The sequence below is a fragment of the Brachycentrus maculatus genome, unplaced genomic scaffold (assembly GCF_059751285.1).
Source record: "Brachycentrus maculatus isolate JH-2025_06_01 unplaced genomic scaffold, ASM5975128v1 h1tg000603l, whole genome shotgun sequence".
In the NCBI taxonomy this organism is placed as follows: domain Eukaryota; kingdom Metazoa; phylum Arthropoda; class Insecta; order Trichoptera; family Brachycentridae; genus Brachycentrus; species Brachycentrus maculatus.
In genome coordinates, this window is record NW_028281342.1 from 3,009 (window position 1) to 75,097 (window position 72,089).

General features: G+C 29.7%; 1 protein-coding gene across 2 annotated transcripts; it reads right to left on the minus strand.

Moving 5' to 3' along the window:
* Positions 1-29,048: 29,048 nt before the first annotated feature.
* Positions 29,049-49,676, minus strand: LOC148301119 (dynamin-like GTPase OPA1, mitochondrial). Of its 2 annotated transcripts, XM_088273782.1 has the most exons (21): positions 49,569-49,676; positions 49,138-49,387; positions 48,212-48,344; positions 47,208-47,276; positions 45,999-46,165; positions 43,920-44,107; positions 43,126-43,236; positions 42,757-42,886; positions 42,116-42,214; positions 41,338-41,469; positions 39,956-40,101; positions 38,063-38,218; positions 37,242-37,429; positions 36,898-36,961; positions 36,558-36,689; positions 35,674-35,862; positions 33,480-33,683; positions 31,673-31,760; positions 31,088-31,181; positions 30,293-30,403; positions 29,049-29,305 (listed from the first exon to the last, which is right to left on the minus strand). In XM_088273782.1, exons 1-21 carry the CDS (start codon positions 49,598-49,600, stop codon positions 29,184-29,186), a joined length of 2,805 nt encoding a protein of 934 aa, XP_088129908.1. In that variant the 5' UTR covers positions 49,601-49,676; the 3' UTR covers positions 29,049-29,183. The 2 variants fall into 2 exon arrangements, with proteins under 2 accessions (XP_088129908.1, XP_088129909.1); XM_088273783.1 differs by lacking the exon at positions 35,674-35,862.
* Positions 49,677-72,089: the final 22,413 nt, after the last annotated feature.

The window sequence follows — 72,089 nt, forward strand, 5'->3', positions numbered from 1 at the left end:
TCCTCTATTCTGGCAACGCTAAGGGATGAGGGTGTGTGCTGTATAAGTACGGGGTTGAATAGGCGTGGGTTTTCAGACATGCTCATGCGGGACGTCTGAGGCCTGAAAATAATCGATTTCAATTTCTCAAACGTTTTTATTACTATGAATTTGTCTAAGACAGAAGAATTGGCCAGTGAAAATCGAAAGAGATAAGGGATTAAAAATTATTTTACAGGGTCGTATTTTAGAAGGACCTCTATTTACCTAAATTTATGTTACTTTGTTTATGTTTAACATGCCGTATAGAAATGAAGTAAAGATTTTAAATCTGAAATGAATAAACAAGAATTTATGTTTTAATGTATTTATATTTTTAGAAATAATCAATATAAAAATCTGTGTAAAAAAACAGACTATTTAAAAAAATATATATTGTAAATATAATTGTCAATAAAATGTTGGGAATTGAGACACCTGAATCACAGATAAAGACTGTAAATACGTTTTGTAAAATTAAAATAAATTTATTCGTAAGAATATCAGACCGTATTTTTTTTACTTAAGTCTTCGTTTAACCGAATGATGGAATGATTATTCTGAAACCAGTATTCATGAAGTAGTGTTTTTCAAAGCGGTATTACACAAAGTAAAAGATAAATGAAAAGGAAAGAGTTGCTTTAAATATAAATAAAGTATTGGCGAAAATATATATAATCAGTATTCATAGTCTAGTGGGTAACGCATTTGGCTACCATACTAAAGATTCCGGGTTCGATTCGTAGAAGACAAATGAAAAAAAAAAATTTACTCTTAACTAATAAATTACCAATGCAACCATAGAAAAGTATTATTGAGGTTTAGTTTAGTAAAATGAAGAAAAAGAATATCAAACACACACATTTCTAAGCGTTTTATTTCACAATACTAGTAAAGTTATGAAAATATTCAAAATCTATGGAACAACAATGCAGAGGACAAAAGGATATGAAAGGTGGCGATGAAAATATGTTTAATGTAAAATTAAATGTGAAATATTTGACTTTATATGAATAAAAATATAAAATAAAAAATTTATTTAAAGCACTAACTTTGCGATTTTCCACTTTGTGTTAAAATCACAGTAAATATTTTATTATAACTTAATTATAATGTCTACCGGTTTCGAAACTAACCAGTAGTCATTATAATAAGGTTATAATAAAATACTCATAGTGATTTTAAAACAATGTTATATTTTAATTATATGTACTAATAATATTGCAAATCAAATTACCTACATATTTGTGAAGAAATAATTAAAGTGTCTACCAGGACTGAATTTATAAAGAATCTTAGAAACAAATGAAACAAATAAACGTCCATCTGATTTAAATTACTTCGTCACAGAATGAATATGTAAAACAAAGAGTTTGCATAGTTTGTAGTGGTTTTGTATGCAAGAAGCAGCTAATTTAGCTTCGTGATATGCGGTTTAGAAATGGAAAATACTTACAAAATATTTTCACAACACTGCGACCGGAAACAAAGAATACAGAGGCAGCGCAGTTGAGGTAACATGAATGACAGCTTTAAAATGAGCATGGTTTTTAAAGCGTAGTTTTAATATTTGCTTATTTTAAGATGTTTTTAACCTTTGTCGCCTTAGTATCTAAAAATTACACATGCTAAAAAGGGATGTTTGAAATACTCCTGTCGTACTCATAGAAAAATTGCATGTTATAAAACCAGTTTTTTTTATTTTAAATTGGACATTTTACAAAAACTTAAATTTAAATTTAAATTTAATTTAATTTTTTTTTTTGCCTTACAAAACCAATTGGACGTTATATTCTATTTTATAAAAATGGTAGAATTTTGAAGAATATAGGTATTTATACTGGTACCACATTTACCGTCAGTGTAAATGCCTGCCTACATCTTTTCAATCATTAAGACTAGCAAATGTGTTGGTCGTCAAGTTAGCAAGCCTGCCCGACGCACTGTCATAGTCTGTGCGCGTGATTTGTACTGAAATTTTTAGACAAGATTTTCAATACTGCTTCAAATCATGAGAACTACTTTGAATATATTTTTAAAGGTTCAAACCATTTTAAAAAGAACATTAAATATCTAATTTGTTTTGTAAAACGTCCAATTTGATTTTCATATTGAATTTTAATTTTTAAGGTGTCCAATTTTGTTTGTAAAACGACCATTTTGAAATGGATAACCTGTAATACATAATGTGCAGTCAGTAGTAGCATGTTCACAGTCGACTGCGCGAATCCTAGAGTAAATAATTGAAATAATGCAGTTCATACTTGTTGTCTCGCTTCCACACATCTGTGGCGCACAGTAGTTAGACTGGGATTAATAAAATGTCTAGGGTAAACATAAATAACACACGGTGATACGGGCGGTTCGACCGTTGGATCACGAATCGATGATTTTGACTGAAAATCACGAGAACAAAAAAAGAAAGAATGACATAGTGTTTTTTTTTAAATATTTTTAGTTACTTTTTTTAAATATATTTTATAAATATTTAATGAGTTGAATAAAAGATATCGGGTATTTGATTTCAATGATTTGATGTCTCACAAGCTTTTATATAAAATTATATATTAGAATTATATATTATTTTGTCCCGGGCTCGATTCCCAAGGGGGGTAAAATAAATATAAGTGATTTTTTCACTGTCATATTTATTCAATATTACCCTGGACTGGTACCTGAAGCGGAGGGCTGATCACATTTCCTTCATGTGTAAAAGATCAAGATAACACTACGTTTATATGACGCAGTGCCCTATGCACCATTGATAAAGGTTTTATCATTATTATATGTATTAGAACTGGATATTTTCAGTATTTCTTCTGTAAAACACAAAGTGGACCCATGGAACTCAACCTTATGGTGTTAAAATCACCGCTCGACTGGCATTGGGCATGTGCGATGACTATCAGGAATCCTCGAGATCTTCTCGATGAATGCGAAAGGGGACAACTTGATCCGCGTACGTGCGGAAGTCCGATTACAAAAAAGAAAAGCTGAATATCTGGAAGATCGGAACATTTTTAAAGTGCTTTCACTCGTTTTTGAGTTATATTGGAGAGAAATAAATAAATTGTTGAAGTAATTTATTTATTTATTTATTTATTAACACTTCATGAACAGGAACAAAATAAGTACATTAGCGGGCTCATTGCTAAAAAGCAATATCTAACAACCAATCAAAAACACACTAGTGATATTGATCAAAACGTTTGATACCATATAAAGGTATTTGCAATCAGAGGGTAGATAGTACTTAAACATTATTTCTTTTAAATATGCTTCTTATGCCTATTTATTACACCTGTTTATTGTTTGCCATATATTAGTTATGATTATTTTTAAAAAAATCTTTTTTGTAACTTTATTATTTGTGTTTCAGTTTTGTTAACCTTAATCCAATGTCCCAAAATGAGAAAAAGAAATTATAATTCATCATAATTCAGAAATTATTTATAAATTATATAATTATTATTTATGTATGTCAAATGTTAATAAAAATAAAAGAATTAAAAAAAAACATTAATCACAAATTAATTATAATAAGGAATGTTAAATAAAAGGGAATTTAGGAAGGAGGTAGAGGGAAAAACTAAGAAAGGAGGTTTGATTTACCTTTGGGATTCTAATGATAAATCGTAATGTATCAGACGTTTCTTAAAAGTTGTTAGAATTTAATATTATTCATTCATCGCAAGTTAAGACACCTATAATGTTGTTATGACATCCGTTGGGAGAATATCTTGTGTCTGATTGTCAACTGGTGAAATAGAAATCAACAAAAAATTGTTTCGGTTTTTTTCTTAAAATATATGTGAATTAATTCGGAATGAATGTCATTAATGTTTAAAAAGAAAATGCTGTAAAAATACACGCATTGCATACATATAAGTAACAAAACTTAATGAAACATGAAAACTCAATAATGAGCAGAATGGTGAAAACTACACAAGGGTATGAAGTGATCATTCACGTCAGCCAAATGCTAGGACCATTTTCCTTAATACAAAAAAGCTTGAGTTGTTTTATTTCAAGTTCAAACGCATGATTAAATTATTTTAATTGAAATTTTAGACGAACATTTAAAAACGTGGTTTTGTGATTCATAATACAAAGGTTTAATAAGGCACAGTGGGTTTACGTTATATGCAGTTCGTAAAAATAATTTTCAGAATAAAAACCTGTCATTATATAACATATATAAGTATATTACACTAGTATACACAAGAAAATACCAGTGGTGTAGTTTTTTCATTAGAAATGAGAGCTTAGAATCAATAAATCGACTCGGGTATTACAAAATACAGTTTTCTGATTGTATTTTCACCTATAAATGAAAACATCGTCCGCGTTCATAGTGTAGTGGGTAGCTTGCTAGGCTACCATGCTGGTGGTCCCAGGTTCGATTCCTAATAGGGTCAAAATAAAATTAAGTGAGTTTTGAGTATAACAATTATTTAATATGACCTTGGGCTGGTTCCTGAAGCGGAAGGCTAATTACCTTTCCTTCGTGTAATAGATACCATTTCCAAGATAACACCGCTTCTATATGATTCAGTGACCTATGCACCATTGGGTGCGGATAAGGGTTAGAAAAAAACATCTGAAATTTTCTGAAAGTATTTAAAAATAAGTGGTTTAAACATAGTTTTATTATTCTGTTTTATTTTATTGACGCAATATTATCTTCGTGATTTACATGAACGCAAGGTAATCAATCCTGCGATTCAGGAACCAGTCCAGCGTAATATTAAATAAATATAAGAGTATTAAATCACTAATATTTATTTTTAGTCCCTCCTGAGAATTGAACCCGGGACCTCCAGCACAGTAGCTAAACACGCTAACCATTACACCACGGAGGCGGCATTTTACGATTTTACTGGCATATAAAATAAATACATATAAAGTATATGATCGTATGAATCTTTTATTAACATACATACACCTTGCATAAATACGAAACTCCACTATGCAGTTTGGGAAAATACTGGCATCTCAACTTTGCATAAGTTATAAAACCTTCCTTTTAACATGATGTAAAGGCAATATCATGTTTGTATTTTCCGATATTGCCAATATCTCAAGTGTAACACAATCATGAATATAACAAAACACAAAAAGGAACAGATATTTCATTAGATTTTTTTTTAAGTACTGCGCTTTATTAATAGTTGTAAGATTTTGAATAAATGAATATTGACAGTTTGACATCTCAATAAAGATAAAACGAATATGGAAGTCGCATGATTGACATATTGCTCACTCCTTTCAAGAACGTCATAATTAAAAAACCGTCAATTTTCAGCTATGCATGTTTTCGGAATACCCAAAAAATGTACTATATCCCAGCAAAAGAGGCATATTTTTAACTTAATATTTACCCACTACAGGGCAGAAGGTTTTATTTTTGCATTTTTAAGAAAATTATTATTTAATTTTTTTTTTTTTTTAAATTTTATTTTTCAAATAGAGAAAAAACATTCTGGTTTTACCTAATAAGATCTGTTTCACAGTAAAAAGTTCAATAAGTGGGTTGATATATATATATATATATATATATATATATATATATATATATATATATATATATATATATATATATATATATATATATATATATATATATATATATATATATATATATATATATATATATATATATATATATATATATATATATATATATATATATATATATATATATATATATATATATATATATCATAGATTTGAACACACTGGAAATGTCGTGATTATTGAAATATTAATAATAGTGGTTCCAAGATTCAATATAGGTTATCAGAAATGATGAAATGATATTTTGACTTGACTAAAATATGTTTATTTCAATGTTTTCATCTATCATCAAAGAATTTAGATGTAAATATTATGTATATATTTGTTATTATTATTGATATGGTCTTCTAATTTCAAACATACAGGGTGGCACTATGGGTAATGGCGGTTTTTAGAATGTTAATATGAATATGCTTATTAAACGACCATGGAAAAAACTTACATATTTATAACACATATCATAAACAATGCATGATAAATGTTGCGATGGTGAAATAAGGATAAAATGAAAGGCAAAGATAAGCACAATCGATAAAATTAAGAAAGTAATGTTATGAATTAATTTTTAAAAACACAGAGTCCTCTAAGTTGTATTTTTCATATTATTTTTTGACATTTCATCAAAGATGAAGAAGAATATGGTAGTCTGGGCAATTACGGGGCTGACGACCGTCATAGGTTGGTTTAAATGACTCCTTTAAATGGAGATAATCCAGATGTGCGAACAAGTATTTGGACACATTCAAAATGTTGTAAGTTGTAATTTAATAAAAACCCATTAAAATTAATATTGTGACAGTTGTTTCACCTAGTTATGGCATTTTCAAACGAATGCCATAACTAGGCGAAACAGTTGTCGAAATAATAATTTTTATGTGTTTTTAATAAAATACAACTTAGTGGACTCAAAAAATCTGTGTTCCATTAAAAAATCAATTTATAAATTAAATTGGAGTTCTAAAAATAAAACGCCAAATCAATAAATAAGAAAGTTATGTTGAGATGGTATGGGTATATTAATCTGAGTGAAAAAAGAAAAATAAAACGTTTTTCTTATTGCGACACTAATATATTTAGAAATAGAATCAGAGGAAGGAAGAGAATATTTTCACATGATTACGTATTTGAAATATTTGATACTATACAGGTCGAATGTCAGAATAATTGTCGGGTGTGCATGAGGTGATGCATGAATGTGGAATAGGCGAAGATTGTTTTCCAGACAAATTGGTGTGGCGTTCTTTTCTCTCTGTTTATCCTTAAGGAGAAGTGGCGTGATGGTTGGTAAGTAAGCTAGTTTCTTACCGTTAGCTTTTTTTTTTAAATAAAATATAAACGTCTCTTGAACATCTTATATCACTCGAACATCATGCGTCATTTTGAGGCACATTCGTCTAAGAGATGGGATTTTGATAGCATTCATTATACTTTCTTAAATTTTACTCCTATGCATTTGGTTTGGAATTAGAACTCCGTATAATTAATATGATGTCGGCCTCCGTAGTGTAATGGTCAGCATGCTCGGCTACCGTTCTGGAGGTCCCGGGTTCGATTCCCAGGGGGGGTCAAATAAATAAAATTGATTTTTTCACTGTAATATTTATTCAATATTACCCTGGACTGGTACCTGAAGCGGAGGGCTGATCACCTTTCCTTCATGTGTAAACGATCAAGATAACACTGCGTCAATATGAAGCAGTGCCCTATGCACCATCGGGGTGTGGATAAGGATTTTATTATTATTATTAGTATTATAATTAATAAAAACAACAAAATACTTGTAAAACCAAAATTTTGAGAGTCTAAAAAATAAAAAGCTTTATTAATATCATCATTGATCTCTAGTGAAATTCTAGTGCTTCAAGCACTATATTTTATATTTGAACATTATGTATAGCATTAATTTAAGAAGTGGTGTTGTCAATTAGGTATGAGTAGAATTGGTGAATGTTACACGTGTGTAAATCACTTAAATTAGCCTATGATGGTCGTAAGCCCCGTAAATGCCCAGACTTCCATATTGTTCTTCATCTTTGTTGAGATGTCAAAAAATAATACTTTAAAAACCAATTTTCCATTGCAACGCCCTGTATTTTAATATCTAACTTATTTATATTCTATTTACGTCAATTATCATAAGTTCTTAAACATGATATAAACTTATGCTTGTCACTTCAACATAAAAGAATTCTTGGTAAAACACATTGCATATTACGCAAATTATATAAGGGAGGGTATTTGATTTGCGAATTTGTGGCCTTATCGAAATTTCATGGTAAAATATAATACCCCGGAAACTGATATTATTGGAGCTTGGCAACAACTTTATAATACATACATAATTGGCATGTGTTGTGCTATGTGAAAACAGTAAACAGTCAATTTGAATGAAGATATTGGTATCTTTGATGTTATTGAACCGATTCATATGGCACTTAGTTAATTTAATTTATTAACGGCATTGATGCCTTTTACAAAAAATAACATGCCTTTTACAAAGAAAATAATAATGCATGATATAAAATAAAATTAAGAATAATGAAAAACGAAAAGAATAAGTAATAAAACAAATGCAAAACTTGGTTAAAAAAATTAGTACAAATTATAATAATATAATAAAACCCTTATCCGCACCCCAATGGTGCATAGGGCACTGTGTCATATAAACGCAGTGTTATCTTGATCGTTTACACATGAAGGAAAGGTGATCAGCCCTCCGCTTCAGGTACCAGTCCATGGTAATATTGACTAAATATTACAGTGAAAAAATCACTTTTATTTTATTTTACCCCCCTTGGGAATCGAACCCGGGACCTCCAGAACGGTAGCCGAGCGTGCTGACCATTACACTACGGAGGCGGACAAAAAGTACAAATTAGGGAAGCTAATAATCGAAATAAAATTCATACCAAGAGATCAAAAAGTGTTCTATAAATATTGACTTAAAGATGTTTATTGATGTACTAAAAATATCAACCAATCGCCCGTAATTATTGTATAATTATTAGCATTATCTTAGATATAAATTATAAATGTTTATATTATTTATTGATTCGGCCTTAACTTTGTGGAATTACATGATTATTTTATTAAAATTAAACACTTGAATATAACACTTTATCGAGTTTTATATTTATATACGACTAGTTTCGAAAACGACAGTTGTTTTCATCTTCTGGTACAAATTAAAACAACTGTACCAGAAGAACTGTACTGTTTTAATTTATACCAGAAGATGAAAACAACTGTCGTTTTCGAAAATAGTCGTAAATAAAAATAAAACTCGAGAAAGTAGTATATTCAAGTGTTTAATTTTAATAAATTATAAATATTTATTGCAGGAAAATATTCGTAAATTTTTTTATTCAAATTTACAAAATACCAATCGATTTTATATGCATTAGGAGTTTAATAAGTAAGTAATTTATATGCATTAATATATAAATAGGCATTTAAATTATACTTTTTGTCATTACTTATAATGAAACCTTTGTTTTTCGTAATCAAGTAAAATAATATACTTTTTCAAGTTGTGGTGTTTTTTTCACGATAATTTCATTACATAATTCTTAGTTTCCCTTAACGATTACTGTAAAACAATAGTTTATATAATATTTTTGAAAATTAGGGCTGCGATATCCCAACGCTGAAATGTTTCCACGAATGGTGTTCATATAACCATAACGTAAATCCGAAATAAGCTTATACAAATAAATGCTAAGCTTTCGCGCTGTTTATCAAAGCTTTCGAGAATAATTATTGTTCCAGCCGCAACACATCTCCAGCTCTCAGATTGGTAGGCTTCTACGCCAGTAGTAAATCATACGGGGTAGAATGAAGGCATTCAAAATTCATATTTAACTGCGGGGTGGCGGGTTTTTGGGTTCGTTTCTCCGCTAAGGGTGGAAATGGAATGTAGAATATTATATTACGGCTAACAGATGGCTCCGCCGCGCAATATTTTTTAACCGGCTCTAATGGAAATAAAAAAATTTCACTTTTTTAGAGAAAGTGGCAATTTATTTATGATATTGTAGCAAATACTACGCATAGATGTCGTAATAGCGCTCATTATTTAATGGTTTAAGCAAATAAAAATTATTGAAAATATTTCAAGTATTCTGTAACCAAATTGAAAGAATTGATTTTTAATTAATGTTTTACTTAGTAATTACCACTATTTCTTAAAATCTACTGTGACACGTGTTTCGATGCATTCCGCATCATTTTCAAACACATACGGTGTTTTAAAATGATGCGGAATGCATCGAAACACGTGTCACAGTAGATTTTAAGAAATAGTGGTATTTACTAAGTAAAACATTAATTAAAAATGGATAGATTTTACCACAAAGTGACTGCCGAATCAATTAATGAAAGAATTGAGTTAGATTTTAAGAAAAAAAGATATTTACAAGTCAAACTTAAATAAAAAATGGAATAAAAAAGTGACTTTCAAATTAATTAATGAAATGATGCAAATATAAAGAGATAATTAAATGCGCCATTTAACCAAAATATTTTATCAAATCGTTTCTTGTTTACTATAAATAACAATATTTGTAATTAAAGTAATGACAAAATTTCAATAGATTCAGTGATGAAATTTAAGATTTCAAACGTTCGAATAATTACTTATTTATTTATTTCTGTCAGCCATATCCTTATGACACACAAAATTTTAGCTTTTGTTATTATTTGAGGAAAATAAACTTTATTCATTAATTGATTCGGCAGTCACTTTGGGGTAAAATCTATCATTTTTTATAAAAGTTTTATTAATTAAATACACCTATTATATAGTGATATATATATATATATATATATATATATATATATATACATATATATATATATATATATATATATATATGTTTATATTTATATATATATATATAAATATATATATATATATATATATATATATATATATATATATATATATATGTATATATATATATATATATATATATATATATATATATATATATGTATATTTATATATATATATATATATATATATATATATATATATATATATATATATATATATATATATATATATATATATATATATATATATATATGTATATATATATATATATATATATATATATATATATATATATATATATATATATATATATATATATATATATATATAAATATACATATATATATATATATATATATATATATATATATATATATATATATATATATATATATATATATATATATATATATATATATAAATAAATATACATATATATATATATATATATATATATATATATATATATATATATATATATACATATATATATATACATATATGTATGTTTCATGTTAATTTGCATGTTATAATTATTCGACGAAGCTTGCGATGAAAGATGTGCAGTCAATACCATATTCATAGATCACTGAGCGAATCGTAATCGTAATCATACGTAACCGTGAGGATCAGAAAAATGCAATTAATAATAGCTTTCTCACTTCTACATAGTTGTGACGCGCAGTTGTGAGTGTGAAATAAATTAAGTTTAACAAAAAACCTATTAATAGATTTGACGGCAAATCAAGGTAATATATATTCACACATTTTGAATATTTTAAAACAAAACAAAAAAAGAAAAAATTATCAGTATTATTTGAAACATGTATGAGAATTTACTTAAAATTGCTCTGTTGAAGTTCTAGAATAAAACTTTGGTTTATGGAGATTCCAAATCACCCTCTTTTAGAACTGAGTAGGTTAAATAATAAATAATCACCATCACCAAAAATGCCATGTCTTAGCTAGACAAAACCTGAAAAGACCGGGGTGTGAGTAACACCACCAAGATGAAGCTTGTCAAGAGCTTGGTCAACTTCATTTTTCATTATGCTGCTGAAACATGGACCATTAAAGCAGCTGAAAGGAGAAAAATTGACGCCGCGAAATATAGTGTTGGAGGCCCATGCTCCGAATTCCATGGAGAGCTAGACGCACCAATGAGTCCATTCGTCTGGAACTACTCTTGGATGGCTTGACTCTGGCCAATGTCTGTTCTTCACGGATTTTCCAGTTGTTTGGACATGTTAGGCGTGGCAATGAGGTCAACCTGGAACGACTTGTTGTGATCGGTAGCCTGGAGGGAAAGAGTAAGATCCCCACACGATGAACCGATCAGATTAAGGAAACAGCAGATATATCGGTGGTTGGTGCGCTACGTGCAGCGCAGTAAAGGGATAACTGGAGAAGAGTCATTGCTTTCACTAGGGTAACTACCCTCAGTAATGAGGAATAAGACGGAGAAGAAGAAGAGGTTAAATAAACAATATATATGATTTGAAATAAAAAAATTGAAAAAAGATAATTTGGTTAAACTCTACAAAAATGTTAACTTACCTTTGAATAGATATTTAAAAAGTCCTTTGTATTCACTACGTGAATTTTATGTTAGTAATTTCTGAAATATTTTAACGCGATAACGTTAAAAATAAGGGTTACTTTTATTATGTGTACTCTTTAAACATTTTTCTTACATAACACGTAACTAATAAAAAATGTTAATGCTCTCGCTCATAAAGGGTGGCAAAGTGTTTTGAATACAAAACATTTACAAGTACTGTTTGAATATTAGAAAAATTATAGTTTTACGTTTTTTATGAATTAAAAAGTGTTTTGTGGTTACTTGGTGAACATAAAAATGAGCAAAATTAAATATTTTATAACATAATAATTTCCTTTGAAAATTAAGTAAGAAATTTAGAAGTATGACATGCTCATACCATCCATTGTAGGATAGTAAAAAAATGAACTAATATCTCAACATAGATGAAGAACGATATAGAAGTCTGGGTATTTACAAGGCTAACGACCTGTGAAAGTCTGGTTTATGCGATCAGTTTATATATGTGTAACATTCATCATTCTACCTATGATTGACAGCCACATATCTTATTTTTTTGGAACTCACACATGAAGTAACGTGTGAATCATATCAAATAAGTATGATTTTCTGACATCTCAACATAGACAAAGAAGAATATGGAGGTCTGGGCATTTATAGGGATTACGACCTGTCATAGGCTTAGGTAAGTGATCATTTTACAAACGTAACACGTTTTTTAACTGATCACTCAACCAAGACTAAGCCCTGTTAATACCCAGACTTTTATATTCTTTTTCATCTATGTTAAAAGAGATGTTACAAATTATGAAAAAAAGAACTCCTGATTGAGATAATCCAGATAATAAGTAAGTATTTGGACACACTCAAAATGTTGTATATATTTTTTATTCAAATTCACTAACATCAATTTTCACCACTCGCTTTTATATGCACTTGGAATCGTATCACTAAGGCATCAATATACATACGTGCCTGATTCTTAATGGATGAAGAGGCTGACTCAAAGAAATTTTTCCCTTTGAGAATTTGACCTTTGATCCAATACGCAGTCGAGTGCAAAACTTCTCGATACGTCCTTACATCCTCTGCCATTCAGATGGAGAGCTTCCACTGTGCTTAAAGCACAAAATAAAAATGAAGGATTAAGCTTCTGATATCGTAATGGATCCTTTTAAACTTTCAAGTCGTTTATAGATTTTAAGAAAAGTTTGAGGTGTCTCAAAATTAAAGAATAAAATCGCATATTTGAACAAGTAAACATATTAATTAAATAAATTCTATCGCATATCTGAATAAGTATGTACATTAAATTAAAGAATAATATCGCATATCTGAAAAATTATGTATATCAAATTAAAGAATAATTATCGCATTTCCGAACAAGTAAGTATATTAATTAAATAAATTATATCGCATATCTGAATAAGTATGTTTATTAAATTAAAGAATAAAATCGCATATTTGAACAAGTAAGCATACAATTTAAGGAATTCTAAGGCATATCTGAACAGGTAAGTATATCAATTTTAAGATTTCGTTCGCATATCTTAACAAGTTAGCATATTTATTCAAATAATTATATCGCATATCGCTCACTCCTTTCAAGAACGTCATAAATAAAAAAACATGATTTTTCAGGAGAACGTTTTTAATGTCTACAAATATAACAAAATGTATTAAAAATAAATATCAAGCCACTTATTGAACTTTTTACTGTGCAACAGATCTTTTTAGGTTTAACCTGAAAGTTTTTCCTCCATTTGAAAAATATTTAGTAAATTTAAAAAAATAATTAAACACTACCTTTTCTTCAAAATGCAAAAACAACACTTTCTGCCCTGTAGCGGGTAAATATTAAGTTTAAAAAAATGCCACTTTTGCTGGGATATAGTACATTTTATGGGCATTCCGAATACATGCACGACTGAAAATTGTAGATTTTTGATTTATGACGTTCTTGAAAGGAGTGAGCGATATCCGAACAAGTAAGCATATTAATTTAAAGAATTCTATCGCATATCTGAACAAGTATTTATATGAAATTAAAGAATAATATCAGAACAAGTAAGCATATTAATTTTAATAAGTCTATCGCATATTAAAACAACTAAGTTTATTAATTTAAATAATTCCATCGCATATCTGAACAAGTAAGTATATTAATTGAAATAATTTTATCGCATATCTGAAGAAAGTGTATACAATTCATTAATTAATAAGTTCGTACTCTTCATAATTAGTTTCATTTGTCAAACTAATATCTAGCTGCAAAAGACTAACAACGTTGGTTACCACACAAATTCAAGAGCTTAATTAAATGGTTGTTTATGACTTTTGTTCCTTATGTGGTTCGCAAACAGCGGGTCGCGTTGAATTAAAACCTTTTTTAAACGGAATATTTCTTTGACTATGATTCTGGTAACCCTCAAACTAAATCATGATAAATACTAGATGATACTTAATTAAGCAAATATCATTTTTTTAATTTTTGACATTTGGTATTTTATAGGAATCTCTCAAAAATAGTCGCTTTTTGCACGTGAGATATAATGATTGTTAAGAGGTTTGTCCTTTTTATAAATCAACTCCTGTTTTACTTAGGGGTTAACACTCGCATATATACATTTTTTTTTACAAAAACAAGTTCTAAGTATTTTTTTTCTTCAATGATAAGAAACGTCTCGGGTTTGTGACAAACATATTCGTCACCAAAAAAAATTTAATTAATGTGTTTCGATGATGTATTTTAATTTGATTCTCAGTTGGAAAATACTAATATTTTTTAAAATCAATTCACACACGTGTTTTTTCATGTCCTCACTTATATATATTTTTTTAAATCTTTAAAAAATTGTGCCCCCTCTTTTACCTTTAAAATTGCAAGGTACAACTTTAAAAATTGTTCTTAGCTTACATAAGGTGTTTGATAAAGATGCGGAATGTAAACATATAAGACAACATAAATTTAAAAAAAAAATCATTTGTATTTACCAACTAAAATAAAATTAAAAATTGATTTATATTGCCACAAAGTGACTGCCAAAGCAATTTACAAAATTGTACGTTAATATTATGAAATAAATTTATTAAAAAAAAACAATACCAAATAAAAATACGAAGCCTACTGATAAAACAAAAAGATAAGCCAATGATAGTTCTTATGTAAACTATGGGCAATACCAAAAATAATTGATATTTATCATTTCATTATTATTTTTTTATTTTTTCAGAGAAGACGGTATTACGACCGATGTCGTGATTTCTTGTTATTTGTAATTTCTTAGTTTAAAGTCTGAGCTAGGGTTGAAAGCTAAGATACGGCATTATTATTACACGATGGGCAAAACAAAGTTTATTAATTTTATAAAGTTTAATATTTATAAATTTGTTTTTTTTTAATTTTATTTCATGTACATAAAATAAATAAGTAGGTACATTGGCGGGCTTATTGCTAAAAATCAATATCTTCCAACCAACTAAAAACAGATTAGTGATATTGATCAAAACATTAGGTAATATTAATATAAAAATACTAAGTAAATAAAAAAACAAACAAAATTTTTAGTTTATTAAGATTTGTTAAATTTATCAATTAGTTCGATCTATTTATTATATTTGACAACCACTGAAAAAAGTGCATTCGAAGCTAGAATACACCACCAGATGCGCAGATGAATATTCATGAAACAAATCGCTCTAGTGTCCACTTCATACAATGCCGGATGTCGGACTCTCCCAAACTTTGGTTCGTGGCAAGAACATCCAAACTACACCCAAGTCTCCTCAAATTTCCACAAGCATCTAGATTTGTCAAGGAAAATTAATTTACAGAGCAAGAGAGCTAGGTATGAGTTTCCATACTAATTTTCCGCAGAGTTTTGACACAGAAATATTGTACGTTTACTGGCAAGTTTGTACAGTGTGTTTTTTTAGAGGTTTGGTATTTAAACTGGCATCATTGTTTCTACAGACTGTCAATTTGACAGTTGGCAGTAAATTTGAAGTTAGTGCATTTTGCCATTTCACCATAAATAGACTGAATGACCAATTTGAGCTTCGTAGGTTCGGTGAATGGGTCAAAAACTATATTCAGCTTGATCCTCTTTTTCAACGTAAAATTTTGTTCACCGATAAAACACATTTTTGGTAAAATAACTATGTAAATAAGCAGAATTTCCGCATTCAGAGTGGAGAAAACCCAAAAAAAAATGTTTTGCTTTGTGGGTAGGTGGAATTGTTTACCCATATTTTTTGATGATGCTGGCCAGAATGTAACGGTAAAAAGAAAACTACAGAACCATTATTACTGACTTCTTCGTACCTTAGTTGAATGGCATTGATATGGCAGAGCTGTGGTTGACCCAACATGCCACATGGCGGGCTCCACCATAATTTAGTGAGGGAAATTTGAATTTTTATAACTCTAAAAACACCCTTTGTGTAAATTTTCCGACGAAGACAAATTTTCTCTTTATTTGACCGCGTAAAAGGTAAAATATATTTTCAATTACTTTAGAAATTTACGTATTCGAATAAATATGATAATTTTGTGAATTATTTTGGGATAACGCATTGGTGGGTCGTTTAAATTCAATGTAATTTCTCATTAATCATTGATTTTGCAGCATGATACAATTTGGTCAGATACACCAATGTACCTTGTGCTAACAAATAATACCTTTAAGGGTTTTATCTCGGTAATTTAGAGAGTATTCAAAAGTCATGTCGTAAAAGACGCTGGGAATTTAATTTGAAAATTAAAAATGTTTTTATCAAACTGCTTTACAAATTTTCATTAATTGATTACCACTTTGTGGTAATATTTATGGATTTTTAGTTTAAGTTTTACTCGGTAAATACCATTATTTCTTAAAACCTATTGAGACATATGTTTCGATGCAATCCGCATCATTTTCAAATACCGTTTTAGAAATACGTGTCATAATGGAATATTAGAAATAGTGGTGTTTAAAAAGTAAAATAAAATAAAAAATATTTTTATATTTGTTTTACTTGGTACAAAATAAATGAAATTTTAAAATAGATAGTTACTGCCGAAAAAATTAATGAACAAATATTTGGATGAAAAGTTCCTTATAAAGAATAAAATATTCAAAGAATGCTTGACGCAAAATTATAAATACTAATAATATTTTATCAAAATATTCCTTAATTATCATACTTGTAATAGCAATAGCAACTGTTTGGACAAAAAACAATACTGAAAAACTATGAATTAAAAAATGCTTAATTTATTTATTATCTCACAGTATTATTTGACTTATTTTCACGTAAAAAACAAATAAAATAAATGATTGACTTTTTGATCTGAAATTGAATTTTTTTGTCCTTATAACACGAGATTCAATATAATCCATTTTTCATATTATTTTTTTTTTAAATCTCAACAAAGATGAAAAGGAACATAAAAGTTTGGGTATTAACGGGGCATACGACCGTCACAAGTTGGTTTCTATGATCACTTTACACACGTGTAACATTCACCAATTCTACCCATGATTGACAACCACACTCCTTAAATTCTCGTTCTATATATGTATATGGTCCAATTTTGAAATGTTGTACAAGAATCACTAGAAATTTCACTAGTGACATCTATTAGTGAGATGAAGTAAACACGTGGTTTTTAAAATATGTACGAAAAATAAGTTTATGACAAATTATTTATTTAAAAAATATGGAAAAGCCAACATTCTCGTATTTATTGATCCAACCTTAGCCCACCTAGAATTTTTTGCTTTGGTTTCGCCTGACATAAAACGACCTTTTACATAATTTAGTACGAAAAAGTGCTTTAGGAAATAACTATTTTCTATCCAGTAAAAAAGTGTATCTTCACAAAAGCTTCTGTAATTTTCTTTGAGACGAACACAAAAAAACAAACACATATTCATAACGCCATCGAAATGTCTCTATTCGAAATTCTTTCTCCTGGAAAATATATGAAAACAGTAATCAAAGGTGATATGACCTTGAAGACAACCTTATTTTGCGGTGCCCTTTCACAATATTAATACACCATGTGGCAGATATCCTTGAAAAATGAAAGCCTGAAAAAAGTGTGTGGAAAACCACTTACGTAGGATTCGCCGATACATGCCCTTCGTACACACATGTAGAGAGTATAAAATAGTCAAAAATACAGGGAGTTTACAATGTAAGTTTATTTCAAAGATTGTCATTTAACTTTTAACATTATGAAAATGATTTGTTATGGAAGGACATTGAACTCCTTGAATGATGAAATACCTCAACAATTGTATTATTGTATTCAGATATCTTATACTATAAATTTATGAGGTACATTTTTTATAGCTTAGTCCTATTGCCTTTATATAATTAACGATCGACTTAAAATTGAATCAGTGTGATGCAGTGGCCTTTGCAATATTAGTTGCGGATAGACAACAACCGTCATTGTAATATATAAGATTAAACAATCATTTATATTCTAAAGATAAAAAATATGATCATTGAATTTTATATCCCGATTTTTGATATTTTCCATAACTATGTGATGTTAGTTACTTCATTTTACCTGTGGAGAATTTGGCAGCATTGCAGCTTTATGTCGGAATTTCGTTCACATTTTTCTTGAACTGCCGTATCGGGTCATTATATAAATATAAATATTTATATAAAACATATCAACAAAACAGTACTCGAGTGATTTCTACAATACCGACCGACAAGATAATTGGAAATCAATCATTTGTTGAGTCAAACGGAATTGAAGATCTTATTTTACTTATTAAATATGTTGGCTTGAGTAGAGTCTGTAAGAAATACCGAAGTATATTGAAACTAATGCTACACTTACCACTTACCTTACATTCTAGGTTCCATATCAGAATACAGTTTATATTATTTTTTCACTTCTCATCAAAGATGAAGAAGAATATGGAAGTCTGGGCATTTACGGGGCTGACGACCGTCATAGGTTGGTTTAAGTGAACACTTTACACACGTGTAACATTCACCAATTCTACCCATTATTGACAACCACACTACTCAAATTCTTGGAAGCTCTATATATATATATATATATATATATATATATATATATATATATATATATATATATATATATATATATATATATATATATATATATATATATATATATATATATATATATATATATATATATATATATATATATATATATATATATATATATATATATATATATATATATATATATATATATATATATATATATATATATATATATATATATATATATATATATATATATATATATATATGTATATATCTATATATGTATATATATATATATATATATATATATATATATATATATATATATATATATATATATATATATATATATATATATATATATATATATATATATATATATATATATATATATATATATATATATGAACCAATTTTGAAACATTTCTCTTGAATCACTTAAACTTCACTAGACACATCTATTGGTGAGAAAAAAAAGCTTTTCATTGAGCAGAAACTCTTTTATTAGTATGTGAGGTCCGAATCATGGATTATAATCACTCACATGAGAAACGCCAGAAAATGTCTTCATTTTTATTATTTAAGCTTAAAATTTGACCAGATAATTTATTTACAACATTTTAAGTATGTCCAAATACTTGTTCACAAAATCTGATTATAATACAAATTTTGTGAACAATTATTTGAACACACTCAAAATGTTGTGAATTTACTTTAGTTTTTTTCACAGTATAATTAGCCTTTGCACAACAACCCTCTAATAACTGTGTCATCAAGTTGTCTGTCTAGCTTTGCTGACATCACCGACCATCATAATTTATGCCTTCCAAGAACTACGATCACGTATTTTTTTTTATAAGCATATCCCTCCATAACTGAGTATTTTCCTAAAAATTATTTTAATTAACGAATAAGCTTTTTTAATTTATTATAAATAAATTGATAAAGCTAATTCGACATTTTAAAATTTTCAAACATTAATTTTAATATCACCCAATAGTTTAACATTTTCCAAATTGACGGTTTCAGTTCAATTTAGAAATACTTGAAATGTGTTTAAGCTTATGGCAAAAATATTAAAGTTTTACTTTTCAGACATTTTTTTCTTCATCGCCAAATAGGATTTTTATTTTATTAATTTATTTTAAAAACGCTAAACGTAACAAACTAATCATCATGTTAATTCTCCGCAGGGGTAGGCAGATTATTCTGACTTATGGCTTGAGTATGCCTTATGTGAAAATTTTATGCGACCTTTAAAAAAATATCGAAAATATAATCTGGGTAGTGAAAATATGATGAGATCTATTTATGGGTTGTATAAGTTTTTTTCTTAACTTTTCGTCTTTTATCCTAGCGTATACAAAGAATGGTAAGATATATAACAATCAAAAATATGACTACACTAAATCCACTCTACATAAAGACTTCGTGGCGACTTTTTATTTTATTATTTATATAAAACCATGTGATGGATTATATGAATTTCGAAAATCAAATTATACTCTTAAAATTAGTAGTTGGTCATTTGCAAAGTTTTAAAAACTTCATTCCCAAACATATTTTCAGTGTTATTTTAGGCTTTCTCGCGTTACGGCAAATGGGCGGAAAGATATCAGTAGGTTTTAGTGTATCGATTTGAATAAGACGTCCATAAGTCAGACAAAGAACCTTCAAAGAGAACCGAATGGAAACAACATTAAAATAAATTTAAAAAATCGCGTGTTGTCGGCGAATTCGAAATCTTGGTGCTTTTACTACCTGTCGGTTTACGACGCGCATGGCTCTGACTGAAGTACGTAGACTGTAAATAAGGGGACTTGACTTATGATTATATTGGGGTTTGTCAAGACATAATTAACTTGCTAATTAACCACAATGCCACTTCACCGCAGAGATAAGCAGTGATAATAGAACGCTTCACCAATCTGTCATTCCAATTTTTTTATTTGAGTGTTACTTGGTGAATACATGTTTTTCAAACTTTTAATTTGAGTTTATCTTGGTGAATACAGTTTTGATGCATTCTGCATCATTTTTAAATATCATGTACCTACTATTGACAACATTTGAGTGTATGCAAATACTTCTTTAAATACAGATATCTGGGTTTTTTCTAACTATAAGTTATTTTAACTATTTCATTTATTGATTCGGCGGTCACGTTATGGTAAAATATCTCCATTTTTAATTTAAGTTTTACTAAGTAAATACTAATATTTCTAAAATTATTTAAACATTTTGACATCTGAACATAGATGAAGTAAAATATGGAAATCTGGGTATTTACATTTCTGTAAATCATCTATGGTGAGATATCAAAATGTTAACCATATGCGGAATGTGCCGAGACACGTGTTATCATAGATTTTAGGAAATGATGGTATTTACTTAGTAAAACTTAATTTAGACACTAGTTTGTATTACCACAAAGTGACTGCCAAATCAACTGATGAAAAATTAAAACCAAACTTAAAAACCATCATCACTAATTCCATATATAATGTAATCATTAGTAGTAAAAATATTTTTTGAAAATAAACATTATGTCAAGTCCACTTGTTCCCGCAACCGTAAGTTTGTTTTCACATTCAGCACACGAAGTTTTGCTAAAATATTTTAATTCGCCGAATCCCGAAAACCAATAATAAGTTTACTCTGGAAGGTTTGCTTTACGCTGCGACAGAAATTTTACGAGAATTCCGAGGATCGATGACTCTCGACCTCTCCAGCGGCGGGCTCTGGTGGGACACGTTCCACCTCGCAAGCCTTGGATACATGGGGGTATTAATACACGTGCGCTATTGCGAAGGCTATATTTAACCCTTATCTGGATTTATACAGCCTCCGTGGCAAGGATACTTTTTACTTCTTATCAAACTTTCCCCCGAAATCATGCAAAATACACATTTCAGAGCAAGCTGCTGTTTTTTCATCGTACTTTAATCATTTTCTACTAAGTTGAATTTAAAATGCATTTGGTAAATACCACTTTTACTATAATAGTGGAATCTACATCGATACTAGTACAATGGACTAATTAATTTCATCGTCAGGTCTGAATAATAATAATAAATAATAAAACCCTTATCCGCACCCCGATGGTGCATAGGGCACTGCAACATATAAACGCAGTGTTATTTTGATCGTTAACACATGAAGGAAAAGTGATCAGCCCCCCGCATCAGGTACCAGTGTAGGGTAATATTGAATAAATATTAGATTGAAAAAATCACTAACATTTATTTGACCCCCCTAGAAATCGAATCCGGAACCTCCAATACGGTAACCAAGCGTGCTGACCATTACACTATGGGGGGGGATAATAAATATCTCACCCTAATTTTACTTGGTAGATACCACTATTTAGAAATCGAAAAGTGGTATTTACCAAGTGAAATTCAAATTTAGAATGGAATTTTTTTACCGTAAAGTGACTAATAAAGATAATTATGATGTCATTAAATTCCTATGTCACATTAAATTATAAGAAAAAATTGATTTGTGAGACCTTTTGATGAATATGCAAATGTAATTATTTTTTTTCAAATATCAAATAATTTAATAAATTATCAGAAATTTTTCTTTACCATTGGAATTGGTTTGTGGTTCATTTAAAAAAAAAACATCCAAAGAAGTCCAAAAGGTAAAGGTCAATATTATTGATATTCTTATGATTGGTATTTTTTTAATCTACCAAAAGCCTTAGAATTTTATCGGTTCACAAAAAACAATCTAAAATTAATTATAAGTTTTTACAGCAAATATATAAAGGATGTGTGAACATATCGCTCACTCCTTTCAAGAACGTCATAAATCAAAAATCGACAATTTTTAGTTATGCATGTTTTCGAAATGCCCAGAAAATGTACTATATCCCAGCAAAAGCGGCATATTTTTAACATAATATTTACCCGCTACAGGGCAGAAAGTGTTGTTTTTGCATTTTGAAGAAAAGGTATTTTTTAATAATTTTTTTAAACATACTTAATATTTTTCAAATGGAGAAAAATCCTTCAGGTTTTACCTGAAAAGATCTGTTACACAGTAAAAAGTTCAGTAAGTGGCTTGATATTTATTTTTATTACATTGTATTATATTTCAAAACTTTAAAAACGTTCTACTGAAAAATCAAGTTTTTTGATTTATGACGTTCTTGAAAGGAGTGAGCGATATATGATGGCATATCACCGAAAATGGTTGAGTGGTACGTTTTGGTATATTTACAAAACAAACCATCGTATGGCTTCGTAATGAATAAAATTGTTAAAAAATTAATCATTAGTTAAGTATATACAACGGAATATATTAATTTTTAATTTCAGTTTTACTTAGTAAATATCATTATTTCTCTAAATCTACTGTGACACGCGTTTCGGTGCATTCCGCATCAAAACACGAATCACAGTTGATTTTAAGAAATAGTGGTACTTACTTAGAAAAAACTTAAATTAAAAATGGATAGATTTTACCTCAAAATGACTGCCGAATCCATCAATTGGATATATTTAAAATGTTTATATTACATCCAAAAGGACGTTGGTCAAAAATTTAAAAGAGAGAGAGAGAGATAATCACATTTTGACATTTTTTAACTCACCATTTATTCGGGTATTCACGGAAATTCACCACAGAATCTCTAAAGCTTTACAAGAAACATATAAGGATCCTAACCACTACCTTGACAGAACACTGCACACTGAGGAAGCAAATGTCTAAAATTTTACCGTTTGATTCGCCATCCTGCAGATTTTGTATGGAGAATAGCGAAACACCCATCCACATTCTCTATAATTGCGACGCACTCGCTTGCAATTGAAGTCACATCCTTGAACTCAAAGAAGGTGAAGCTCCTAACATCAAGACAGGTCGTGAGTTACATGACTCACGTTGTTCTTGAGAGTGAGCTACGACACAGAGGGAGGTCATACTAGACAATACGGTCGCAGTGACATAAGGGCTGCAACATCTCTGACCTTTTATAAAAAAACACCTGTTGAAAGTTTTAAGTTGCTTATGAACTTTATAATTGTAAAGAAAGGAGTTATATGCATAATCCACTGAAAGTTCCTGAAAGCGGCTGCTAGAATAGTAAAGAACTGAAGATACCCTACAAATATTGTTGACTTTTGATATACATAATCCGTTTGTAGCATTAACAAGGAAAGTAGGTTGCATGCATATTACTAAACACCATTAAGTTGGGTGCAAGAGGGTCAATTCCAAACACCGCTATAGCCAAAAATATATCATTGGCAATTTTTAAAGTATTCAAAAATATTACCCTAATTTTTAATTTGCTTAGGTTTTTTAAAATCACGTATAGATTTATATACATAATGAAAAAGCAGTCAATTAAAATTTCTTGGCATTTACAGGGCTTATGACCAGCTTTTAGTATGTATGTATGGATATATATAAATATAAATATATATATATATATATATATATATATATATATATATATATATATATATATATATATATATATATACATATATATATATATATATATATATATGTATATATATATATATATATATATATATATATATATATATATATATATATATATATATATATATATATATATATATATATATATATATATATATATATAAACCCATACAAAGGCACAATATATAACTCAAAAATCTTCCAATACATTGTAAACATTTAAAAGTGCAACAAAAAAATACTATGTATTTTCTGAGTACAATCGTTCCTTAGAGAGTGTCACGTGTAATTTTATTTTTAACTATCTTAATAACCATCGTGCCGTTTCCCCGCACGAATAGACAGAGTGAATAAAACGCCACACCAATCTGTCAAATAATCATTTCCTCTTCAACATTCGTGCTTCTTCTCTTACATTATTCCGTTTGCCGATTATTCCGACATTTGAAAATGCCATATTTCTCTCGATCTTTCTCTAATCATATAACATATTTTTAAAAATGTAATAAGTTGTACTTTTTAAAATGTGTTTAAAACGTAATAAAAACTTATATTTTTCTTATTATTTGACATTTTATAAAAGCGGTCTTCAGGTGTGGTTTGGATTTAACCCTGTAATACGTTTGCACAAGGATACTCTGCTCCAACGGTATGTAAACAACTAGATCTCATATTTCTAGCCTTGCATGCAAATTGTAACAAAACACATTACGTTATACGTTTCCTAAGAGACGTGCAACATGAAAAAGAGAAATTGCATTAATTCTGAAACCTGAAATATACGGAAACTTAGTTCATTGTAGCCGGATCGAAGCTCTTTATTGTGTTTAAGACAAATATTGATATATGGACGAAGACATTATTGTTATTGAAAATTGAAGGTCTGGGCATTTATATGGATTAAGATGCCATTATCTGATTTAACAAAAGTTTTCACTTTATGTAGCATAGAACATTCACCAATTAGAATTGTTTGGTAATATATCTAATATTTAACATGGTTAATGTATTGAACTCTACTTTTATTTACATTAATGATATGAGGCGCGTTTCGTCTTATTAATAAATTATCAAATACACAAGAGAGTGTTTAATAATATTTTAATAAGACGAAACGCGTTACATATCAAATGTTTAAATTAAAGTAGAATTCAATCCAATTACCGTGTTTAATTTTGGATATATTACCTAACAATTCTATATGGAATTCTACCATTAGTCTGCAGTTACAATAAATAATATTTTTTTTTTTTTGACATCTTATCAAAGATGAAGAAGAATATGGAAGTCTGGGCATTTACGGGGCTTACGACCGTCATAGGCTGGTTTAAGTGATTACTTTAAACACGTGTAACATTCACCAATTCTACCCATTATTGACAACCACACTACTCAAATTCTTCAAATTCAAATGTTGTAAATAATAATAAAAAAAAACAATAATTTATTCAGTTATTAAAAATAACCAAACTAACTAAATTATTTATTAAATTACCGGTAAAATTAACTTATGAGGTGTATGATGTTGGAAATTTAAGCAGAGAAACTTGGCTTCATAATTTTTTTCTTCAAATATTTGAAAGTGATGTAGTAAGGAGTAGAAACAATAGGCATGTGTGTATTATACGTGTATAAGGAGACGCATGCATTTATAAAATGTTTGCAATTACAGGTGTGTTTGAGACAGGCACCGTGTCGTAGTTAGATAGACGCTCGACTGCGAAACTGGCGTCGCGGGTTTGATTACCGTCAATTGCAAAATGAATTCAAGAAAAAAATATTTTTAATTAGTCTGGGTGTTTATGGTGTATTTTTTACATTTACGTTCCCTTTTCTTTACTATCCTACCCGCAGACAAGCATCTAAAATAGACGCTTTGCGGGTTATTCCTTTAAATAAAATTAAAATTAAAAATAAAGACGGAGTGGTGTGGCGTTTTACTCTCTGTCTACCCTTATGGGGAAACGGCGCGATGATTAATTATTTGGTTTAGTTAATATAATTTCCAAAACTCCATATTCCTTTTTCAACAAAAAAAATGTGTTTTTTTTATGTATATTTTTTACCACCACGTATTTCACAAATTGGGACTTTTTCTGTAATTTAATTTAAAACCCATAATCTTAACGAATAAATTGTCTCATAAAATAATACTCTTAACTTTATAAGTATGTTTTTCCTTATTCTTAAACATCGCTTAAAGAATTGAAACACGTGCCATGAGAGATTTTAATAAATAGCGATATTTAACAAGTGAAACGTAAAATTAAAAATATATAGTTATTTTTACAAAGTGTGATCCAAATCAATAAATGAAAACCCTTTTAGAATTTTCAACAAAATTTCAAAAAAAAGTCTCACAGAATCATTTGAACAAAAGTCTGAATCTCCCCTTCAAAGCTCATAGAAAAACATGGGAGAATTCTGCATAAAAGGGCACGAAATTTCTCATTTTGCAGTACAATTGTTACGGGTGTCCTTTATGCGACGGCCGATTTGAAATCTTCAATATCAATTTCGTCTACTCAGCAGACAAATATTTATAAATCATAGCGCCACGTGGAAACATAGACATTGGAAAAACTTACAAAAATGTGTGTATTAAGGTAAAGGCAATGTATAGGATGCAAGGAAAATTATACATGTAACAAGTTAATATATTAGATTTAATATATTTTGTATGTTAAAAGCATTGATGACTTTATGGTATGGTAAAAAAACACTCTCCTTATCATCAATTGTTCATTGTTTATTAAAGTGGTACTACACCAAGTGAACAATGAATAATAAGCAGAGTGTTTTATTAGATTTATGTTTTAAACTGACATTTCTTGGTGGAATTACATTTTAAAAATAAAATAATAACTATTTAGTTTTTTCCACATATATTTTATTTGACCAGTGACCGGGATTTATCGTTACCGACATCATCAGACTGGTGGGAGGCTTGACTAAAGTCTCAAAACCACGATTTTATTTTTTTAAATAAAAAAAAATTATTACAAAATTTTATTTTAAAACGGATTTTTGTATGAATTTTATTTGCGAATGGTAATAAATAAAAATTCGTATTTGAAATTTTTATTTTTGTATAAATGTACTACCGAAGAATACCGAAGATACACAAAGTGAACGATGAATGATAAGGCGGGTGTTTTATAATCAACAAAATGAAGAAAGGTGTGTTGAGATGGTTTGGGCATGCGGAACGAATGAATGAGGAAAAGCGGTCAAACAAATTTTTGAGGCAAATGTAATTGAACATAGAGCAGAGGTAGACCGAGGAAGACATGACATGATGGAGTTTGTCAAATACTTGAACGCGGTAGTGTCAAGAGTTAAAATAATCAGCGGGCGTGCGTAAGGAGGTGCATGAATAAAATAATTTCAAAATATGTAGACTATTTTGTGTTTGTCAAAATGTTTTGATGTGAACAATGACAGAACTGAAGGAATCATAGAAAAAAACACGGAAAGAAATGAGAAAACAAAATAAAAATTAAGGTATAATGGTTGAACGACTGCATTTCATTGGCTTTTAAATAAAATATATTTTCATAGCTATGTACATCTATGAACAAATCCATGAATAATGTAATGTAAATTGCTTTTTTTTTCAGTTTCAATATTTCATGCCACCGTGTCATATAGAGGATGTTTTCAATATCGGGTTTTTCATCCAACAAGCGAAACGAAATTGATCTGCCTCAAATATCTCGGAAAAATCGTTTTACTATTGAGATGTAAGCAAATGTGATTTCCCTTAAATTACATCAAAGGATTTCGGGGGGTTATGCCTATGTAAGCGGAAACAATTATAGTATGAAGCTTTTGGGTGATTTTAAGTCTATGATTCAGATCAAAAACAACTTTTTTTCTCTCTCTTTTAATTTTATTTGTGAATCTGTTACGTGATATATTTTTTTTCTCTAACCAGTTATACATATTTTTTTAAAAACATTAATTTTATATAAGAAACGAATCAAAGGATGTTAAGTTGTTAATAAAAAAAATACATTAATGGTTAGGAGACTCAAGGTTGCATACCCCCTATCATTGTAAGTTATACAGTACTACAGCCTATTGGGTATATTTTGATTTAAAAAATAATTCAGATGTTTAAAATCATATTATAATAAAAATTACTTAGATTGTTAGCTGAATGTTCCTTAGAGACAAAATAAAGAGTTTACGCATTCTTGGAAGCCTGAGTGTTACAGAAATAAAAAGTAAGGAAGAGAAAAGGTTTATGAGATGCTATGGGCACATAGAACGCAGAGAACATGAACGTATTGTGAACCAGACAATTGCATGGATATTCCTCGAAAGACATCTAGAGGAAAACTGATAAATTCATGAATGTATAAGAAAGATAATATGACTCAAAGGAATGGCCTAGGTGATGTTGTTTTCGATAGAAGAACCTATAACCTGAGGACGAGGATAGCTGACTCCAACAGTCCACAAAGACGATAAGTTAGGATGGAGCCTGTAAGATGAAGAAACATTTAATAAATTATTTAAAAAACGATTTTGTAATAAAATATTTATATTTACTTATGCGATGTTGTAACATTGAAATGGATTAAACAATCGAATATATCAACAAAAAAGTACTTAAATTGTTCATTAAAAATAAAAAAATTATCAACACTTAAAAGATAAGTTATAATGACATCTTTAAATAAATAATTTCAATAATATTTTAATTTATTCCTTTTTTTCGCTGTCTTCTTTATTATTTTTCTCTTCTTTCTTTTTCTTTTCTGCTCTCATTCGATTCAAAACGGCGACAAAAATATCCAGTTTATTTTTTATTTGCCTTACAGTTTCTGTAAAATTAAACCAAAATACTCATTTTAATGTCAATATACGTAGATGTTATGTGAATCAAATAAATTTAAAGATTGATGATGAATATGAAAATGTCATGTATTAAGAATTAATTTTAGTACTTTTGTACTTATTTTTTATTTTTTAAATTTAACTAGGTGAATACTCATTATATGTCGAATTCTATGATTCAAAACAAAGAGGTATTTGCATCAGTATCAGACTTCAATAAAACACGTATGACTAAGGTATACTAATTTGTTTATTGAAAATTTAGATATTATCTAAGTAAAAAAAAAATGGAAAATTATTGTGCCGAATCAATAAGTGAAATTATCTTTATTTTTTCCACTAAAACGAATTTTAATAGCTTGAAATTTTTTTTATTACTGAATCCATTTTTTTTAAAAATATTATAATGATAAACCGCTGTATAATATTTTGACTGGGGTAACAATTTCAAATAAGACCAAGTCTACTCACTCTGGTTTTGTTGGTTTGGTTAAGAAAAAAATAAATACGATTTATGGTTTTTGTTTTTTGTCCCTCAAATCCTTGTATCAGTAATTTAATTCTACGTTATTTGCTTCTCTTTTTCGATTTTCTGTTTTTTTTTACACGACGACAGAACTGATTCAATTTCAAAGCTAGTTAAAAAGTTTTTAACTCAATGAGGACCCGTTTTTATTTTTACATCAATGCCGTTTTGTTAACTTTAGTAGTAAAGCTTACGTTTTCTGTCCACATGGTATGTGATGGCGCGCAAATTGAAAAAATCATTTGAGCCTTAACATTTTTTTAGATCACCGTGTGATAATATATTTATATTAATTTATTAACCATTTCTCGATTAATGATAATTATTCAGCGTTAAAAATAAAATCTCAGTACGTATGAACAAAAATTACCAAGAAATTTAAATAATTTTCATTTCATATTTTTCTAGTAGACTCGGTTTATTTTAAAGCTGCACCCCCAAATCTTACTTAATTTTTCTGCGAGTTTAACCCTGTTCCCATTCAGGAGTTCCTTCTTCCTTATTGGATCTGTTTGTATGTCAAACAAAATATTACGTAGCTCCTTATGAAGTTCGGGTACTGTAAGAAATAAAAGTTAATAAAAACATTATTTTAGGAAAAATACTAAATAATAACATATTACTGTAAAAATGACACGAGAATTTTTTCGAACACATTTATCAAACAGAAAATAAAACTTTTGTTATTAGTGTTCAATAAAACGCGAAAAAATCTAAAGCTCCTTTTTTCCGAACAAAATATAAACATTTTTGCTTGGGAACTTTCATAAGTTTTTTTTGTGATCGATCCAATAAATTGATCGATGAGCTGTCATTTCGAACTTGACAAATGGATTTAATAACATATAAAAGCTTCCGGATTAAATTTTTTTTAAATGTATTTTTATAAATATTATTTCAGGGCTGATATAAGCATTATGGATACAATTATGGAAGTTGTGTTGAGATGGTTTGGGTATGTGATGAAAAAGTAGAGTAATATAAATTTAAGTTGCAAATTTGGTTGGTAAAAGAAGAAGAGAATACTTAGGAAAACTTAATAATCAAGTTTTCCAAATAATTGGTCAGATAAGGAGTTGAAATAATTAGCGGATATGTATGAGGAGATGTATAAATGTGAAGGAGGCGAAAATTGTTTGCAAAGACATATTGTTTTGGCGTTTTATTATTTCTGTCTACCCCTGCGGTGAAGCGATGTGACAGTTAGTTAGTAAGTTATTTAAAAATAATAATAATAAATTACCTTCCACGTTGTTCATGTGCTGCCTTAGTACGTTGGCTGATTTTTTAATCATTCGACGGATTCTCCAAAATAATATAACATCAGAACATTCCGGCTATAAATATGTAATAATAATTTAAAAAACGTATGAACTGATTGTATTTATTAAATAAAATAAAAATTCCAAAAACATAAAAATTACCTAAATTACAAAATTTCAAAAGCAGCAAAAATGAGACAAATCGAGGCATTTGAAATGCTGAAGGTACATGCTCCGAATCCCATGAAACGCTAGACGCACCAACGAGTCCATTCATCAGACAAATTCCATTCATTAGACAAAAATATCGAAATATTCTAGTACACAGCCATGATACACGATTTACCCACAACGATGGTTTGATAGTCCTAAGAATTAACAATAAATATGGGAGTCGAACACTTCAATATATCGTCCCAAACATTTTTACGGAGGTTAGAGGTCAAAATAAACTATGGAACAAAGTCAAAAGATAACTGGAGAAGAGTCATTGCTTCGGCAAGGATCAAAATCCTCAGTAATGAGGAATCACAGGGAGAAGCCACCAAGATTTCAATAAAAATTACCTGTTCAATTGTATCCTTTAATTCTCTATATAAATAAAACTCTTTCCTACAATTTTCCGCCTTATATAATGAATCTTGTAATAAAAACCTAGAAAAAGACAGAAATTTATTCATTTAAAGAGATAATTTGATTTTTCATAAAAATAATATATTTTATGTGAAGGAATGAAATAATGGATTCCACACAAAAGAGTGAAAATTATAAGTCAATAATGCACTTTATCTTCTACTCCAACGATTCTCAAACTTTTTTAATGACGGAATCCTTTTGAAATAGTAAATATTTTACGCAGCCCCAAAATATGTAAATTTCGTATTATTTTCATTTTTTCATTTTGATCTATGAAAATTGTATATTAGTTTATATTCTTAATTTTTTTCACTTTTTTGTTTGTATGTTAGGTTTAAATGGATAAAAAAAATGTATGTTAAAAGAACTCCACCGACAAGACACAAGGTAGCTCTGCAAAAATATTTAGAAAATGTTTATAATTGTTATTTAAATAAATGTAATACAACATTTTGAGTGTGTCCAAATACTTGTTCACAAAATCTGGATTATCTCCAATTACAGGAGTTATTTTCATATTATTTTTTGACATCTCATCAAAGATGAAGAAGAATATGGAAGTCTGGGCATTTACGGGGCTTACGACCGTCATAGACTGGTTTAAGTGATCACTTTACACACGTGTAACATTCACCAATTCTACCCATTATTGACAACCACACTACTCAAATTCTTGGAAGTTTTATATATATGAACCAATTTAGAAACCTTGTTCATGAATCACTAGAACTTCACTAGAGACATCTATTGGTGAGAAAAGCTTCTTTACATCTCACCAATAGATGTCTCTAGTGAAGTTCTAGTGATTCATGAACAAGGTTTCTAAATTGGTTCATATATATAAAACTTCCAAGAATTTGAGTAGTGTGGTTGTCAATAATGGGTAGAATTGGTGAATGTTACACGTGTGTAAAGTGATCACTTAAACCAGCCTATGACGGTCGTAAGCCCCGTAAATGCCCAGACTTCCATATTCTTCTTCATCTTTGATGAGATGTCAAAAAATGAAATGTAATACAATTTATGAAAAATTCAAATAAAAAAAATTATTATAAATATGTATATTACATAGATGAAAACCATACAAAAATAGGTACATCAAGAGAGTGATGTGGTGTGTAGTGAAAGGGAGAAGAAAAGTTAGTGTAGTATATTGTATTAGAACTATTGCAGTTTTACAGGTTTATCACTACAAATTGGACGTTTCACGAACAAAATTCGACGCCTTACAAATCAAATTGGACGTTTTACAAATAAAATTGGACGTTATTTTGTATTATACATATTTAAAAAAAAATATAAATTCACAGTACTACATATACCGTCACTGTGAATACAAGCCCACATCTTCCATTCTTAAGACTAGCATGTGCGTTAGTCATCAAGTTGGCAAGCCTGCGAGGCGTGCTATCATAGTTTGCGGCTGCGATGTTGACGATGATGAAGTTGCCAGACAAGATTTTCAATAATACTTTTAATCTTGAGAACTACGTTGAATACATTTAGAAAATTCTTTCTTTTTAGAAAGTAAAATTAAAATTCCAAATTTTTGTGTAAGAAGTTCAATTTTATTTTAAAAGTATCTAATTTAGGTTGTAAACCGTCCAATTTGGAGTAATAAACTTGTATTATTCTGATTATACCAGCGAAGACCTCGCAGAGGCTTTTGGAGCCTATTTTGAGAAGCACTGGTCTACACGGTGGAGCGCTTGGTAACATATATAAATAAATACGTACCTTTTAAAGACGTGTTTCCACAAATCATCAATGATGGCTTTGTCTTCATACTGTAAGTTAAGATTAAGAGTAATGGTGACAATTTCGTCGGGAGATAACTGTGGATCGTGTTTTCCTTTTTGTTTCTTCATCATTGATATTAGTTCATCTCTGATCAACTTCGTTTTAGCTTCATCGGGAGTTGGTGATTTCCATTGGAATATTCTGAATTAAGAAACACAAAACACATAAAAATATATTTTTAACTATATTTTCATATACACTTTATCTTTTTAAATTATCAATGACTCCGTATTTGACATCTTGGTCGAGTATTAGAATATCGTATAAAAATTTGTTAAATAAATACAAATCTGATGTAAAATTATATTCGTCATATAATTCTTATTATATTTTTGAGCGTTTTGTTTTCGTTTTTATCAATATAATTGATATAATCGTTTACATATAAAATTAAACATTTGGTTTTGTAAAATTGTTTTGGAATCTCAAGGATAAAATTTTCTTTAGATTCAAATAAAAATCACCCTTCAATAGTTGAAGATTGCCGTATTTATTTTAAATGGTTTCTAACATTAAACACTTTAAATGCAGAAAATAATAATTTTGATGATTTTTTTTTTTAAATGACATTAATTCTAATTGTTCTTTGAATTATTTTGATAAGGTTCAAAACATTGTTGTTTGTTACCCCATCCAATAATGTCATACTGTATGTCCAACAATTTTATTTAATATACGAATAAAACACTCAAATGTGATATTTTACCAGATTTTAATTTAAATATATATTTTTTTTGACATCTCATCAAAGATGAAGAAGAATATGGAAGTCTGGGCATTTACGGGGCTGACAACCGTCATAGGCTGGTTTAAGTGATCAAAGTGATCACACGCGTGTAACATTCACCAATTCTAACCATTATTTACAACCACACTACTCAAATTCTTGTAAGTTCTATTTATATGAACCCATTTTGAAACATTGTTCTTGATTCACTAGAACTTCGCTAGAGACATCTATTGGTGAGATGAATAGAACGTTTTTATTGAGCAGAAACTCTTTTATTATATTGTATGTTACCCCATCCAATAATGCCATACTCAAACAATTTTATTTAACACATTTAGATTACACTCCAATAAGATATTTCGCCATATTTTTATTTTTATAATTAAATCATTTTGATGTCATTTATGTCTAAATTATATTATGATGTCTACTTTTATTACATTTATGTCTACTTTTATTATATTGTAGGTTACCCCATCCAATAATGCCATGTCAAACAATTTTATTTAGAAGAAAACACTCCAATAAGATATTTCACCATATTTTTATTTTTATAATTAAATCATTTTGAGGTCATTTATGTCTAAATTATATTATTTATGTCTACTTTTATTACATTTATGTCTACTTTATTAAATTGTGTGTTACCTCATCCAATAATGCCATACTCTATGTCAAACAATTTTATTTAATACGTGAAGAAAACACTCCAATAAGATATTTCACCATATTTTAATTTTTATAATTAAATCATTTTGAGGTCATTTATGTCTAAATTATATTATTTATGTCAACTTTTATTACATTTATGTCTACTTTATTAAATTGTGTGTTACCTCATCCAATAATGCTATACCCTATGTCAAACAATTTTATTTAATACGTGAAGAAAACACTCCAATAAGATATTTCACCATATTTTTATTTTTATAATTAAATCATTTTGATGTCATTTATGTCTAAGTTATATTATTTATGTCTACTTTTATTACATTTATGTCTTCTTTAATTATATTGCATGTTACCTCATCCAATAATGCCATACTCTATGTCAAACAATTTTATTTAATACATGAAGAAAGCACTCCAATAAGATATTTCACCATATTTTTATTTTTATAATTAAATCATTTTGAGGTCATTTATGTCTAAATTATATTATTTATGTCAACTTTTATTACATTTATGTCTATTTTAATTATATTGTATGTTACCTCATCCAATAATGCCATACTCTATGTCAAACAATTTTATTTAATACATGAAGAAAACACTCCAATAAGATATTTCACCATATTTTTATTTTTATAATTAAATCATTTTGATGTCATTTAAGTATGTCTACAGGGATAAATTCTGCCAAATCAATAAATAGCCTTTTTAAATATGATTTAATACTACCTTTCACAAAAGGTGGGTCCTATACCCTTTCTTAATTGATGGTTAGTCATTTTGAGATTGTCTTCCAAGGCAGTTATGAGGAAATCAACTGATTTTTCCCATTGAAATTTCTCTGTAAGGACCTTATCTTCTAGAATGTTCGGCTGAAGGACTTTTAATACGTTATACGCACTTTTATCCCACTTGTGACTGAAACGATGATATATTTTATTAAATAATTGAGCATTCAGCATTTTATAAACACATTGTTTATGTTCCCAACTAAAGACGTGTTTATTAATCTTTATTGTAAACGATCGTCAAACCCTTTGATTCATTTTGTCAAAAAAATATATATATTTGTAACAAATCATGGTTTTCTATCCCTGTCTTGTGGTATAAATAACAAAGACATTATATTTCTGACATCTCAACAAAGATGAGGAAGAATATGGAAGTCTGGGTATTTACAGGGCCTATGACCTGCCATAGGCAGGTTGTGATCACTCTACGCATATGCACCATTCACCATTCACTCATGATTGACAACCACGATAGTAATTTTTTTGGAAGTCCTACATATATCATTTATCTCAAGACACTGTACATGTGAGTCCACTGGTGCCATCTATTGATGGATAAAAAAGGCCCTTTTATTTAGAAGTATGCAAGTGGATAAAACCCATATTTGTGAACAAGTATTTGATCACTCTCAAAATGTTGTGAAAATAGATTTTTGTCCAGCTTCATACCAGTATGATGATTTCGGTAACGGCAAAATCCCATCACTAGTCATATAAATCAGAAGTGGAAAAAAACTATAAAGTTCTCATTTCTAAAATAACTTAAATAATAAAAATTTATAAGCTACATAGATTCCTAGGTATAAAATAATGTGACCATACTTAGCTGCTGTTTCGTGGAGAACAGTTTTCCTGAGCAATCCATAGTTACGTTCTTTTTCAGGTGCCAATTTCTTTTTCAAGATTTCGTCTCGAAATAATAAAATTAATAAATCAACACCGCATTCGACTGTTCTATAAAGAAAAGGCAAAATATTAAAATAATTCGTATACTGAGGCTGCAATATAATGTTCTCATATTTTTTACTCAATATTTTAGTACGAAACAAAAGTACATTATTGTTAAGATCTTTTAGTTGCATTAATGAGGTATGAGAAAAGAAAAAAATAAAATAAAACTTACAATAAATTTATACCTACTTTGATTTTACGAAAAACTTACAATTTCGGTAGCATTTCTTCAGCCCATTCTCTCAGTTTGATGTCAATAGCAGTATTAAAATCCCCTAAAATTAAATAAATTTATAAATTTATATATATACATATTTATATATATATATATATATATATATATATATATATATATATATATATATATATATATATATATATATATATATATATATATATATATATATATATATATATATATATATATATATATATATATATATATATATATATATATATATATATATATATATATATATATATATATATATATATATATATATATATTTAGATTTTTTTGTCATAAATATAATCTTGTTGATTGTTTTAACATACCAGCGTTTTCCATCATGGCAGCCGGTAGATAAACCTCATCAATTACATGGTCTTTTACAACTTCCCATAAGGCATCGAAAGCTTTTGTTTCCCATTGCCTTGTTGATTGAGTCAACAACTTGTAACTTTCGTCCAATATATTATTTACGGCTTTGTTGAAGAGTTCATCTCTATCGTATTCTCGTAGCCTTGAAATGAAATTAAAAATGCGAAGAATTAAACTTGATTTTTATTATTATTGATTTGGTTCTTATTTTGTGGTTATATTAGTCGTTAGCGTTTTTGGCAATCGTACTGGATGTCCCGGGTTCATTTCCAAGAGAGGTTTAAAGTAAAGATTTGTGATTTTTTACTCTAATATTTATTTCATATCTCCCAAGACTGGTATCTGAAGCGAAGGACTTGCCTTCTTGATCAAGATAAAAAAGCGTCAATACGATGCAGTGTCTCATGCACAATTGGATGTGGAGAAGAGTTAAAAAGCATGAGTCTCATCTAGGTTTTAAATATACTTATAATAATAATAATAATAATAATAAAATTGGATAACTTATATAGCGCCATTTTCGTAAAAAAATACCTCAAGGGCGCTTCACTTAAAATTACAAAGTTGTTTTTTTATTATATAAATTTATGTAGAGTAACGAGGTATTAAGTGTATTTTAATGTTCTTCCAGCATTTAAAATTCACTTAACACCTCGTTTTGATTTTGTTATAAAGAAGTGAACTTTTTTTTAATATTTCATTTAAATATTAATATTTTGTGTAGGTTTGGAGCAATTACAAAAAACATGGCACTGAACAAAATGAACGCACCAACCTTGGATAATGATTTTTCCATTCAGCTTCTAAGTTCAACTTTTTTGCTCTGAACGCATCAGCCTGTAGCTCCACAGTATTACTGACCATATCCCAAAATAACTCCGATATTGCTTTTGATAAATTATCAGTCTTGAATGTATTTGGATCAACGTCTCTATTGAAAAAAGGAATTAAAACTGTATTAAAAAAATAAAAGCGTATTATTAAGGCTATCAAAGGTTAGAGACATAATTAGGAAACGGAGTACAAAAAGAATCCAATACTGATGTGAATTTCTTCTTCCTGGTTCTATCCGAAATTATCGTCTTTGTAAAATGTTGGCTTCAGCTCTCCTCGTCCTCAGGTTATAGGTACTTTTATCATGGACAACGTAATCTTAGCCATGCCTTCGAATCGTGTTTTCTTTCTGCAGCATCCATGAATTATTTGGTCTTTCTCTAAATGTCTATCAAGTAAAAACCATCGCGATTGCCTGGTTTATAATATGATCAGGTTCTCTGCGTCCTATGTGTCCATACCATCACAATTGCATTTTCTGTACCTTACTATTACGAATGTATTTACTTTTTATTTTGCCATTTTGAGATCTCAACATAGTAAATGGAAGCTTGAGCGTTTACATGGCTTATGACCTGTCATAGACGGATTAAGTTATTACTTTACACACGTGCAACATTAACCATTCTAGCCATGATTACAACGATATTTCTCCAAATTTCGGAACAGAATAGATGAAGTGATCAATCTCATGACACAGTAAATATTAGTTCATTATAGCCACCTTTATTGGATTAAAGAAAGCTTTTATTTTTTAGATTTTTTTAAATGTTAATTGTAAAAATAACTCCAAAGTAAAGAAAACCCAAATTTGTGAACAAGTATTTGCACACACTCAAAATCTTATACATTTTTATTTTGTCTCTAAAAGACACTCCAGCTGTCAATCTATGGTAGGACTGATAAAAAATGCGTCAATAATGACTAGGGTGAAAATAAATGTCGGGTTGTGGTTTCGTGGTTAGTGTCGTGAACCCTTTAATCAGAGTTTCTCGGTTCGAATCCGCTCTACTACAATTTGATACCTGTTTCTAATAATGAGCCGCTCAGACTCACAGAAAAGTATAAAATTGTTTTTGGAAATAATAAAATACAAATATTTCTCTTTCGAAGTTAAGATTTTTTTTATTAAATTATATATTAGCTAGCTAGCAACAGGCCTCTGCTGTAGCTGGATACTTAAAAAAATTGTATGGAGAAACAAATACATGCTGAAAGAGAGTAAGGTGAGGATCTATAAAACCTGCGTAAGACAAGCAACAAGAAACAAGGAAACAAGAGCCGACACCGCGAGAACAAAAAACCTTCTTAGGACATCCGAAATGAAGACTCTACGACCCATTGCAGGCCTAACACTTCGCGACAGAGTAAGAAACTCAGATATAAGAAAAATCTGCGATGTCGAAGATGTTGTGCGATGGGGAAGAGAAAGAAGATGTTTCTGGAGAGATCATGTGAGAAGAGCGAGTTCGGATCGAGTGGTGAGGGTGGCAGCGGACAGCAGCATAGGCGGGATCAGACCTCTAGGAAGACCACCTAAACGATGGAAGGATAGCTGGTCTTCCACCTCCCAGGACCGACCCGAGAATGACAGGACCAAGTCCTAAAAGAAGAAGAAGAAGAAGAAGATATATTAGCTAATGAAAATAATCTCATGAAAAAAAAATCAATGAAGAATTTGGTTTTGGCTTTCGAACAAATATATTCGGTTGTATACTAAAATTTTATTGTATTTCGATAGATTTTCTGCAATAACAAAGTTGAATCCATTACACCGTTCCACTGCCACAAAAAAGACTTATTTACTGCTAAGTAAGGGTAAGTAGGCACTTACTTGAACAACTTGGATCTCTTGAAGTATTTTTCTTCATACTCTTTGATACTCTGAATGGAATCATTATTATTTCCTCTCCCAGTCACTACTGCAAAGTATCGGAGGGCCTTCATTGGAAAAAGTTTTCCACTAAGAATTTTCTTGATCTGTAATAAATAATACCACCTTCGATAAGACTGTTTATTGTCGATATTTCCGTTTATATAAGGATAATCGATGATTAAATTTAAGTATCCGCCTCTCCAATATAAAGGCAGGCGCGCTTGGTTTCGCATAAAACGTGGATGGTTCGAATCCTGGAGAAATCAACAAAAAATAGAGTATTTAAAAAAAATTAAGCACTTGTAAAATACCACTAATTGAGTTTTTTTTAATTACACACGACAAGTTTTGAAAACTAACAGATGTTTTCATCTATAGATGAAAGTAATTTAAAAAAGTAATCAGTGATTCCACAGAGTTAATGCTGAATAAATAAATAATGCAAAAAAAGGCATGATTTTAATTGAAATCTTAACGTAGATGAAAATATTTAATTAAGGGGGGAATATGGAAGTCTAGCCATTTAAAGGGCATACGAGGTGTGTTTTGGCTATGTAGATTTTTTTTTCGTTTTACTTTTCTCTAAGTAAGAAACAAAAATATTCAAAATATTTATAACATCAAGATCGGATAGTGTATACATATGTAAAATTGTAATTTGTGGTATGTAAGTGGATATTTTTTTAGCTCTACTTGGTGATGATTTAAAAATAAATGGCTTGATCATGAATTATTACATGTACAGTAAAAATACTGATTTAAAAATGTTAGTAAAGTAAAAATATCATAACTTTCCAAGATTTCAGCCAATGGGTTTCGAGATGTGCCCGTCTTTTCGTTGGAACAATTATTACACCACCATGCAAACAACACTTTCCACAACTACCATAGCACTTTTGAGATACTTAAATATCGATTGTTAATTTCGTATGTCAAAATGCTTTTTTTGAAGTAATTAGTTTGTATAATTTTATCTACCTCTGTAGTTAAGTGGTTAGTGCGTTTAGTTATCATGTTAGAGGTCTGAAGCTCGATTTTCAGGAGGATTTAAATAAATTTTACCTATTTTTTACCATAATATTAAATAAAAATTACAACATCATATTGTCTTCATATTTTTATAGAAGGATCAAGAAAATTATGCTATAGTCTTATCTCAAAATTTATTAACTGAAATTTCAATGAGTATTTTTGCAAATAACTAACATTTTTTTAAATTACAAAAAAACAATATTTAACTTAAAAAAATAAATAATTATAATGCTGTTTTATAATGTTCACAGTTGGTTCAGCTAGGAAAGATGCTACCTCTATTCTGAAGGTAAATTAAATATCCATACCCTTTCAGGGTCCGCTAAGTTCTTTTCTGCCAAGTCCACTTTAGTGAGAACTAAGATAGTTCGTTCTCCATCAGGATCACACTCGGCGACCAAGTCTGTGACGTTGCTCCTTTCAGCATCAATTGAACCATCCTGAAATGAATAAGGAAAATAGGGTGATTTTTTAAAACACATTTCACACTTTCATTAAAATAATTGTTCACATAATTTTGCTTTAATTTTGTATAATTTTGTTTACTTATTTTATCAATAAGTTAAATATGTATGCACAATTTACATTTGAAATCTGTAGAAAATAGTTTTTTCTTGTTAGGCTATGCCTTCTCGAAAAAATAACCTATTTCGCTTGGAGAGAGGTTTATACTGAATAATCATTAACTGTTTTTTTTTTAATATAAATGCGATTCAATCATTGTGTAATTTTTAGTATTATTTTCAATTTAAAAAGACATTTTCTTACTTTTTTTCAGTACTTTAATATCATTAATATTTTTGAAATCTGTAAGGATTCTATTAAAATATTTAATTCCATTATTATTATTTTTTTTTAGAATGTTTTATAGTGCATTTTGGAAATTTGATATAATTTTGTTATCTTTAGAATATACATGATTTTTTTGTTAATACTTATATATTTTACGAGCAGATTTCTTTCTAATTTGTAGGCTGTGGTAGTGTGACAATAAATTTTCATTATTTAATACCCTTTTTACTTAAGATTTGCTACGAAAAAAAAAATAAAACTTTTTTATAAAGATAATTATGGCGGAGATCATACCTGAATGCATAAAATAATGGCATTGGGGTTGTTCATATAGAATTGAGTCATTTCTTTTATATCATGTTTTGTGTCTTCTGCCATATCAACAGTCTGAGTCTGAAATAGCAATTTATAATGATTAATTAGACTTTTTTTCTTTATTTTATTTACAACCTTAACCGGTTTGGTGCCACTCCTCTCCAATTCTGTTCTCGCCAGACCAGCCATACAAAATCAAATCCAATTGTAGTATTTTTGAATTAGAATATTTAGAAACATCTATAAGAAAGATCAAGAAATACTTTTTTATAACAATACACCAATATTACCAAAGTTGCAGTCATCATTTTAAAAGCTTTCACATTTTTGGTGAAAAAAATCACGGCCTACTGGGTGCGGCCATATTAATACCTTCCGGTATCGAAAGGGTTGATTCGCACAATAATACTAAATCATACAAAACGTATCAAAATACAGATATAATGTAACAATTAAACAATGTTTAATATATCAATTGACTATGCCATCCAGAAACAGATTGCCAGTGTGACTTTCGATCTACTTAGGTGGTTAATATATTCATAAAACTCGATTAATTTTAATTCTTATATATGAAAATTGGATTGAAATATGTTCAAATATTTACAATTGAAACTTACAGAAATGATTCCAGGAAGATCTACTAAAACCATTCGCTGAATACCGGGACCCTTCACTGTAAGGGATATAACATCTTTAGATACAGTTTTTCCATCACCAACGCTATCTTTCATCCTTTTTTCAATTTCACTGAAAACACAAAAACATTGAAAAAAAATGACGCATCTTTTGTGTTGTTCATATTCTTTAATATTTTCTTGTTATTTTGAAAAATATTTTTAAGAAATCAACATGAAACAATCTTTTGCAGTCAAAAAAATTTATGGAAAAAAACATAACGATGTTGCTTTATTATATAAAATTTAACCAGTAAAAAAAAAACAACTAAACCAATAAATATCAGGACGAAACCTGAATACAATAATTACTTTCTAAGTTTTTCCAAGTCGCCTTCATTTTTCAAGTCGTATTCCTTTGAATGATCCTTAAACATGGCGACATGTTTCACTCCTTCTGATAATGTTACTTTGACTGGTGCTCTGAAACCGTTTAAAATATATTTATTCCTGTATTTAAATTATATGTTTTCGTTATTTTCTTAATAATTAATTCGTCTCAGTTTGCATATTGTATAAATATTGATAACAGAGCCTTTTAAATATAAAGTATTTATGTACACAATTTGGAAATCTTAAATAAAATAATGTAAAAAAATTGCAAAATGTTGTAAATATAGGTCGCTCACTCGTTTACTATGGCACATCACCTTAAACAATTAAATACGTAAATAAAAATTCAATTATAATGCAATTTTGATGTTCAATAATAGGCAGAATATTTAACGTTATACAAATATATGACGTTATAACTTAAGCCAGCCAAATGCCGGTCCTAAGGCCAGGGATGATCAAACTTCCATTTTATGAAGGACGATTTAAGTTTGAGCATCCTAGGGCTTACGATCTAGTATTTTGCTGGCTTCAGTGATCACTATATACACTCGTGTAACGTTCACCGTTCTGCCAGTTATAGTACATAAATCAATTAATTTTATTTTTGAAAAAAGTGTTTATGCAATTGTCTTTGATTCCTTACATATGTAGGTAGTTAATCAATAGATTATGAATTACTACTTTTGTGATAAATTCATTTAATATAAAAAATAATACTGGTTTTATCTCAAGTTAAGATACCTGTATTAATTTTAATCAATAAAAAATACCTGGTCATCATTTTTCCAGCTCCTCGTGGGAAGATCCTGGCATTAGCGATGCACTCTAGAACGCTCGTTTTACCTGAGCTTTGGTCTCCGACAACCACGATTCTGGGAAGACGGTCATCCACTCCGATGGTCGGATCAAATCCAGATAAAGCGTCCAGAACTTCAGAGTAAAGATCTATTAAGGGTCTCTGTTGAAAAAAACTCAAAAAATAATGTCAAAATAAATATGTACAGCCCATAAAATTTCCAAAAATAAAAACTTTTGAAATTCAGCGGCGTCTTTTACTCAAAATTAATAAAAATATATTGGCGACCACATATCGCTAACTGCTTTCAACAACGTCGTATAACAAAAATCGTCAATTTCCAGTTGTCCATGTTTTCGGAGAGCCAAAAAAAAGTTCTATATCCCAGCAAAAGCGGCATATTTTAAACTTAATATTTACCCGCTACAGGGCAGAAAGTGTTGTTTTTGAATTTTGAAGAAAAGGTACCATATATATTAATTTTTTTTAAATATTTTTCAAATGGAGAAAAAACGTTCGGATTTTACCTAAAAAGATCTGTTGTGTAGTAAAAAGTTCAATAAGTGGCTTGATATTTATTTTTAATACATTTTATAGTACTTTTAAACTTTAAAAATGATCTGAAAAATCAAGTTTTTTGATATATGACGTTGTTGAAAAGAGTGAGCGATATTTGATACCTTGAAAAAGCATCTCTATCTGGCAAATTGAAGTTATGGAAATCGTACAATAATAAATGTAGTCTACCACACTACACCACATGTGAATTTGTAGTAAACAAAAACATACTACAATTGCAAAATGCCCTATTTTCTGAGGATTGATTTCTAAAGGAGAATTTTTTGAGGATTTCTCCACATTGATAAGGATTTCACGAGATTTCAAGGTCATTTCGGTTTTATAAACTGAGGATTTTTGTAAGTCTGAATTTGCATTCTAATTTTTAAAAATATTAAAAAATATATTTGTAAAAAAATGTATGAAAAAATCAAGGTGCATCTTTTAGTCCAAAGCATCCTACATTCTGAAAAATATGATGTCGTATGTGCCATTGGGGTGTGAGTAACAACACCAAGATGAAGCTTGTCAGGAGCTTGGTCCACTCCATTTTTCTCTATGCTGCTGAAACATGGACTATAAAAGCAGCAGAAAGGAGAAAAATTGATGCCTTCGAAATGTGGTGTTGGAGGCGCATGCTCCGAATTCCATGGACAGCTAGACGCACCAATGAGTCCATTCGCCAGGAACTACGCTTGGATGGCTTGTCTCTGGCCAATATCTGTACCCGACGGATTCTCCAGTTCTTTGGACACGTTGCGCGTGGCAACGAGGATAGCCTGGAACGACTAGTTGTGATCGGTAGCCTGGAGGGAAAGAGAGGGAGAGGAAGATCCCCCACACGATGGACCGATCAAATTAAGGCAGCAGCAGGCACCTCAGTGGTTGGAGCGCTACGTGCAGCGCAGTCAAGGGATAACTGGAGAAGAGTCATTGCTTCTGCAAGGGTCACAACCCTCAGCAATGAGGATTAAGACGGAGAAGAATGTGCCATTGAACACAGACAAAGGGTAGTAAATGTGATGAGTAATAAATATTTTGTCCGCCTCCGTAGTGTAATGGTCAGCACGCTCGGCTACCGTTCTGGAGGTCCCGGGTTCGATTCCCAAGGGGGTAAAAATAAATATAAGTAATTTTTTGACTGTTATATTTATTCAATATTACCATGGACTGGTACCTGAAGCGGAGGGCTGATCACCTTTCCTTCAGGTGTAAAGCGATCATGATAACACTGCGTTTATAAGATACAGTGCCCTATGCACCATTGGGGTGCGGATAAGGGTTTTATCATTATTATTATTAATAAATATTTTTAAAAGTTAAAAAAATTAAAGATAATATTAAGGATATTTTAAATGGAATAACCCGCAAAGCCCCTACTTTAAGATACTTGTCTGCAGGTAGGATAGTGAGGATAAGGAAGTTAATTATGAAAAATGTATCACAAACACTGAGATCAATTGAAAATAAATAATTTACTTTAAGGAAAACAAACCTTCGATTCTTTTTCAAAATGTTTAGTCCTGTTGCCTTTTGACTTAGTGCTTTTTTTCTTCAAATGTATAATTTCACTTTCTAAGTCTTGTATTTTGTTCTCGTATTTCTTATGAACATTCAGCTGATCATTTTGATCAATCTCCACATAATGATCTTCAGTCTTGCCTGAAAAATCTCGTTGAAATTGTTAGTACTAGCGGAATAAAATTTGTATGAAATACACATATATGTAAATTTACTCGCATAACTGTGTAAAATATTCAATGTTTATTTGCTACAATTCAAAAAAATTCTGGTATGCTTCGTTTTACATTCATTTTTGCTGCAACTGACGTTTAATATGGAGTTCATATTCAACTAAACCTGATTTGAATATATCTGCGTATTTAAGAAAAAAAGACCATTTGGAGAGTGAATACAGGAACAGAGTGAATAGTGCACTGAAATCAGTTATAGCAAATAAAAACCTTTCATCGAAAGCTAAATTGGCAGTTCACAACGGAGTTTTATTAACAATCCAAACGTTCGGAAATGAAGAATGAAGTTTGCAAAAGAAGGATGATGAAAGACTTCATGCAGTCCAAATGCGATCTCTCAAAGAAATGTTCGTCAAAATGATTTATGATAGATGTTGGAATAGTGATGTAAGGAAAGAATGCAAGGCGTATTAAAAGGTGTGTTAAAATGGTTTCGACATGTGAATTGAACGAGCAAAAATAAACAGTCAAACAAATTTATGAGGTGAAAATCAGAGGAAAATCGAAGACATAATCAAGCATTTTAAATACTGGAAAGTGGCCAGACTAGGTGCCACAATAATTGGCGGATATGTATGAGGATATATGTACATGAATATAAAGGAGCAAAGACTATATGGAAAGATTAAGTGGTGTGCATTGCATTTGCATATTGCAACTCTGCCTACCACTACTGCGGGTGGCGTGATGGTTAGATATGATTTAGTTCACTCATCAAAGACTTAAACTATTAAATCTATAGTGAATCAGGCAGATTTTCAGCTTTGGTAACAAAATCTTTCACCTGTCATATTATTTGAACGATGATAGAGGTTCAGATGATCAAAGTGGACTGTATATTTTGTAGTGGGAAAAAATGGAACTATGATGTAAAAAAATGTAATGAATGAATGACTAAGAAGGCGTTGCACAGAAGTTTTGACAGTCAAATTTAAGGTAAATATACTTACGTAAATTAAGTAAATCATAGCTTTTCGCTGAGATGTATGCAAAACCGCCAGAAATTGTTTTCCAGTAATCTAAAAGAAAAACAAATAACACTCTCTTTATCATTCATCGTTCACAAAAACCAATTTATTAGAAAAAAAATGTTTTGATAATAGGTGTTTCGGTTTTCTAAGCGATTGTTCTGCCTTTTAAATATTGATGTATTTCCACTCAAAATTAACCTTTATCGACTTTAAATCCCTTCTCGTATCTTTAATTTTCTCATCTTACTCTAGACAATTATTCTTAATAAGTTAATCACGAGAGTTTTAATATGAAACAGTTAATATATAATTCATTTTTAATTTAAGATAAACTTGGTTAATTCTTTTAATGTAGTGGTATTTACAAAGCAAAAATTATTAGATACACCACAAAGTGACTGCCGAATCAATTAATGAATTTATAACTCTGTTATGGTTCAACTAATTTGCATAAAAAATACCATGGAAGGTGCCGTGGTAAGTAAGATAAACGCTCGACTGAAAATCTCGCGTCTTGGGTTCGATTCCTGCTGATTGCAAAATGAAAAGAAGAATAAATGTTAAAATTTTATAGGTATTTTTGAAGATTTTTTCACAATAAACATCCTTAAAAAATTCTTTCCTGTCGTGCATAGAAGTTTAGTAATAACTAATTAAATTTTACTATCATGCCACACTTCTAAATTTAAAAAAAAATCTAGATTATTATATATTGATCAATCTTGTGACACAGTACATATGTATGTTCACATCAGCCTTGTATATTGAGATGTTAAAAATATAAAAAATAAGTCCGTAGAGAAAATCTAAATTTATGAACAAGTATTTGGGCACACTCAAAATGTTGTAGATTATTATATTACGGAAAAAAAAATATAAGGATTTAAATTAAATATCAAAAATTCTCTGAAAAAAAATTCATCTTAATTTTGTCCTTTATAGATATATAAAAGTCATTTCAAAAATACCCTATTGCATCTTACCTCCAGTTTTATCAAAAAACGGGTCATTTTCTGGTGCGTAACTTTCAGCTAGTTTCTTGATTTTTTTATAGTCAAGTTTCGGAAAATGAACTGCCGAAAAATTCGGCAGTCCATTTTTCCACTCTCGATATTTCTGAAAAAGTTATATATTAAGGCTAACATCGCTATTAAAAGGGATTCATAAATAATTAGTATCGTACAACTCGCACAAGTTTAAACGATAAGGCCTAAGCGAACTCTGTATTGCTCCATATCTCGAAATCGATATTTTATTTATTTCTTTTTCATTTTAATTTATACAAATAATAAATCAAGCACGTGTGTTCAAAATCGAAAATTGTTTTAATTTCTACACTCGTTTTAACTAACACAACGTTGCATTCGAATACACGTGCGTTTTTGTATTCTCGTGGTAGGCAGAAAATGTTTTTTTTTGCGACAATGGCAGCATCATCAGTTGAATTTAATAACAAAAAATGCAATACTTAACATCTCCCATGGCGGAAAGGGTGCTCTATGACGATTGCATTGCATTTTCGAAGAGTTAAAATATTTTCATTGCATTTCACATCCATTGTTAACAAAACCTCATTAGAAATGTGTGATACCTACTTTCTTTCTTTACCTTTAAACCAGACTGAGTCATAGTTACCCGTAGCTGGGCACAGCTAATACTCAAAATAATGATAAATGAATAAAATAAATATTTTACATTATTTTTTGACATCTCATCAAAGATGAAGAACCATCAGGCTGGTTTAAGTGATCACTTAAATGTCAAAAAGTTACATTAAAAATAACTCCTATAATTGGAGATAATCCAGATATGTGAACAAGTATTTGAACTCAATCAAAATGTTGTACAATAAATACTTATGTTATAAAAAAAATTAAATTATCTCATTCAATAATAAAATGCTTTTTACCATATACACTGTATAGCTTCCTCCTATAATACTTCCAAGAAAAAAGTATTTGATTTTGAAGTAACGCCTGAATAATTTATAACTTCTGCTTTCCTGATATCTTTGAAGTAAATTTGTATTATTTTCCTTGATTTTTGTCAGATTCCTTTGTAAAATTTGGATATTTTTGTATTTATTTATGAGCCATGGAAATCTAACATTTCTTTGAGAAAAATTCCTAGTTATAGCGTGTTGGTAAATATTAAACACCCTAAAAATACACATAAAATAGTTACAATGTTATATATAATACATTTTACAATCACTTTGCATTTTTTATAAATTGTGTATTTTTCAATACTTATAATAAAAATAATATAATGAAATTTCTGTCATAAGTAAAACTCATATTCATAACACGCTAATTAGTATTTTTATAACATTGTACATACCCAGTTTGTCTTCTTCTTAAAAATAATTCCATAATTTAGATGTTTTCAATATTTATTTTATCTATTTTTTTCCTGTTTATGTCTGTTAAAACAACGCTTCAATTAAACAAAATTGGCTTGATATTAAAATTGTGACAATAAACAAGGTAAGTTTGTTTTCTATGAACCACAAATAATCAACGTTTTACTTTTCTAATTTGTTAAATCTCTATGGCGCAAGAGAATTTTTAAATAATATATCGTAATCGATTTCAAGTTTGTACTTTTTTTTTGAATATTTGTGTGTTTTACTATTTAAAAAAAATACTTTAATTGTATCAAATTATATATCAAATGATGGTAGAGTGGGTTCGAACCAAGAAACTTTGCCTCAAGTGTCCGGGACACTAACCGCGGGACCACAACACGACCCAGGACATTTCTTGGTGGAACTGCATTTTATAGAATAAAATATTTCCACATAAATTTTATTTGACCAGCGCCCGGGTTTCTTTGTCACCGACATCATCAGACTGGTGAAAGCTATACTAAATTCTTTGTTTTACATATACACAACAAGGAAGAGGTTTAAAAAAACGTGATTTTATATTTTTTTCTGACAAAATGAAGACCTGTACTAAGATGGATCTTTACCAAAACTTACATTTAAACTTGTCCAAATTTAAAACAGCTATCAAAAATCACGCTATCTGCCATGAGCAGTGCTTAGTATTGCATATGCTCCTGCTCAACAGATGGCGTTATCATTACGGTATATAAATTGGAAAAATAATGTTTTAACGTATCATAGGTAAAAATACTTATTGCAGATATAAATATAATAATTGAAAAAAAACACGATCGTATTCAAATGCAACGTTGAATGAGCAATTTTAAATAAATTTAAGTTAAAAATCGAAATATTTGAATATTTCATGCAAATTGACTTAAAAATTGTGACGTTTTTTTTTACATCAAAGTTATTACTTGGTAATCGAATAAGCTGTATCAATGTTTGTCCATAAAGGCTGAAAGTTAGAAAATGAGATGAATAAAAATTTCATTAAATAATGTGATTAAACACCTCTTTATAAGAAGTCTTTAATTAATTTGGATAATGATAAGATTATTTTTCCACCAATCAATGCATAAATATAGTTACAAATCGTACATTTCCAGCTCGTAATATATTTGATAATTAAACATCAAAAACTTATGCTGAAAATAAATATAAATACAGAAAACATAACGAGTACCATCCTAATTTGGTAATCGAAAAAATAACTGTAACCGATCATTCACATCTCTAAGTTAGACAAATTAATTTATGACGCCGTGTAGTATACGCACGGCACTAAACAATTTATGTCAATACGTAATTAGTCCAATATTACGTTTTATTGTTGCAAAAAGTAGAAATTTTATATTATTATTTTTTTATAAACAAGTTAGTTGAATTCTTACGCCGGTACTGTCAATATTTATACTGAACATCGCATTAAAATAAAGTGAAAAACTAAATAACCATCACGCCGCTTCATCGAATCGGTAGGCAGAGAGAATATTCAGTGAATCGTTAAAAATCATTTCTGGGTTAAATTAATAAAAAATTAATGAAATTTGAGTATAATTTAAGAGTGTGTAATAATTTGTTCATGCATTGATACGTTTTTTAATGAAGAATTTAAACGGACTGTGACAATAAAATAAAATAAATACAAATAATATTTTCAGTATAGTTTAAACTTGTGCGTTACATATTATTGAAGTTTAAAAACAAAAATTATATATTATTATAATAATAATATTTGCCTAATCCATAATTCTTCTTCCTTTTCTTCTTGGTGTAGGGCTTGTGGCTTGTTTTTAAAAGGGATAAGCCTCCTGCGATGTCGAATCTCAGCTGTCAATCCTCTCTTCGGTGGTCTGGCCAGAAATCGTCTACCTTGGGGTTGGCGGAGCAGTGAAATGTGAGGGAGTCTGGATGCTTCTATTCTCCTCACATGCTCATATCATTGTCTTCTTCGTTGCCTTCCCCACCTAAAGACGTCTTCGATCTCGCATATTTCTCTTATCCTGGTGTTCCTTATTCTATCTCGTGGACTCTTGCCAGATATGCTCCATAGAGTCTTCATTTCTGACTTATCTATACACGTGTTATGTAAACATTATATCATCTCTAGTTTGTTCTACATTTTTGTTATTAAACCAGTTCTCTGACTAGCCCGAGAGTGACTCGGGGTGGGAAGTTTGTATTGCATTTGACGAGCCCGAACACTACTCGGGTACATCGTATTTTTGCTCATCAATCCTGCTAGGCAGCGTGTAATATTAATCTTTTTGTTTTGTGGAATAACCCTAGCGGTCGCGGTGTTCGGATAATCTTGTTTCGACTTGTTGGTGACGATTTCTTGTACCGGCAAATTTTCTCAACAAAATTCGTTGGGTAAGTGGTCAATATTTGAAGAATAATATGGAAGTCTGGGTATTTACGGGGCTGACGACCGTCATAGGCTGGTTTAAGCGATCATTTTACACACGTGTAACATTCACCAATTCTACTCATTATTGACAACCACACTACTCAAATTCTTGGAAGTTCTTTACATATGAACCAATTTAGAAACCTTGTTCTTAAATCACTAGAACTTCACTGGAGACATCTATTGAAGAAATGTGAAGAAGCTTTTTATCAAGCAGAAACTCTTATATTAGTATGTGAGGTCCGAATCCTGGATTATAATCACAAACATGAGAAACGCCAGAAAAGATCATGTTCATTTTTATTATTGTAGCTTATAATTTGACCAGTTAATTTATTTACAACATTTTGAGTGTGTCCAAATACTTGTTTACAAATCTAGATTATCTCCAATTAAAGGAATTATTTTTCATTTTATTTTATAAACCGTCATAGGCTGGTCGTCAGCCCCGTAAATGCCCAGTCTTCTATATTCTTCTTCATCTTTGATGAGATGTCAAAAAATAATATGAAAAATAACTCCTATAATTGGAGATAATCCAGATTTGTCAACAAGTATTTGGACACACTCAAAATGTTGTAGGTCAATATATCTTATGGTGTGTACTATATACCAACTTAATTATCGTCTAAATATAAGATTTAAATGAAATTTTAAATTTCACCCTTAATTTAAAATACTCCATTTGAAACTCTGTTAAAAAGCAGATAAATATTTAAAGCTGTATTGTGAAGTGTATGTGTATGTTTCTAGTGTAACCGTTTTTATATTTTTTGTATAAGTGCTTAAATCGTTCGGTTCAACTCTGATACTTGATCGATCACCTTGCTTTCTTTGCAAGTAACGATCAAGTTAATACAGTGGTTTTATAATGCAGTGCCCTAAGTATTTTTTTTGTGCTGAAGTCAGAAGAAAAAGAATGAAGACCAGCTGAGCATCAAACAAAAGCATCAATGGGATTGTCAACAGAACGTAAGTGTCATACAAATTCTATATGTTATCAATCCACCTTAATTTGACGAAAGAAAACTGATTTTTATTAATATCATGTCATTTCCAAGCTGAATAAAATATAATAGCTTTTATTTTATGTATTAATTTTAAATCAAACACAGATTTTTTGAGTCTACTAAGTTGTATTTTATTAACAAAAAACACATAAAAAATTATACTGTGACAATTGTTTCGCCTTGTTAGGGCATTATCAAACGAATGTGAAGATCAAATGGACTACGGTCCTTATGTAGCTATACAATTCTATGTGACAGTTTTAACATGTGCAGTAATAATTTATGGGAGACAACAGTCGCTAATGGGGGATGTAGGTATGTACCCTTATATTTGTTTTCTGGGAAGGGAAGAATTTATTGGACATATTTTAGAGATTTTAATACAATTGTTGGTAATATTATTTTTAAGAATTTTTATATGTAGATGTAATTATTAGATTATCAATAACGCATCATGCAAGCGTTTACATAGAGAGAGATGATGTACATAAATTAAAATGGAGTTCTACAAATTAAACGCCAAGTCAATAAATAAATATATAATAGTTTTATTTTTTTGCTTTGAAGTTAATCATACAATTTTTTAAGATACTCATACTAATGGTTAAATATCACAATCATAATCATCATACTCATACAATTCATACAATGATGGAATTGATGCAACAAAGACAGCTCCATACCACCCACTTATATTGATTTTTACCAACTTGGGAATCGAACCCGGGTCATCCAATATGATATCAAAATGTACTACGCGCTACGCAATCGAGGCTTATAAAACCATCGTAATATAAATACATAGAACATAAATTTAAAAAAAATAATACTATATTTATTACAAAAAAAAAATAAGAAAATTTTTTGAAGAATATTATTTTTCGAGGCTGATAAAACCATCTTAATATAAATACATAGAACATAGATTTAAAAAAAAATTATTCTTTATTTATTACAAAAAAAATTAAGAATTTTTTTTGAAGAATATTATTTTTCATAACAGTACACAATGTTTTATCTTTCCCTTTAAAAAAATCAATATAAAACAAAATAAATGTACGACAAAAACACCCACGTGTTTATTTTTTTATAAAACTAGCAAATGGACATTTTCACAACATTAAAAGTGTGTCCAAATACTTGTTCACAAATATGGTTTTTGTCTGTTTAGAAGTTATCATTGATATTTTATTAATTTATAATAACATTTATTTCAACCCCCTTAGAATCGAACCCAGGTCTAGAACAGTAGCTAAGCTCGCTAACCATTACGCTACCCAGTTTGTTTTCTTCTACAAGACGTTAAAAATTGTTGTCAAGGGTAATCGATTACAATTCTGCCAGAAGCAAGGAGCAAGAACCCCTGGAACAGTCTGAAAGTGATGAACATACTTGTTAACTTGTACTTTTTACGGGCAAAGTTCTGGAGCAGCGGAGTGCGGGACTACAACGTATCTCCCCCAAGCCTCCCGCCAGGATATCTCTCGCTAATAGCCCTCGGACGGCGGGAGGTGTAATAAATCTAATCCCAAAAGGTTATCAGCGAAGTTGGTATGAAATAACGCTTTTAATAAGGGACTTGGCCCCATATTGGCGCGGCTGCGGTGCAAAACTGGCTATTTCCAATATTAGCCCTCCACTGCATAGTGTATCAAATTTGTTACATACCCAAAAGTTAGTGTTAAAACGTTCTTTAAAAATATAAGCAACAATTCTTTTTTGTTACTGATTAGATACATTCATAACTCACGTATATAGTTCATAATTTAGCCAAAAGACGCGCTATGAACGCCAAAATAATAACTTCTCCTTTCTTTCGGAGACGAACTGTCGGTAATAATTAAATGAGTAAATAAAAATAAGAAACAGATCCTACCCCCTCTTCAACCTTCAACGTCCCAAGGACCCAACGATTCTACCAATAATTGATAATCACACTACTCAAATCTTAGAACATGTATATATCCTTTAATTGACAAGATACTAAATTCCTACAATCAATTAATTCTCTCATCGGTGACGTTTTATGCAAAAACACCTACGATTATATATGTAGATAACATAACAGCTTAATTAATAAGATTTGGTATCGATGTTATGTCGCCTAGGGTCTTATCACTGCTCACCGTCTGTTCATCTCTATAAGATAAAGTGCGTAACATCACCATATTTTGAATGTGGACAAGATATAGGGGATGCAAACCATTTGTTCTTTCAGTGTCCGCTCACAACAGAGAAAGAGAACTTTCTAAATAGCTTAACACAGGCAGGAATCCAACTCCCCACCCAAGTATCCACCCTTTTTTGATAAGATTTATGTTTTGTATTGACATTTCTTGGTGAAACTGCATTTTATAGAATAAAATAACAATTTTGTAATTATTTCCACATTAATTTTATTTGACCAGCAACCGGGTTTCGTCGTAAACGACATTATCAGACTGGTCAGACCAGACCAGACAACATCAGACCTGTCTGATGATGTCGGCTGCTGGTCAAATAAAATTAATATGGTAAAAATTACACAATTTGCTATTTAATTATATTCTTTCTGATCCTTAATCTATAATTGCGGTTATTAACACTAAAATGGTAAAGCTCAATGCATTACTAAATACTTTTTTATTTTGTTTTTAAATAAATTTAAATTAGACTTGACATTGTCAGAAACTTTCTTTCTTTGTGTGACTGCCTAAAAATTATTAAAAAATTCTTATCTACCCTTACTCCAAGATTTGCAATTTCGGAAATAGGCGCTTTTGCATTAAAGCTTCATATTTATATGCTCAATAACGCTACGGAGGCGTTCAGCCGAGACTATGCGATGCGGCTGGTTCGTTCGTTTGGGCCGAAATTAAAATTATATTTTCTAAGGTTTCTCATACTTGAACTTTTGAAGTATAAACGGTTAGTTAAATTCTAAACTTTGGCCATAAGTATATCTACGGAATTATGTATGAAAAATCTGTTTACCAAATTCTAAAATCAAATTTAGGGGTGGAATAAATCGAAAAATGTCCACATTTTTTATCGACATCTCGTAGATGAAGAAAAATATGGCAGTCTTGGTATTTAGAGGAGTTTGCCCTGCAAAAATTTTTAGTAGTATGGTTGTTGATCATGGTTAGAATTATATTATCCACTGACACATCGTGATGGAATTGCATTTTAATATATTATTAGATTAAAACCAATATTTTAAGCTTTTCCACTTTATTTTTATTTGACCAGCGACCGGGTTTCGTCGTTACCGACATCATCAGACTGGTCCAGACCAGTCTGATGATGTCGGTAACGACGAAACCCGGTCGCTGGTCAAATAAAAATAAAGTGGAAAAGCTCAAAATATTGGTTTTAATCTAATAATATATCATGGTTAGAATGATGAATGTTGCACGTGTGATAAATGATCGCTTAGCCAAACTGTGAAATGTCATAAACCCTGTTAATACCTATTCTTCCATATTCTTCTTCATCTATGTTGATGTTTCAAAAATGTAACAATAGCTTCTTAGGGGAGTAATTCCCAGATTTGTCTATATAAGTTTTTTAACAAACTCAAAATAACTTGAAATACGCCAGGTCACTGGTCCACATAATCAGCGGGTATGTATGAGGAGATGCATGAACGTGGAATAAGCGAAAGATGGTTGTGGAATTTATTTTTCTCTGCCTATACCTGCGGAGAAGCAGGGTGATAGTAAGTCGGTTTTTTTTGTAAAATCGATGGCTAGATTTTCATTGAATAAACAACTTAACTCTCTTAATTAACGAAAAATTAAAACAATATACTGTATTGTATGTATCTCATATAAAAAAATGTACATACAGTTAGTGCTCTATTTACGTTATTTCCACTAACGTGAATTAGTACTTAAAAAGAAGATGATTCTTACCCTGTTTTCATTTTTTTTTAATTAACCCATAAAGCCTTTAACAAGCCACAGACATCCAGACCAATTAAAAAATCTATTTTGGATTTATAATTTTAATTTTATTTTGTATATGTATTAAAATTAATTAAATTAAGATTCCTTGAAGTTCATAAAATAACTGTCCATTTATTGTATTTTCTTCATTTAAATATTATTAAAATTAAACTTTAAATCACAATGAATACCTACTTAAATTGAAGAACAATAAAATGCTAGAAGAATTATTAAATCGAAGGTTCGAACCATGGATTTTATAAAAAAAACAATGCGATAATTACCAAGTATAGATGAATATAAATAATAAATTATTAGTTTGAACTAAAATTAACATACATAATTATTTATTTATACTATAAATACACAGTTAAATATAACTTTATATTTATAGTATAAATAAATAATTATGTACTTATATATCTGATTTATAATTTCTAAAAATAATTATGTTTTGTAAATTTATGTATGTAGATCTATTCCGTTTTCACATATGTAGGTACGTTATCCTTTGAAACTAGCTAACTTAAAATAAATCATTTCAATAATAAATAATAAAATATTCCTTTATTATTATAGCATACCATATATAAAAAAAAAACACAAACATATTTTTTCTTAGATTTATATTATCCACTGACACTTCGTGATGGAATTGCATTTTTAATTTATTATTAGATTAAAACCAATATTTTTAGCTTTTCCACTTTTTTATTTGACCAGCGACCGGGTTTCGTCGTTACCGACATCATCAGACTGGTGATGTCGGTAACGACGAAACCCGGTCGCTGGTCAAATAAAAAAGTGGAAAAGCTAAAAATATTGGTTTTAATCTAATAATAAAATATTTTTTCGAATAACGCGATTTTTTTACTTACACGAAAACCTTTGGAACGAATTAATCACGTAAGTAGAGGACTTACTGTACTTTTTTTTTAAATAATGGGTACCTGTTTTACGTTCTACAGATTGAAAGGGAATGAATAGCTTCACAAGGAAAGGGCGTGAAGCTGTCTCCAAAAAACTAATATTTCAAATGCGGTTCCCTGCCTCGATTAATTTATAGCCCTTCGGCTTTAGGACCAGTCGTTGAACGTCAAGTTAACTTCAATTGATGGGTTAGGCCGCCGAAATTATATGGCACGCGACCAGGTTGGCGGTTAAGCCGTTGGGAAAAATCCCAACGAGGAATTCTGCATGAATATTGTTACAACAATGATCTATAAATTGTACCTTCACCTTTACTCTCGTACAGGTTGGGACATTGCTCTACAATGTCACGAAATTTCAGCCCGAATGGGTGGATGGAAAAATTTAAAGGTTTTTTTTTGACAATTGATACAGTAGTTTGAAATGAGAAACCACATTTACAGTCATGTCAACATATAATACGACATAACTAAATATATATTTTTTACATCAATTGACATATGTAATAATAACAATAATGCAAACTATGCCATGTTTTCTCCGATTCCGCGGCTTCACATGTTAGCCAACGCTTTTGAAAGTAAAGATTTATTTAATATATTGTTATCTACCTTGAAGTCTGTACTTTCTCAGTATTTCTTCTCCATGTTATAATGGATAAATTTAAACGTTGTGTTTCAATCTCTCTCACTGCTCGATGACAGTATGTGAAGGAGACGTGTATTAACTAGTGCTAACTTTTTTTAATTTTATTATTATTTTATTCTTAAGACTTTTTGTTTCTCTATTAGTGTATTCATTAGTGTATTTTTATATTAGATACTGTATATATGTATTATGTTAAAGGCATTAGCCGTTCAATAAATAAATAAATAAAGTATATAAATTTATACACATATTTGTATTTAACTTACTAGCTTACCATCACGCTACTTCTCCCCGCAGGGGTAGGCAAAGAGAATAAAACGCTACACCGACCTGTCTGTGCAAACAATCCTTGCTTCTTCCACATTCATGCATCTCCTCGTACATACACACCGATTATTCCAACTTCTGACATGATCACTTTCAAACATTTAAAATCCTTGGATCACACAAAGTTTTTTTCGGTCTTCCCCTCCTTCTAATACCAAACTCATTAGTTTCATAAATTTGTTTTACTATTACGTCTTTGCTCACATGCTCAAACCATCCCTACACACCTTTCTTAATTTTATCGATAGTGCTTATCTCCGTCTTGATTTTTTCTCCTTATATAACCATTCGAACATCTATCATGCAACGTTTTGTCGCACATTCATCTGAGAGAACGCATATCAACTGGATAAAGTCTACTTTTTCAAATAAAAAATTTACATAGTTTTACATACATTTTACATGTACCCGTTATTGACGTAAATAAAAAATTAAATACAAAAAAAAAATCATTAATATAAACACGACTAGTTTCGAGAACTACAGATGTTCTCACCAACATATGAAAATAAAAATAAATATTTATATTGAATGCCTTACTTAGCACTGAAAGATATATAGCATCGAGTCTATGACGTAAATCCGGTCGAAAAATAGAATTGTACACGTTCCCACAGACGTAAAGTACAAAGTCGCGTACAATTTACTCTGCAATACGGTCTCTGCTGTGTGTCCTACAATGGACATTCGAACTGGGACTGTTCTTAAACACGACGTGACCAGCATATGATAATGAACTTTAGTGTATTGGGTCTCGATATCCAATTGGGAAGGTATCTGCAACACAATGTATAATCAACGTTCTCCCAAAAGACCCTCATGTGATGTAATTAAGATAAACCAAAGGTTTTTTGTGAGGAAAAAATATGTACATTTTGACATCTTAACAAAGACGATGAAGAATATGAATGTCAGGAATTTTACAGTGCTTATCTTTTCATGGTATTGACCTGTCATAACCTGGTTAAGTGATCACCTGAATTTGGCAACCTGTTAAATTTTAATATTTAATCTTTTACTCCCAGCCTCACACACACACACACACATATATACACACACACACACACACACACGTACACACTCACATACACACACACACACATTCACACCCACATACACACACAAACACACATACACATACACATATACACTCACACACACCACCCTCTCTTCTCTTTTTTCTCTCTTAATATACAACAGTATTCATAACATATACTTATGTGGAATTATTTAATTGGCTTTTATCATTGTTATCTATTTTTTTTAATTTTTTGATGTGCAAGCTGTATATTTCCCAAACAAACAAAGTAAAATATAATATTATAGTAAAAATATTTACATTGCAATTATGGGTTGTATAGCATTTTTGAAATGCTTGTAGTGAAAAAAATACACCCGAAAGCTGACTCCTGTGATGACCGCTGAAAAAAAATGGAGCAAATAAAAAACTAATTTATTTAAAGCATAGTCAGAGACGAACAATCATTTAATTATTTTTTTCAATTTTTGACATGTTAACATGGATAAAAAAGGATTTGGAAACCTGCGTGTTTACAGGGTTTATAACCTGTTGTAGGCTGATAACGATCACACATTTACACAAGTGTAATATTCACCATTCAACCCACGATCAACAAACGTTCAATTAAATTTTTTAGAACTCATACATATGTATATTATCAATCGCATGACTTCTATAATAAATCATCTGTGTTGATTTATCAAAATGTAAAAATAATCTCATCTCAAGATTTATGAAAAAGGATTTGGACATAATGAAACTTATTTTTTACAATTTTCTTCAATTTAATTTTTACTTCAATTAAACTAGTTCACAACTAATAAAGAAATATTAATTTGATATTTGGGTTACTTCAATTATACGTAATAAACTTATCACTTTATCAATATCTAAAATATATTTTTTGTCTTCTATTTTTCTTTGGTTTCTCAAACCATTTGTATGGTTAAATGATTTATAAATAAAAAATAAAGTACTCTCAATATTTTTTACATTTAAAGCATTTAATTTGTGGTCAGTCATTTTTACATTTAAAAAAAAATATTAATAATATTAGTATGTTGAAAAACTGTAAATAACTATAAAAATATTAGTTCTATGGTAGTGAAGGGTGATATTATTTGCATGCTGTGGTAGTTAGTGACTGTCCTGACGAAGAGATGGGTACGTCTTGAAACCGGTAGACATAAAAATCTCGGTAAGTGGTTTTATACTGATATTATTAAGATTTTTGTAAAAATAAAGATTCAAGATTCGTAATAAGAAATATTGAGGTATATATTTCTATTATCTTGTCCTTAAAAATATAATTAATTACACTTTTCCTCGTTTTTTTTCTTAGTAAAACCATTTGACTTTATAAGGAATTTGTCAGTTTTTTTTTCCAGTGGCGTACACAAATGTCTTTCTATCCAACCCTGAGCTGGGGGGCTTTCTTAGCGTATTTTTCAAATGTCATCTTGAACCAGGGAAGGTTCTATTGCCCTTCCTAATTTCACCCCCTTGTAATTTACCTTGGTTAAGACAAATAAGAGCTCCAAGTTTAACAAATGGGGTGACACACGGGAGTTAAAGTGTAAAAATGCGAAAAACAAATAAACCGTCTTCTGCTCTGAAAACTTGGCTGTAATTTTAACTCCTGACTAACGTAGATCTGAAAACCAAGGTGTTAATGACCACAATTTTGTAATAAAAAAATATATAAACAGTTATTCTACAAAATTTTGAGTGTGTCTAATAACTTTTAACAAATCTGGATTATTTCCAAATAAAAGAGTTATTTCACGTATTATTTTGTTGACATCATAACAAAGATGAAGAAGAATACGGAAGTCCGGGCATTTACGAAGCTTACGACCGTCATAGACTGGTCTAAGTTATCACTTTACACACATGTAAAATTTACCAATTCTACCCATGATTGACAACTACTTAAAGCTCTATATATATGTTTGATCCAATTTCGAAACATTGTACTTCAACGACGAGAATTTCGACTAAAAATATCTATTGGTGAGATAAAAAAGCTATTTTACTAAGCAGAAACAATGTTATAATTAGAAAAAAAATCTTGATTAAATGACTTCTATTTTATTTATTGTTTCGGCATTAACTTTAATGACTTCTATATTTTTCAATCGAATAAAAACACTCACAAAATAATATCAAGGAAAAAACTAATAAGTATATCAAATATAACCAGCAAAATCATTCTAAAAAAAATATTTTTAAAATCATAATTTATCTTTATTTTACATAAGAATGTGGCTGTATACTCATGAAATTGTTTTAAAATCAATAGTTACACTAAACATTTATCTCTCACATTTTTTTGTTTTCGTTTTTTTAAATCAAATAAATTTGAATAGTTTTGTGAAAATGTAAAGTAAATATAAGTTAATATTAATTTTCAATTATAATAATTGTACATTGTAATTATGAGCAAATGAATAAATGTGTAGTGTAAAGCCTAAGTAATACTATGAGAATGTATGTTGGTAAATCCTGAAAGGTAGTCATAATTCAGAACCCAAAACTTTCAAATTAATTACGTGCCCCCAAAGCTTGCGGAGGCTATACGTAGATAAAGGGGTGTTTCATCAAAAGCATTTTAATTGTTTTCTCTGTGGTTTTATAATGTTTTAATTATATTACACAATAAACAATTCATATAACACTAGTAAGCTGAAGGCGTTGAATGTCTCGATTGGTGTAGAAAATATTATTTCTTGTGATTTTATTAACTTGGTTTTACTAAAAAATTGTTAGTGTGTCCAATTGCTTATCCGAATTTCTGAGTTTTCTTCACTTCTTCTTAATGTGTGCGACCGTCAAATTTCCCTTAAGAGTTATTTTAACATAATTTTTGTTGATATTTCAAGAACGTCATAAATCAAAAATCATCAATTTTCAGTTGTGCATGTTTTCGGAATGCCCAGAAAATGTACTACAATATGTCCCACCAAAAGAGGCATATTTTTTACTTGATATTTACCCGCTATAGGGCAGAATATGTTGTTTTTCATTTATAATAAAAAGGTATTGTTAATTTTTTTTTAATGGACTAAATATTTTTCCAACGGAGTAAAAACCTACAGGTTTTACCTAAACAGATGTGTTGCACAGTAAAAAGTTCAATAAGGGGCTAGATATTATTTTTAATACATTGTGTTATATTTTAAATCTTTAAAAACGTTCTCCTGAAAAATCAAGTTTTTTTTATTTGTGACGTTCTTGAAAGGAATGAGCGATTTACAAGACTTATGACTTGTCGTAGATAAATAAATATAAATATATATATAAATATATTTTTTTATTCAATATAGCTTCATTTTTTATACAATTTCTACACATTTATGCTTATGGCAAACTTTAAATTTTAGTTTCGCAGTGCCTTTCCAAAAAAGAGACTGAGCTTTTGTGCTTGGGGAGGTACTTTACACTCAAGGTTTATTGTTTTATTTCATTTAAAGTAAAAAAGTCTTTTTCTTTTATTTCACACACACACATATATATATATAAATATATATATATATATATATATATATATATATATATATATATATATATATATATATATATATATATATATATATATATTATATATATATATATATATATATATATATATATATATATATATATATATATATATATATATATATATATAAATATATATATATATATTTATATATATATATTATATATATATATATATATATATATATATATATATATATATATATATATATATATATATATATATATATATATATATATATATATATATATATATAAATATATATATATACATATATATATATATATATATATATATATACATATATATATATATATATATATATATATATATATATATATATATATATATATATATATATATATATATATACATAAACACATGCAAGCAGCCTGTAGATGTGTAATAAAGCTTCACATAATAGGCGTAGTTTCTGCGAAAAACTCCCCCAAAGGTGTAAGTCTGTACATAATACGCGGTGCGAACGTGTTCCAGATTTATAATTTATGTTCCTTCATAATGCCAGCTGAATAATTCCACCCCGTTCAGACTCGCTACGTTTATCGCAGTCTGGAGTCCATTTAAGGGATAGAATAGACCTAATCTGGGAAGGCGCTCAGGGCCGGCGGGGCAGCGGACTGGCGAGTGACGGTGAATCACGACTTCTTCGTGACCGGCAATAAAATTACCGTGAATGATAATACGGTAAGAAGGTTGCTAGGAATAATTTTGGAGGTCCGTACCGGATGTATGATATCGACGGCCCCTACGTAAAGTACTCTATCTGCAAATCTGTTACTTTACAGGAGAGAGCATAGATGATTTTTTCAACGTATTCTTTTTTATTAACTAACGGTTTTATCTGAAATTCTAAACTAGTATTATTCATTAAAAACACGATAAAATAATGTATTAAATCGTTTTAAAACTTTATGTTTTGTTAAAATCAAGTAGTTAGTGTCTGCCTCCGTAGTGTAATGGTCAGCATGCTCGGCTACCGTTCTGGAGGTCCCGGGTTCGATTCCCCGGGGGGTTTAATAAATATAAGTGATTTTTTCACTCTAATATTTATTCAATATTACACTGGACTGGTACCTGGAGTGGAGGGCTGATCACCTTACCTTCATGTGTAATCGATCGACATAACACTGCGTTTATATGAAGCAGTGCCCTATGCACCATTGGGATGCGGTAAGGGATTTATTATATTTATTATTATAGTTAGCGTTTTAGGAGTTCAGTTCATTTCGAAAATTCGATGTAGATAGCGTCTTAATACGCCTGAAAACTAGGCGTAATATATTTTATATATTTTTTGTTTGTTTATATTTGTAGATAACGGTCAGTTGATAACATACACCAAATACCTCAAAATTGACAAAAATGCAGTTAGAGTACTTTACGTAGGACACGTCGATATATATCCCAGAAAAAAAAATCAATGTCAAAAATCGGAAGTTGTCGTTCAATTAATCCCTTCTTTAAGATGGTTATTTGGCAGTATCTATGATTAAGTATTTTAATTGTACGTATTTATTAACACATCGCACTGTACGGCCAACCCCATGGTAGACGACTCTCAGGCAGACTACCAAAGAGATGGGTCGAAAAAAGAAAAAGAAGAAGTATTTATAAAATAGAGACCGTTATGAACATCTATGCCAAAAAAAAATTACATACATTTTTATTGTAAATTAAAAGCATTGTTAACTCATAGTATTTTTATAAAAAACTATCATTTTCATTCATCGCTCACTTTGTGTTATACCATATCAAAATCACTAATTCGTGACTGCCGGTTTCGGAATAATCATTTCATCATCACCTCATTAACATGAAATTGTTACAGTTTGACATTTAAACAAAAATTAATTTCCAAACTTCCATATTATTTTTCATGTATGATGATTTACAAATATATGTTCGTATATCATATTTCAAAGCGCTTAGATAATTTTTTGTACAGGCAATAATTACACGAACAAGATATTTTATTAGTAGTAATATATAGTTAAAATAGATGTGTGTGTTTTTTTTAAGCCTCCACTCGTTTACGAGTGATTTTATGTATGATTTTATAAGTGAGTTTATATCAATATTTTTTAATAATACATTAACTTATTTGTTATAAATAAAATTTCTAAGCCACAATACTTGTTTGACATATTTTGTTATTCGTTTATTCAAAGGACTATTAATATGTAAATTATGCGATGTTTATTTTCCAATTTAAAAACCAATATATTTCCTTACATAAATATTTATACTACTTACCCTTTTACGAGTAAATTCCTTGACATGATTTTTCCTTCTCGATTTTTCCTAATTCATGACGTTCCTACCCCCCGGTTGAGGGGTTAGTTTTCTACTACCCTTTTAAAATTCAATTCCCAGAGGCTTTAGCGGATAATCGACAAGTCAACTGTATTCAAAGCAGGTTGAGTAAAAACTTGATACCGAATGTATTGAAGTAAGAAAACCAGTTTAAATATTTAAACATTCTCTTGGTACTTTGATGAAAAAAAAAAAAAATTTTGTCTTTTTAGTGGGTTGAAATATGATGATTTTTATTTTTTGACATCTCATCAAAGATGAAGAAGAATATGGAAGTCTGGGCATTTACGGGGCTGATGACCGTCATAGGCTGGTTTAAGTGATCACTTTACACACGTGTAACATTCACCAATTCTACCAATTATTGACAACCACACTACTCAAATTCATGGAAGCTCTGTATATATGAACCAATTTAGAAACCTTGTTCTTGAATCACTAGTACTTCACTAGAGAATCATTAGATACAGAACTTCCAAGAATTTGAGTAATATTTGGTTGTCAATAATGAGTTTACGTTTTTAAAGTTTAAAAATACAACACAATGTATTAAAAATAAATATCAAGCCACTTATTGAACTTTTTACTGTGCAACGGATCTTTCTAGGTAAAACCTGAAGGTATTTTCTCCATTAGAAAAATATTTAGTATATTAAAAAAAAAATTAGACAATACCTTTTCTTCAAAATGCAAAAACAACATTTTCTGCCCTGCAGCGGGTAAATATTAAGTTGAAAATATGGCTCTTTTTCTGGGATATAGTACATTTTCTGGGCATTCCAAAAACATACACAACTGAAAATTGTTGATTTTTGATTTATGACGTTCTTGAAAGGAGTGAGCGATATGTTATTGAAATGGAAAAAAAGTAAGTATCTTGTATGTAAAAAATAAAATAAAGGAATTTTGCAGCCCTATGTTTGATTTAGTACTTCCGTCGAAGGGGACACTTTCGATTCGGAAAATTGATTATTTGGGAAAGTTAAGGAATGGGCGGACGTACAGTCCCGGGGGGGTGAAACGCCCCAAAACTGATCGAATATCCAAAACCATCCCCAATGAATGGGAAATGTCACATTGAATACGTGAATGCCGAAACCAACCGTATCATGCCTGAGTAAAACGGGGTAGCAACGAAAAAAAACGAAATCGTGAAATATATTTTTTATTTTATTTTTTAAATTATTTTTAAAAGAGAAATATTTGTGTTTTCACTATTCACAAAAATACTTCGTTTCATTTTATTTAAAATTTTAGATATCAAATTGTGGTACGGTGGGTTCGAAACCAGAAACTCGTGCTCAAGAGTCCAGACACTTACCACGAGACCACGACCCGACACTCAATTTTTTTGACATCTTAACAAAGGTGATGAATAATATGAACGTTTGGGTGTTTACAGGACTAAGGACCTGTCATAGCCTTGGTTTAGTGATCACTTTACACACTTGAAACAATCACCAATTTCACCCATGATTGACAACCACACTTCTTGTGAAAAATAACTCCTAATTAGAGATTATCCAGATGTGTGAAAAATTATTTGGAGACACTCAAAATTTTGTAAAAAAATATTTTCTTAAACTTACATTACCATATATCGTTGACTTTGTGTAATACCACCTAAAAACATTACTTTATGATTACCGGTTTCGGAATAACCATTCCATCATTAGGTCAAATGTAAACTGCTTTTTATGTGCTGCTCTGATAGAATGGTTATTCTAAAACCGATGTTCATGATGTACTCGTATTACACAAGTAAAATATCGCATTTCGACTGCATTCAGTATACTTTCATCCATCTTTTGAGGGCTCCATGCTTTACTCCCTCGCATTAGGGCTGGAATCCATCTCCGTTATGTACCGCCAGTTTAGTATTCGCTAAAAGGTTTTTATTAATTTCGATTGATTTCATTGCACCATTCACTGTTTCCTGTATTATCAAGAAATGAATTAATCAAAAATACAAAAAAAATTAAGTCCACTTTTAAAAATATTCCCATTGTGATTCATTTGTCTTCTTTCTATCTGTGAAAAATTTATTTTTGTCTAAATGTCAGTTATAATTTTATTTCAAATATATATATTTAAAATGTAACTTTGTTATAAAATCACTATAAATTGATGATAAAAAAGTGATTTTTAAAACAAAGTTACATTTTGATTCTAAAATGGAAAATCACAAAGTTAGTGCTTCAAATATAAATTATATTATTTCAATGACCTGATGATTAAATGATTATTCCGAAACCGGTAGTCACGAATTCGTATATTAACACAAATTCATGACAAAACACGAATTTGTGATTTGATTACAAAGTGGCACTTCACAAAGTGAATGAATGATGAATGATAAGGAGAGTGATAAATATAAAATTTTTATTTTGTCTCTTTATTTTTAATTCTTTTGCATTACATGACATAAATTCAAATACGAATAAATATGAATTAAATGAATAAAATATAAATATAAATACAAAAAAAGATTCCACAAATGCATGGCCTATGTGTGGGTATACAATATAATTTAGGTCATAGTAAAGGGTATAAGGGTATAGGTATTATAAGTAGAACTAGAATAAAAGTGTTAATATAATTGTTATTATAATATTGTTTTCAAAGTAACCCCAATGTCGAACTTTACCTCATAAAACGTCGCGAATCGCCTATGGGGATAGTTTGTCAGGAGAATTCTCATGATTCATCATATTTTTTACGTGGGTAGATATACTTGTATGTACATTTATGTTTATCATCCAAACACGTGGCGTGTCCTCCCAAACGGTCCGGAAAATCACTTTGGTAATAATATATTACGGAAGGTGAAAAGTCGCTAGGTTTATTTCACTCGCCATTTTGTATGTAAGTTTTTTGCGTAGATTATAAATTGGTTATAAACGATGTATGATAGATGTTCGAATTGTTAAATAAGGAAGTAATGCAAAGCTGAGACAAACATTATCGATAAAATTAAGAAAGGTGTGTTGAGATGGTTTGGACATGTAGAACGAATGAGTGAGGAAATAACGGTATAATAAATTTACGAGGCGAATGCAATTGGAAAAAGAAGCAAAGGAAGACCGAGAAAAACTTGGCACTATCAAGTATGCCAAAAACTTAAAAGTAGTCAGGTTAGGAGTCGAAACAATCGGCGGGTATGTATGAGGAGATGAATGAACGTGGAAGAGGCGAAGAATGTTTGAGAAGACAGAGTGGTGTGGAGTTCTATTCTCTCTGCCTACCCCTGCGGGGAAGCGGCGTGATGGTTAGTTAGTTTTTTTATTACAAATTGGTATTGGTGAGTCAAACATGATCACTTTTTAAACAAATGTAAAAATGGTCGTAGTGACTCTAGAATCTAGGGTCACTATTGGATTATATTCACATAGGTACTCGAGAAACGCTTCAAAATATCCTTTTAATTTTTTTTAATATTAGTGTAATTTTTTATTATTATTTCAAGCAAATTATTTGAATTAATTCTTACAAAAAAATATATTAAAATATAAATTACTTTCTATAATTTTAATCATAATTGTATAAAGAGACAATTATCTAGAGAAATGTTAAGTAAAACCAGAAAATAGGGGAATATGTTAGACGGAATATTATCTCACATTTTGTTAAGGAATTATGACTTGAGGGTTACTCAGTCGATGCGCGTTTAATGACGCAGAATGAAATGTAAGGGGGTGCAAGGAATAGCAGACATAAAGCATCAAATAAGAAAGTTAAATACGACATCATTGTTCTTCAATAATATTACCTCATACAAAGTTCACACACAACTTTTTTTAATTATTTATTTTATGCGGTTACAAAAGTTTTGTTTGTATAATTGAATTGATTTTCTAGACATTTATACTTTCACAATATTAAAATTAATAAATCAGTTCTCTATACTAAAGAGACTAAGCTCTTGTGCTTGGAGAGGGACTAACACTCATTACTTAGTGGTTATGTTTGTTAGTAATGTTATTTATTTTTTTAAATTTTAATGTGTTCATTTTTTATATCTATATAGGATGGTTATTGAAGTACTTGGTTCCCAAATATTTAAAGATCTGTTGGAATTGTTTAGTATTGCATTTTGGTATTGTAAAGTCATGTTCGTCTCGTCTGCCTCCGTAGTGTAATGGTCAGCACGCTCGGCTACCGTTCTGGAGGTCCCGGGCTCGATTCCCAGGTGGGGTTAGGTAGAAGTGATTATTTCACTGTAATATTTATTTAATATTACCCTGGACTGGTACCTGAAGCGGAGGGCTGATCACCTTTCCTTCATGTGTAAACGATCAAGATAACACTGCGTTATATGATGCAGTGCCCTATGCACCATCGGGGTGCAGATAAGGGGTAGTTATTTTATTTATTAAAGTCATGTTAGTATCTCGGAGATGAACTTTTCTTTTCGATTTAAGTATTTTTCACCTAATAAAATTGCTGTTTTTTTTTTATAATTTCTACGTTTGGGACTTGGAATATTGTTAAATACTTGAAAAAATACAAATATATCATCATGATCATCCATTTTACGTCAGTAAATACCCAGACCTCCAAATTCTCGATGTTTTTTATTGAAATGTCAATATAAACACTTAATCTTTTACTTGAAAACAGATCATTTTAATCAGTACACAAATTGCGAAATCACACTTGGTTTAGTGTAAAGTCTATCAGGGACCCATTGTTGTTTCCCTTTGCTCTACTTTAAGCAGTTTATCTTTCTCAAGTGTTGCTCAAATACATTACTTCTAGTTGTTTGGAAGTTGAGCTAAGTATTTTACTTTGGAGAAACGAGATTATCTTACACAAAAAGTCCTTAGCAATTTTGAATGTCGAGAGTCTTGATGGTTGTGAAGTGGAATCAAACCAGGTTTAATTCTTTTCTTAGCGAAATCGATTTACAATTATTGATTGGTAGTTTCAATAGTTACACATCATGTTTTAATGTCTATCGATTAAGTAAAATTGGAAAACCGTGATTCCCAATCAAAACAAAAGTACATAATTTATTTGTACTTTTGTTTACTCCCTAAAGAAATTAAAAAAATAGAAGATATAAAAATTGTAATGTAAGTAAATAATTAATGCTCATTACATTTATTAAAAAAAGACTATTGTATCATTAATTATATAAAACATTAACCCTTGAGTGTAAGTCCTTCTCCAAGCACAAGAGCTCGGTCTCTTTTTTGGAGAGGCACAGCGAATCTAAAACATTAAGTTTGGCATATCGCTTACTCCTTTCAAGAACGTCATAAATCAAAAAAATTGATTTTTCAGGAGAACGTTTTTAAAGTTTAAAAATATAACACAATGTATTAGAAATAAATATCAAGCCACTTATTGAACTTTTTACTGTGTGACAGATCTTTCAAGGTAAAACATGAAGGTTTTTTTTCCATTTGAAAAATATTTAGTATATTTAAAAAAATAATTAAACTATACCTTTTCTTTAAAATGCAAAAACAACACTTTCTGAACTATAGCGGGTAAATATTTAGTAAAAAGTATGTCGCGTTTGCTGGGATATAGTACATTTTTGGGCATTCCGAAAACATGCACAACTTAAAATAAACGATTTTGATATATGACGTTGTTGAAAGGAGTGAGCGATATTAAGACCGTTCACTTATTATTTTTTGACATCTCATCAAAGATGAAGAAGAACATGGAAGTCTGGGTATTTACGGGGCTGACGACCATCATAGGCTGGTTTAAGTGATCACTTTACACACGTGTAACATTCACCAATTCTACCCATTATTGACAACCACACTACTCAAATTCTTGGAAGTTCTATATATATGAACCAATTTAGAAACCTTGTTCTTGAATCACTAGAACTTCACTAGAGACATCTATTGGTGAGATGTAAAGAAGTTTTTTTTTAACCGTTCACTTATCTAACGTTTTAGTTTTACCACAATAATTGCTAATGAGTTCCCCCAAGATGATAATATTTTCCTTGTCACTGTTTAAGGTACTAGGCTGCAGACACTAGGGTAATATGCCCCTCGCAAAATGGTACCGGATAATTATAATGATTTTAAGCGTTGTAACGTTTTTAGCAAGCTTGATGGCAGCTCTCAGGAGGCATGCAAAATACACGAACTAGACAACTATTATAAAACGATTTATTTTTAAGAGTGTAGTGACCATGGTTTTTTGCCGTATTTCTTTTTTTCTTAAAAAAATCAAATCACCGTACCCCTAAATTTCTTTGTATACTTTTAACAATTCTCAATGTTTAGTATACTGCTATGAGCCCTTGTAAGGTGTTGGAAAAGACCAAATGTCTCTCTTTCCGACATCA

Bases quoted from the DNA above. Each gene is read 5' to 3' on its own strand.
- LOC148301119 (XM_088273782.1), bottom strand. From the start codon at position 49,600: ATGGAATTATTTTTAAGAAGAAGACAAACTGG. The intron at 43,237-43,919 runs GTATTTTTTATT...AAACGGTTTCAG, and splicing joins GCTGGAAAAATGATGACCAG to AGCACCAGTCAAAGTAACAT. The intron at 41,470-42,115 runs GTATGATCTCCG...TATTCATTTCAG, and splicing joins CCATTATTTTATGCATTCAG to GATGGTTCAATTGATGCTGA.